We start from the raw sequence: 72,089 nt of genomic DNA on the forward strand, positions 1-72,089 counted from the left end.
TCCCAACTTCCATTCCCCACAACTTACCCATTTCCCAGTCTACCTTGGGGTAATTGAAATCCCCAACTATCACAACCTTACTTGCCCTGCAGGTTTCCATAATCTGCCTACATATGCTCTCTTCCACTTCCTCCCCAATATTTGGGGGTCTATAGTAAATACCAAACAAGGTCACCGCTCCCTTCCTGTTTCTCACCTCCAACCATATAGATTCTAATTCAGGAACTACTTCTCGTTCAAGGGCTATGATACTATTTTTGACCAAAACTGCTACACCTCCTCCCTTTTTACACACCCTGGGCGAAATTCTCCCCAAACAGCGCGATGTCCGCCGACTGGCGCCCAAAACGGCGCCAATCAGACCCCGTTGATCGCGGCCGCTGACAGTTTCCCGCGCATGCGCAGTGGAGGGAGTCTCTTCCGCCTCCGCCATGGTGGAGACCGTGGCGGAGGCGGAAGGGAAAGAGTGCCCCCACGGCACAGGCCCGCCCGCGGATCGGTGGGCCCCGATTGCGGGCCAGGCCACCGTGGGGGCACCCCCCGGGGCCAGATCACCCCGCGCCCCCCCCCAGGACCCCGGAGCCCGCCCACGCCGCCTTGTCCCGCCGTTCAAAAGGTGGTTTAATCCACGCCGGCGGGACAGGCAATTTATCGGCGGGACTTCGGCCCATCCGGGCCGGAGAATCCAGCGGGGGGGCCCGCCAACCGGCGAGGCCCGATTCCCGCCCCCGCCGAATATCCGGTACTGGAGACTTCGGCAACCGGAGGGGGCAGGATTCACGGCAGCCCCCGGCGAATCTCCAACCCGGCGGGAGGTCGGAGAATGACACCCCTGTTCCTACTAAAAACCTTATAACCTGGGATGTTAAGTATCCATTCCTGTTCTGGCTTGAGCCATGTTTCTGTCAATGCTACTATGTCAGATGCCCCTAGCGCAATTTCTGCTTCCAGTTCCCCAATGTGGTTCACGATACTCCATGCATTTACATACATACAATTTAACCCTGCCCTTATCTCTTTCTTGCCCTTTGGGAGGTGACCATTTCTTTGTTCACACTCAAGCCTTCTCTCACTTCCTTTTCCCTATTCCCCATCTTCTCTCTTTTGCCCTCACTGATATTTGTAAAACTAATCCATTAACCAACTCACCCCTCTGCCTTACAAGTTTAAATCCACTCCCACTACATTATTTACTCTGTCCACCAGGAGATTGGCTCCATTGCCGCTCAGATGAAGCCTCTCTCTTCTAAACAGCTTTCTCCGTTCCCAGAACTGATCCCAATGACAATAAAATCTAAACCCTTCCCTTCGACACGGTCTTCAAGCCATGCATCTACCTCCCTGAACTGCCTTTGCCTAAATGGTAAAGCTCGTGGCACAGGTAGTATTTCTGAGATTACTACCCTGGAGGTGTCTGCAGGCAGCGTTGCAGGGAAAGACCTGTGGGAGGAAAGGTGCAGGCACCGGTTGTTCTTCCTCCAAGGGCCAAGGGAATATCCTAGTGGTCAGCTATGAATGAAACCGAATCTATCAGTGCCGCATACCATTACTTAATGTCTGTGCAAGCAGACAGTTTCTTGACAAAACAGACATCTACCTCACCAAGGCACTGTGAGTGGCCAAGCGATGGGTACTCAGGATTTGAACTTCTCATTGGAGATGCCATGACAGTGCCCTTCTTCACACTCCCCCACTGCAGTGTTACCACCCTCAGGAACTTCTGCCTCTCTCGGACCTGAGGACCTTAATCCTTGCTCGCATTGACCCAAGCACTTGGTTGCATGGACTCTAGCGCATTATGGCTTCTTTTCTTGTGAATGTAACAAAGGCCTTCATTAGTCCATCCTTTATTTCCAACACCATTCCAGCTTCATGAGCACCTCCACAGCCCCCCACTCTTGAGGTGCCCGTCAGATTGGCACTCCTCACCCTTTTATACTTACAAGGCAAGCAGAAACACCTTCCACCCTTAGCAGGTATATGGATGTGTGCCATTTGGCATTTTGCATCTCACACCCCTGAGTGTCGTAATTTATGGCCACCCTCCAAGACATCTGTACTCAGTTTCATGTCAAGTTTGTACTCCCATTGCGGATGCAAAAGATCATTGAACTGTTTCTGGCACTGGATCTATGTGCAGTACACCGCATCATACTTGTGCAGCCACCTCTGTCCAGGCATTCTTTGTTTGATGGGTTGGTATTTCACACCGGTCATCTACTGGCTCCAGTGATGGCAAGCACGACAGCAGTCGACTGAGAATCATGGGGCAGAGTGGCCACCAACATTGGCCTCCCACCTACCATCCATGCGAAGGCCATCATTTATGCCAAATACTCCACTCTATCATCAACAGCACCATTATGTTGTTCCCCAACTCCTGGCAGCCTTCATAGAGCTGCCTTCTGGGTCACCATTCGACTCAGCACCTGCCATGTTCCTGCCCCCTCTGGCAGCCCCTCACCAATGTCCAACCGTGTTCTACATTGGCTGGCCCAACAGCCAGCATGACGTCTTGTGGTTCCGATGTTCATAACCAGAAGTGTACAACGTGGCCGTTTCCGAGCCCACTGGTCATGTGCACCCGATGAGCATAAACTTCAGGCCTTTGTCATTCTGGGTTGAATTTTGCAGGGTGGGGCCCCCAGAAACATAGCTGATGAGCAGCCCAAAAAACAGAAAGAAACCAGCCCCAGATGCATAACACACTGCCAGTGAACTAAACTGGGTAAGAGTGGGACTTTCAACTTTCAGTGGGTGGAAGTCTTGCCCTCACGACCGATCTGATTTTTCGCGCCAGAATTCAGCAGTGGGCACTGCCAAGATTGCAAGGAGGAGTAAGTAGATGAACAATGGTTGCTGGAGACCATTAATTCCCAGTCTTTTAGGATGGGAAGAAATCCAAAAGCCCTTAGAGTTGGGGGATGTGGATTTTGTTGGACAGGTAGTGAGGAACAAAGTTGAGGTTTGACATTTTGTAGAACATGCCCCTAATTTACACAGGGTACCCCCAGAATGATGAGGCCCCTCCCTTCCTTCCCACTCTTTTTCAACCTGACCTCAAAACACTTACTGCCTGCTTCCTTCTACTTTCCCACACTAAACATATTATGGTGTGGCAGCTTAATATCCTGGACAATTGGTTTGGTAATAAGCCTATTTGACCTTTATTTACTTAAATATGGCAGGTGGGCCGCTGGTTTTGGCATCTATCCATCTTGTGTATTACAAGAGATAGCTTGGGGGTGGCTGGAAGCTGGTGGGTTGGAAACCCCTCATATATTTTGTGCCCCTCTCCACCCACCAGAAATATGCCCAGCTTGGGGGATGGGGGGTGCCTGAAAAATCTAGCCCATTGGTTGCATCGTATATAGCACTGAAATGTCCACATGTGCACGAATGAAAGCGAGAGGAGGCAATAAAGGCCGGCTTTTAGTCCCAAAGTGGTTCATAGCTTGCAACATTCACCAAAAACCAAAGCCTGAGGATTATTTGAAATCATACATCATCTTCACAACTCAACCCAAGCTCAAGGTGCTTGTTGGGCCTCTGAACTAAATGGTCATGCCTGGAACAATTTGGGCTGCTGGCAATGCCAGGAGTGGTCCTCACGGGTAACTTCAGTGCTGTGAGGGAGTTAGTCATGATCCGGGAGCACACCTCCTCTTCCTGGCACACAAGGGAATCATAAATAAATGTATTAACTTATCTCATTGGTCTCTTCTTATCTAACACCTAGCTCCCAACTAAGTCATTTGTGGCTTAGTTGGGAGCATTCTTGATTCTGGTTCAGGGCCCAGGAGGAGAGCAGGAGCACGGTGTGGAGACAAGGACCAAGTACAAACCTGGGAATTTAGTGAGGGTGAGAATTCAGTGCAGAGGATAAAAGAAGGGCGCAATTCTCCGGCCCCGCCCCCGCCGGGTCAGAGAATCGTCGCGGCGCCGTGCGAATCGCGCCACGCCGCCCCGACTCAGGGATGCAATTCTCTGCAATGCAGAGAATCGCCAGCGTGGTCGGCGCAGCGCCAGTCGGGATATGTGCCGACTCTCCGTCCCGGGCTGGCATGGGCCGGCGTGCCGATTCTCCAGGCCTGATTGGCCGAGCAGCTGTCAACAAAAGGCCGAGTCCCTCCGGCGCTGTTCTAACATCCTCTGAGCCGGTGGGATATCGGCATTGAAGGGTCCGCAGCCTGTGGGGGGGAGGAAGGGTTTGACCCCGAGGGGGGGCCTCTGTAATGGCCTGGCCTGCGATCAGGGCCCACTGATCGGCAGACCGACTTCACTGCCCCCTGGCCTCCTTTCCTCCGCGTTTCCTCCTGTAGCCCTGCACCATTTGGGGTCAGGACCGCCGCGGGGAGGAAGGCCACTGAGTATGCGCTAGTTGACGCTGGCTCAACTGCGCATGCGCGGACCCTGCTGTGCTGGTTTCAGGCCGGGATGGCAGCTGGGGTGGCAGAGGCTGCTCCAGCGCCATCCTAGCCCCCTGTAGGCCGCAGAATGGGGTCCTGGAACGGGCGCCAATGCCGGAGTAAAACACTCCCGTTTTTACTCCGGCGTCGGCACTTAGCCGCCCGTTGGGTGAATCCCGCCCGACGTGTTACTTCTTATACCCTTTTTCAGCCTTCAGTAGTTGGTGAGTGTTGAAAGGCATTAATTAGGTGAGCAGGTAGGTGATATGGGCGGCATAGTGGCACAGCCCCAGGCACCCGGGTTTAATTCCCGCTTTGGTGACTGTCTTTGCGGTGTATGCACAGTTCTCCCCGTGTCTGGATGGGTTTCCTCCGGGTGCTTGAGTTTCCTCCCCAAGTCCAAAGATGTATAGGTTAGGTGAATTGGTCATGCTAAATTGTTCCTTAATGTCCAGAGATGTGCAGGTTAGGTTTCAGGGTTATGGAGATAGGGCGGAAAGATCGGAGGAGTGGATTTAAGTGGATTCTCTTTTGGAGGGTCGGTGCAGACTCGCTGGGCTGAACGGCTTTCTTCTGCACTGTAGGAATTCTATGAATTTTATGATTGGTGGGTGAGTTTCAAGATTTTATACATTGTAATATGGGCAGCATTTAAACCGATTACATGCAGTGACACCACTATAACATTCTTGCATAGAATGCAAACATCTCCTTGTTTACTTGTGGTGTCATTCTATGCAACTAAGGTTCTTTAGGTTGGGCCATTGAAGTAAAGCCTCATCTTGTCTTCATACATTATTCACAAATATATACTCCTAAAGCGAGTCACCTTTTCAAATCCCAAGAGCACACACTCAGGCTGACTTTCCTCTTTCAAATCCAGGGGAGTTGTGAAAATTTATAGCTGTCCTCTCACAACTCAGCTGAGTTCAGCTAACTCTGTACAAAGATTGAAATTGGGACCTTCCTGTTTTTGTGTTGCTAAACTAATCACTGGTACAGTTGCAATGTCATCAAAAGAACACAATTACTGCATTTAAAAAATACTGAAGAGAAATTAATCATAAATTATCAACTATCTGTCATCTCCAAGAAGGCCTCCTGAAACCTTAACATTTTACAGGAGTTTTGAAATGCAATTTAGCGGAAATACTGAATATTTTAATTATACCTTGGAGGTCTGCAATATTAGTTCTGATGTGTAACTGTAATTTATTTACAGCAGCCGATCCACAGTCATTTTGCAAACATTGGTTATAAGATCAAAAGTTTTATGCTGTATTTTATCCCAAGGCACTGGATTGAATTTTCCCAGGACCTTGGAGGATGCAAATTCTGAAAAAGGTTTTGGGGCTATTGAACAAAGAGTTCCTCCTGGGCGAAATTCTCCCCCAACGGCGCGATGTCCGCCGACTGGCGCCAAACACGGCGCCAATCAGACGGGCATCGCGCCGGCCCAAAGGTGCGGAATGCTCCGCATCTTTGGCGGCCTAGCCCCAACATTGAGGGGCTAGGCCGACGCCGGAGGGATTTCCGCCCCGCCAGCTGGCGGAAATGGCATTTGTTGCCCCGCCAGCTGGCGCGGAAATGCGGCGCATGCGCGGGAGCGTCAGCGGCCGCTGACAGTTTCCCGGCGCATGCGCGGGAGCGTCAGCGGCCGCTGTCAGTTTCCCGCGCATGCGCAGTGGGGAGAGTCTCTTCCGCCTCCGCCATGGTGGGGGCCGTAGCGGAGGCGGAAGGGAAAGAGTGCCCACACAGCACAGGCCCGCCCGCGGGTCGGTGGGCCCCGATCGCGGGCCAGGCCACCGTGGGGGCACCCCCCGGGTCAGATCGCCCCGCGCCCCCCTTCAGGACCCCGGAGCTCGCCCACGCCGCCTGGTCCCGCCGGTAAATACCAGCTTTGATTTACGTCGGCGGGACAGGCAATCTCTGGGCGGGACTTCGGCCCATCCGGGCCGGAGAATCCAGCGGGGGGTCCCGCCAACCGGGAGGGGTGCCGGTCATGCGTGCCACCCAAGCTGTCCCGCCAACCGGATTCACGGCGGCCTACGGCCATTCTCCGACCCGGCGGGGGGGTCGGAGAATGACACCCCCTGTCTCTGGCTGCTTTTCCTGGGTTTTGTTCAAATGCATCTTCACACACACTTTTTCCCCTTTGGGGAATAGTGGGTGGGTTCCCGAGCTGTTTATCGCCTATATTACATTATCACACAAGGTCACATTCTACCCACAATATTTCGTTACCAGCAAACTGATAGTGGCTGGCTCTTCTGTGATTTTACAGTCAACACACATTTCCTGAAATGTTGAAAGAAGTAAAGATTGTGAGGTGTATTCCTTCATAAAGCTCTTACCTTCAAATATTTATGTAGTGCTTGTTGTTCCATGGAGCAGGGCTGAACTGCTTTCAACTTTTTATCAGTCTTTCATTGAAAGCTAGGCATACAAGGATGAGTATGTCTGAGATGATTACTAATAGCCTCCTCCCTTAGTTTTGGAGGAGTTCCTGAGTGATGACTGGGATTTTACCTGAACGACCAAAACAAAACTGAGAAATCATGGGCAAAATTCTCCGTTATCGGCGGAAAGTCCGCCGATCGGCGCAAAAAAACGGCGCAAATCCGACTCGCGTCACGTCGGAAAAATGGGTCGAAAGTCTCCGGCCCGAAATGGGCTAGCAGCGACGTAGCGGGATCCGCGCTTGCGCAGTGGTTCACGCCGTGCAGCGTCATACGCACCGCACGGCGTGACGGCTCATAAGGCCGCGCTGCTCCCCCCCCACCCGACCGCAACACCCGACCGCAACACCCGACTGGATGGCTGGCCGCCGCTCAGCCCCGAGGTTCGAGTCACGGGATGTGGAGGCGCTCCTGGACGCGGTGGAGCAGAGGAGGGACGCCCTGTATCCCGGGCACGGCCGCAGAGTTGCCCCACGCCACAGCCGGCGTCTGTGGAGGGAAGTGGCAGAGGCCGTCACCGCTGCGGCCCTGACACCACGGACAGGCACCCAGTGCCACAAGAAGGTGAACAACCTCGTCAGAGCAGGCAGGGTGAGTCTCCCCCATATCCCCCCCTCCCCCATATCCCCCCTCCCCCATATCCCCCCATATCCCCCCTTCCCCCATATCCCCTCCTCCCATATCCCCCCTTCCCCATATCCCTCCCTCCCCCCATATCCCCCTCCCCATACACCCCCCTCCCCCATATCCCCCTTCCCCATATCCCCCTTCCCCCATATCCCCCCTCCCCCATATCCCCCCTCCATCCATTTCACCCCCTCCCCCATATCCCCCCTCCCCCCATATCACCCCTCCCCCATATCCCCCCTCCCCCATATCCCCCTCCCCATTCCCCCCTCCCCCATATCCCCCATATCCCCCCTCCCCCATATCCCCCCTCCCCATATCCCCCATATCCACCCCTCCCCCATATCCCCCCTTCCCCCATATCCCCCCTCCCCCATATCCCCCTTCCCCCATATCCCCCCTCCCCATATCCCCCCTTCCCCCATATCCCCCCTCCCCATATCCCCCCTCCCCATATCCCTCCTCCCCCATATCCCCCCTCCCCATATCCCCCATATCCCCAAGTGAATCCAGCCCTAACCTTAACCTCTGCAATGCACGCGCAACTGATGGCGTGCATTCATACACCTGCCTAACAGTGTTGCCTTTTACCCCTGCCACCCCCCCCCTCCCCACAGGATAAGCGCGCACACAACAATAGGGAGCATGTGAGGACTGGAGGAGGCCCCGCTGATGAGAGGCCAATGACCGAACACGAGGAAAGGGCCCTGAAACTGGCTGGCGGACCTGACGATCGGGAGGTTGCTGCTGCAGAGGTCGGGGGAGTAGTAGCAAGTGAGCCACCGACAGCCCGTCCCCATATCCCCCCTCCCCTATATCCCCCTCCCCATATCACCTGATCACTGCCTGATGTCTAACCATGCATGCTTCTTGTGTATCGCAGGACCAAACGTCCAGGCACCCATCCCCGCAGATGCAGACCGCCCGCAGGATGCCCCTCGGAGGCCACGGGAGACGGAGAGACACGAACCCTCCAGCATGCGACGCCCACAGGATGCTCCTCGGAGGCCACGGGAGACGGAGAGACCCGGACCCTCCAGCATGCGACGCCCGCAGGATGCCCCTCGCAGGCCACGGGAGACGGAGAGACCCCGACCCTCGAGCATGCGACGCCCGCAGGATGTCCCTCGCACACCACGGGAGACGGAGAGACCTGGAGCAACAGGGAGACGACACCCCTGTCACGTGCGGGAGCGACCACCCAGCGATGAGGGGGGCAGCCACAGGCCCCCGTCACATCCGAGCCAGGACACCACTACCCAGGACACCACTACCCAGGACACCACTACCCGGGACACCACTACCCGGGACAGCACTGCCCAGGACACCCCTACCGGGACAGCACTACCCAGGAAGACAAAATACCGGACAGTGACTCAGAGTGGATGGGTGGAGACGAACCCCCACCCCAAAGTGCCATGGACTCAGAGTGGGACGAAGAGCACGACACAACGCCACTGCTGTCACCAACACCCTCCACCATCGCAGAAACACTCACCTCGGTTGGGCAGTTTAGTGATGAGGCGTCTGGTACACTCACTGGTGCGCACAACACAGCCGTCCCGGTACAGCAGGTGGAGGTAGGAGCAGCAGAGGGGCCGGGCGGTCGGAGGGCATCCCAGCCCAAGCGAACATCTGCCGCCCAGATGGATCCCGGGTTCCTGGAGTTACCACACCCACACATAGATCCGATGCAACCACCGACCCGGAGACGAGCGAAGAGGGTGACGTGCGGCTTGCAGCGGCTGCAGTCGCAGGTGGAGGAGTCCACCCGCGTCCAGGAGCTGGGAGTGGTGCCGGTCATGTGTGCCACCCAAGCTGACACCGCACGGGTGGCGTCCGCGGTGGAGGCAATGGGTGCGACGGTGTCAGACATGGGGAACGGTTTGCGAGGCCTGGGGCTTTCCGTGCAGGCGGCGTCTGTGGCCCAGGAAATGGCTGCCCTCTCACAGGAGGCCATGAGCTAGTGCCAGCGCCAGATGGCAGAGGCGCTCAACGCCATAGCCCAGTCTCTGCAGGCCATGGCCCAGTCTCGGCAGGCCATGGCCCAGTCTCAGCAGGCCATGGCCCAGTCTCTGCAGGCCATCGCTGAGGGCATCGGCACCAGTGGCCATGTGCGAGCCGGCGTCGCACTGTCACAGACAGGGTTTGCCAACCCCCTGGGCTCCATGGCTGCAAACCTGCAGACCCCTGTCGATACCAGCACGGGCCTCCACGACTGGCAGCGCCAGATGTCGAGGGGGCGTCGGATGGCCAGTCCGTTCGCAACCCCCACCCATGTAGAGGCCTGGGGGCCATCGGGCACCCCGAGGGAGGAGGAGGTGGTGTGGTCCATCCCGGCTCCCCCTGTAGGGGAGGTCCCGATACACCGCAACACCTCGGACTCCCCCCCTTCCGTCCCAGGTGCATCGGGTGGGCAACGGGCAGGACAGGCTGGCAGCTCGCCATCCCAGTCGCCCGGGCCGCAGCCTGGCCCATCTAGGCCAGGACGCCCCAGGAAATGGCCGCCAAAGGGATCCAGTGTCAGAGGGCAGGAATCACAGGAGTCCACCTCCAGTTCTGCTGTACCGTCTGGGGAACCACATAGACGTAGTCAAAGGGCCCGTAAGGCCAAACAATTAGACACTGAGTAAGTTGGCACGGGTGCAGGGCACAGATGAGTTTTAGGGGCTAGGGCACGTGCATGAACTCCTTTGGTTATTAAAGTCAATGTTACACCTACAGAAGCTGCCTTTGTGCTCTGTCCAAAGCGTGCGGGGGTGTCATGTACATTGAGCGCAAGTGTGTGTGTGAGGGGTGGTCTTACCTCAGCCCCAGGTGAGTCTGCCCCCTTCCCACTGGGCCGCCATCAACATCCCCCGGGCAGAGGACGGGACCGTGCGCTGCAGTGTCACAGCCGCATGCAGGGATGGTCTGGGTGGATGGTGGTACTGTGGCCATGGGTCAGACATAGTCTAACGATGCAGAGCCAGGAGCTCACCGCAGGGCGGGTTGTCATCATCCTCCATGGCCTGCAATAGACACGTGTCCACCCGCAACTGTGTGAGCCCGGCCCGTTGTGCCGCAGGTGGATCGGCAATGGGGGGGGGTGGTGTGCATGCGGGTGGGGTGGGTGGGGTTGGGGAGGGGGGTGTGGGTGCTGGGTGGGTGGATGGGTGGGGGGTGTGGGTGGTCGGCTGTTGCCATGGTGTGCGGTCTGTGGCCATACTACCCGATTCCCACGGCCATCTAGTCAGTGAAGCGGGCGGCTATCAGTCTGTCCTGTGCCTGCTGGGCCAGCCGGTAACGGTGGACAGCCACCCGCCTGTGTCTACCCCGTCTGCCCTGACCATTGCCCCCATCCCCCTCATCTGGGGAGGACTGGGCCTCTTCCTGCTGCTCCTCCACTCCGCCCTCCTCTGCCTGCGGCACATCGCCCCTCTGCTGGGCTTTGTCGTGCAGGACGCAGCACACCACAATGATGCGGCCGACCCTATCTGACCGATACTGGAGGGCGCCCCCAGAGAGGTCCAGGCACCTGAAACGCATCTTCAGCACGCCAAAGCACCTCTCTATCACACCGCTTATTGCTACATGGGCATCATTGTAGCGGTTCTCCGCCTCATTGCGTGGCCTCCGTATAGGCGTCATCAGCCACGATCGCAATGGGTAGCCCCTGTCGCCCAGCAACCAGCCCCTCAGCCGGGGATGGCGTCCCTCGTACATGCCGGGGATGGATGACCGCGACAACACGTATGAGTCGTGTACACTGCCTGGGTAACGGGCGCAGACGTGCAGGATCATCATGCGGTGGTCGCAGACCACCTGTATGTTCATCGAATAGGTCCCCTTCCTATTGGTGAACACGGCCCTGTTATCTGCAGGTGGCCGCACGGCGACGTGCATCCCATCGATCGCGCCCTAGACCATGGGGAACCCGGCCACGGCAGAGAAGCCCACGGCCCGGGCATCTTGGCTGGCCCGGTCCACGGGGAAGCGGATGTAGCGGTGCGCCATGGCATATAGGGCATCTGTCACTGCCCGGATGCACCAATGCACCGATGTCTGCGATATGCCGGACAGGTCCCCACTCGGTGCCTGGAATGACCCCGTTGCATAAAAGTTCAGGGCCACCGTAACCTTGACGGACACGGGGAGAGGGTGTCCCCCGCCAGTGCCACGCGGTGACAGGTGTGCCAGCAGGTGGCAGATGTGTACCACGGTTTCCCGCCTCATCCGGAGTCTCCTCCTGCATTCCCGGTCTGTGAGGTCCTGGTATGACTGCCGGGGCCGGTACACACGGGGCGCCCTCGGGTGCCTCCGTTGCCGTGGGGCCGCGACGTCCTCCTCCCCCTCCTCGTCCTGTCGGTCAGGTGTCCCTCCAGCCTGGGCGGCTGCCGCCTGTCCCTCTGCGGCAGCCTGCGCCACCTCTCTGGCACGCTCCTCCTCCTCCTCATCCAGGGCAACATAGACATGAGCGGCTGCCGCCACGGCGGCCAACATCGCTGGATGATCGGAAAACATGACGGCCTGGTGGGGGGGAGGGGAACGACGACATGTCATCATTGCCCATATCCCCTCCTCCCCCCAGCCAGGTGGCATGGACCGCATGGGTCCAACTGTTGGAGGCTGGCACCTGGCCAGGTGGACCAACTCTCTTGCCCTCGCATCCCACCCCCAACCTCCACCCCGGCACGGACCCCCCCCCCATCCCCCTCCCCGGCACGGACCCCCCCCAACCTCCACCCCGGCACGGACCCCCCATCCCCCTCCCCGGCACGGACCCCCCATCCCCCTCCCCAGCACGGACCCCCCCCCCAACCTCCACCCCGGCACGGACCCCCCCCCCAACCTCCACCCCGGCACGGACTCCCCCCCCCAACCTCCACCCCGGCACGGACCCCCCATCCCCCTCCCCGGCACGGACCCACCCCCAACCTCCACCCCGGCACGGACCCCCCATCCCCCTCCCCGGCACGGAACCCCCCCCCAACTCCACCCCGGCACGGACCACCCCCCCAACCTCCACCCCGGCACGGACACCCCCCCAACCTCCACCCCGACACGGACCCCCCCCAACCTCCACCCCGGCACGGACCCCCCATCCCCCTCCCCGGCACGGAACCCCCCCATCCCCCTCCCCGGCACGGACACCCCACATCCCCCTCCCCGGCACGGACCCCCCCATCCCCCTCCCAGGCACGGACCCCCCCATCCCCCTCCCCGGCACGGACCCCCCCATCACCCTCCCCGGCACGGACCCCCCCATCCCCCTCCCCGGCACGGACCCCCATCCCCCTCCCCGGCACGGACCCCCCCCCCAACCTCCACCCCGGCACGGACCCCCCCCCAACCTCCCCCCCGGCACGGACCCCCCATCCCCCTCCCCGGCACGGACCCCCCCCAACCTCCACCCCGGCACGGACCCCACCCCCAACCTCCACCCCGGCACGGACCCCCCCCCAACCTCCACCCCGGCACGGACCCCCCATCCCCCTCCCCGGCATGGACCCCCTCCCCAACCTCCACCCCGGCACGGACTCCCCCCCCAACTTCCACCCCGGCACGGACCCCCCCCAACCTCCACCCCGGCACGGACCCCCCCCAACCTCCACCCCGGCACGGACTCCCCCCCCAACTTCCACCCCGGCACGGACCCCCCCCAACCTCCACCCCGGCACGGACCCCCCCCATCCCCCTCCCCGGCACGGACCCCCTCCCGGCACTCCCCCGGAGCCCAGCCTACTCTAACCACCCCCCCCTCCCCCCTCCCCCCCCCCCCCCCCCCCCCCCGCCGCACACACACACACACAACCCGAGACACACCTCTCCTCACGCATTCAGACTGCGGCCACGCCATCGCCTGCCCAGAGCCAACCCCCCAGGCCATCACTCACCTCCACGCTGGTCGGCGTGTCCCTGGAGCACAGGGTCACGCCGATGAAAAGGAGGTTTAATTTACGTCGACGTGAACGGTCATCACGTCAACGGGACTTCGGCCCATCCGGAAGGGAGAATATCGGCAGGCCGAAAATCGGCTGCCTTGCGCAGACCCGTGACATTCTCCGACGGCAGCGGCGACATTAACGCCCCGCCGACTTTTCTCCCTTCGGAGACTTCGGCCACCGGCGGGGGCAGGATTCACGGCGGCCAACGGCCATTCTCCGACCCTCTGGGGGGTCGGAGAATGACGCCCCATTTTGTTGGTAATCTCAAAGAAAAAAAATCCAACTTCTCAAATCAACAGTTTATCACAAAACCTCTCTTTATTCCTGATCTGCTCTGCAAATACATTTGGAGGTGGGCATCTCCTCCAATCTTACCATTTAAATGTCTGCACTGCTGTGGTTTCGGATTATTTTGCCACTTTTCCACAAATTATTTAAAAATATATCCTGAGCAAAGATTTCCTCAAAGATGTTGGGTACAATTCTGTCAGCAGATTAATATGCCAAAGCAATCTTTGCAAACTCAAACAGGAGATAATTTGTTAGCAGCAACTTGCCGTTCATGGACTCATCTAGCATCTTGGGATTGATAAACTTTTTTGATCTCTGAAGGTTTGGGATAGAAGCTACAAAAATCAAGGCAGAGCAGAAGTTTGTGAGGGAAGAACCTCTGCCCTTGCCAGGGAGTCCAATGTTTTTACATTACGCAAGTAACATACTGAAGATGTGCATGTTAGGTGGATTGGCCACGCTAAATTTTCCTTTAGTGTCCAGTGGTTAGATGGGTGTACGGGGATAGGGAAGGCTAGTCCATTGGACTTTATTCATGTACTACATGTTGCTGAATTGTGTTTTGCATGAATCCCTCATCTACTTCTCCCTTCACTATTAGCTGACCTTGGTTGACCCTCACTTCCGACTTAAAAAACCACCACAACTTCTCTAATTAACCAGTTTGCAAATACATCAGTTTCTTGCTGGTCAGATGTAGCCCACCTTCATGGTACAGCTTCCATTTGTCCTTGAACGAGCACCGATGCTCAGTAAAGTGGAATTTTTCCTGACACCATACTTCTAGCCATGTATTGACTATCCAATCTTCCAGTGCTTCTCTATTTTAATAAGCACCTGGGAAGATTTTGCCATCCTCTTAACTATTAATTCTCTTACCACCACTACGTTTATATCTGTGTTGCCCCTTCAGCTATCTTTAAGCTGTTGGTGCTATTGATACTTATTCCTTGGTCTCTATTTTTATTGCAGGAAGTTAGAGTTACAAATCTGTTTGACAGAATAAGTTGTTATGGTCACTTTTGTAAGGGAAGGAGTCCACGCCGAGTTGTAGAGAAAAACAAGACTTATTTTATTTAACACGTTAACTATTATGTACAGCTCCAGTAGTTCCCTCCTGGGCCTTCTCTAGTTGGCGCCTGACTGGCAGACTCTATTTATGCAAAAGCATATTAACTGGTTAAAGGGTCCCCCCCCCCCCCGCCCCCAACTTTAACAGGGGAACTTGTATTTTGCAAGCTTCACAGGGCAGTGAATCACCTCTACCCCGTCAGACCCATATGATTATAACAGTCACTGTAGTTCTAACTTCTGCTCCCTTCTTCATGTGTCAGCTATTTTCCAGTTCTCAGGTTTTTAGCTCAAGCAATGGATATTAGTGATATTTCCCAAAGGAAGTGATTGCCCAAGTCAACATAAGCCATTTGCAATTCCCAAACATCGCATAATTTTTTGAAGTTTGCTTACATTATTATACTTAAAAGTTTATATTCAACACATTAAAATATCAACTGGATATTCTTAGCAATGCCCTTACTCTTTGCACCTAATTCCTACTTTGACCAAATTATTACTCTCATGCTGTTCCTACCTCACCCCCTCTGTAAGGAGCTCTTGGCTTGAGCTTTCATCTCTTTGCGAATAAGACATAAGGGGCAGGATACTCCATCGGCTGATGCCGAATTCGGGAAACATGATTGGGCGGAGAATCGGTTTCGATGCCGAAATCGTGGCAGGCGCAGTTTCATGACAAATCGCAATTCTCCGGTGCCTCGACAGCGGCATCAATGCGTTCCACTCCACACATACAGTAAACACTGTTTGCATATCAGTAGAGGACCTGACTCATTATTATCCGGGGCCTCCGCGATTCTCCACCTCCAATGGGGGGGAATTCCTGGCGGCAAGGTTCACTTATGCTTTTAAAAATTGTGAAACAGGTGCCGTGACTGCTGAGGAAGAGAAAGAGGAGGCATGGAAAGTGTCCAACAATGCCATAGTTTGCTGATAGTTATGCTGGCTAGGGGCTTCTGCCAGGTCTGGGGGGGAAATAGTGGGGGTGGCCAGGAAGTGGGCTGTGGGGTCGGGGTGGACGAGCATGTAACACCATTCCCGCAGTTTGCAGGCAGCCATGCTGCTGCGTACGATGCTGACTGCCCATTGTGAACCTAGGGCTACCGGTCCTTGTGGGTGTCCCCCCCCCCGTTCCCCCCCTCCCAGGCCAGTGCCCTAGGTGCCCTCTAGCCCCACCAGGATGGGCACGCTCCAACACGACATCTTGTTGGCTGGGATGAGTGTGTATGGGGAATAAATTGTTTATGTGCGGCTGCAGCTTGTCAACCTCCTAAGTGCCAATCATGGACCTGGCAAATCCTGCAACGTTTCTCATTGGAATCGATTGTGTTCCACGTGGCGCCGGTGCTGGCCCCTCCATGGTAGCGGAATTGGTCCTGGTGCGTCACCAGTTTTGCTATCGTAGAAGTCCATGAATCCTGCACCGGCATTAACACATAGGGCGGGATTCTCCGACCCCCAGCCGGGCCTGAGAATCGGCGGGGGGGGGGGGGGGGGCGCGGCGTGAAACCCGCCCCGCCGCGGGCTGCCAAATACTCCGGCGCTGTTTTTTTGGCAGGGGTGGGAATCGCGCCGTGCCGGTCGGGGGCCATTGGCAGCGCCCCCCCCCCCCCCCCGGCGATTCTACACTCTGCGATGGGCCAAGCGGCCGCCCATTTGCAGCCAGTCCCGCCGGACTGCGCAGGAATCATGGTGGTTCCAATGTGTTTATTCACAACTCATGCCGGCCGGCGGAGGCCCTTTGGCGCCGGTTGGCGCGGCACCAACCACTCCAGCGCCGGCCTAGCCCCCGAAGGTGCGGAGGATTCTGCACCTTCCGGGCGGCCCGACGTCGGAGTGGTTCACGCCACTCCTTGGCGCCGGTATGGCCCGCCCCGCCGGATAGCGGGGAATCCCAGCCTTAGTCTCAGGAAGGGAGAATTCCGCCAAAGATCTTTCTCACATCATGATCAATCCATATGGCAATACAATACTGCAATTACGTCCTTGAAAAGTTGACATCCTGTACAGTAAACTACCCCATTAGCAGTAGGATTTAAACAGGACAACAATGTTTACTTCGTGACCATGCATTTCTGTTGAAAGTTACAATTGCTGGCTCCATCTGTTCTTGCAGAATTACAATCTGAAAACCTGTACTATACATTCCACAGGACATCTGGGTCACATTCTAACACCATCATCAGGCAGGTTTCACAATTAATTGAAAACCAAGAACTTTTGTTTGAAGCCTGACAAATATACTTTCTCATTCTACATCCAGGTGTAATACCTGAACCCAATGCCTACATGTTCCATAAATAATATTTTGATCAGTTGTTACAAATAAAAGAGAAAATTACCAGGTCATTATTGCAAAGCAAGTGTTAGGTGGAATTTACTGATTACGAATTCCTAGCCAAGCTGCAGAAGTGGAATCATATTTTATTCTTTTATGTCTCTGTAAGTTACATTTTTCACCACTCTCAACTTCCTAATATTTCATGGTATATGATGTAGATACATAGATCTACAGTAAAATACTGTTATAGAAAGGTTGCAGTATTTCACTAAATAATAATTAGTGATGAAAATCCAAATGCAGTAACATGCAATTATTGATTAAAACTTATTGCTAACATTACGTGTTAAGGGATTCTATGATTCTATTACAATTGCTGGTGCCTTCTTACTTAAATAAAAAAGGTGAAATACTTTCAACTTGATTTTATTATGTGTTTGAAAGGTATAATTTGGCATAAATAGAATGCTTGTCTCAAGCTAAAATATACGCACAAATATTAAAAATGATGCAGTGCCAATGGGTGTTTCCTAAATCCATTTATATGGCGAGGAGGAACAGCTGGGCCTGAATTTTCATTCCTGGCTCTACAAACCCAATACTGGAAAATGTGTCCCGACATCGTGTTTTTGTTCTGGGTGGGCGAGGTGGATAGGAGTCGGACCTGACACCCACCCCCCGAAGAGCTTAGAGGCAGAACAGAAATTGTCTTGGTGCTCCGAAATTGTGAAACAAAAGAATAAAACCAAAAAAAATCTCAAGATCTCACGCCTCCTCATTCTCCCTCATACCCTCTCAGATCATCACACACTTCCCATGACCATCCTTGCCGACCCATGCCACCGCATGCATCCATTCACCCCATAGCCCCTCAAATGTTCCATGCCAACCTGTGCTCCTTCATCCACTCCCCACAGCCCTATGTCAACCTATTTTCCTTTACTTAGCCCTGCGGTCCTTTATAACCCCACTGCTAACTTAGTGCCAACTCTGCTATTCCATGCTCTCACCACCTTTGCCCTTGCACCCTCCATACCAACTCACCCAGTGACTACCATGGGCAGACCTCAGGAGCTACACTGAGATTAAACAAAGTTCTTAAATGCTTATTTGTTCACTTTTTTTAAAAATCGCATTGATCAGAAACCCATTCACTTCATTTAATTTCCTTTAATCCTTTATAAGAACAAACATTTGGCTTCATAGTCCCACTTCAAGATATCATAAACATTTGAAACTGTCAATCAAGCTGTAAACTGATAGGCAGGCACCCCATTGTGAAAATGATAGGTTGTGAAAACAGTCATGCAGCACTAACCCTGAAGTGGTAGCTTTCCGGCTTATGTCAACAGACAGAGAGAAATTGATATTTTCCAATAATGCAGACAGGTTTTCTTCTTCAAAAATTTAAAGGGAATATGATTTAAATGCCTTGACAGCTCCTTTTGACAAATCTCTTCATAGTTCCCTTCCATAGTTCCAATGACCTTGACAGTTCCAATGTGTTTATTCACTTTTTAACGATCGCAAATGGCACCTAATCACTTCCAAGGTGCACTTGACCCTTGTCCAAAGACGGTCTTTTCCGATCAGGTCTAATATGCACAAGTCATAATTTCCATGTTCTCCTTTAGGGGCAGGGCTTCGGATTTAGGCCTCCATTTTCACAAAAAAAGAGAGCCTTTCTATCTGTGTGAAAATTGAGACCCTAAGTCTGCCCACAGGCCAAAAATCCAGTGGTCATTTCTGGAAACTCCAACAGGATCAGGCAGTAAGTCAGTCAGTGACCAGCTTGCTGATGGGACTCCCAGCCCTTTAAAAGCAAAGTCCTCAGGCTAAAGAGCTGCTGGCCAATAAGAGGGCGGGGAGCTCTTCCGTCTCTGCTGAGACACTGTGAGCATTGATCACTGGTGGTATGGCAACATACTCGGAGCAGCATTCATGGAGATTTAAAAAATGTATTTATGGGATGTGGGTATCACTCGTTAGGCCAGCATTTATTGCCCATCCCTAGTTGCCCTTCTGAAGAAGGTGATGAATTTCCTTCCTGCAGTGCAGCAGTCCCTGTGGTGTAGGTACACCCCCAATGCTGTTAAGGAAGGAGTTCAGGATTTTGATCCAGAGCTAGTGAAGGAACGGTGATACATTTCAAAGTCAGGGTGGTGAGTGACTTGGAGGGGAACCTCAATGTGGGGGGGGTTCCCAGGTATCACTGCTCTTGTCCTTCTAGATAGTAGTGATTGTGGGTTTGGAAGGTGCTGCCTAAGGATCCTTGGTAAGTTCCTGCAGTGTACCTTGTAGATGGTACACACGGCTGCCACCGTTCATCGATGGTAGAGGGTTTAAATGTTTGTGGAAGGAGGAGCAATCAAGCAGCTGCTTTGTCCTGGATGATGTTGAACTTCAAATAATATTGGAGCTGCAAGTGGAGAGTATTCCATGACACTCCTGACTTTTGCCTTGTAGATGGTGGAAATGCTTTGGGGGGGGGGGGGGGGGGGGGGGGGTCAGGAGGTGAGTTACACACAGTAGGATGCCCAGCCTTTAACCTGCACTGGTAACCACAGTATTAATATGGCTAATCCAGTTCAGTGCCAGAAGGCGATTGAGTGGGAAGGTCTCACTGAAGCAAATCCCAGCAAGGTGGGAGTGTTGTTGTAGAGACAGAACATTGCTGTGGGGTTGCTTTTTCGGCAGGGGGTATCATTGCGCTGGGCTGCACTCCATGGGGCATAGGGTAAATGATCAGGGTACCCTCTCCTGACCCCACAGGGAGGATGCCAGTTAGGATCCACAGAATCTACAGAATCCCTACCATGCAGAATGACACCATTCAGCTCAACGGGTCTGCACAGACCTTCCGAAAGAGTACGCCCTCTGGGCCCACTATCCTGCTCTATCTCCGTAAACCTGCGTATTGACCATGGCCAATCCATCCAACCTGCACATCTTTGGACTCTGGGAGTAAACTGCCGCACCTGGAGGAAATCCATGCAGACATGGGGAGAATGTGCAAATCCACACAAACCTGAGTCCCTGGTGCTGTGCTAACCACTGAGGTGGGGTTTCCATATGGCATATGGCTGCTCAATTAGCTTCCAGGCAGGGAACTCATTCCCTGTCCCTGACTTAACTGGGGGTAGTCACAAAGCTACAGGCTTTCCACACATACCTCACGGTAGCACAGTGGTTATCACTGTTGCTTCACAGCTCCAGGGTCCCGGGTCCAATTCCCACCTTGGGTCACTGCCTGTACGGAGTCTGCACATTCTCCACGTGTCTGCGTGGGTTTCCTCTAGGTGATCCGGTTTCCTCCCACAAGTCCCGAAAGACAGGGGGCGGTATTCTCCGCCAGTGGGATTCTCCGTTTTGCCGGCGCCCGGGGGTTTCCCGACGGCGTGGGGCTGCCCCACAATGGGAAACCCCATTGACCGGCCGGCGTAACGGTGAATCCTGCCAGCGGGTCGGGGCAGAAATGTGGCGGGGCGGAGAATCCAGCCCGTGCTGTTCTGTAACTTGGACATCCTGAATTCTCCCCCAGCATACCCGAACAGGCTCCAGAGTTTGGTGACTGGGGGATTTTCACAGTAACTTCATTGCAGTATTAATGTAAGACTGCTTGTGACACTAATAAAGGTTATTATTATTATTATCTCTGCCTGATTGTATGAGCCTGGCCGTTCCTGCGGGGAATGAAATTCCACTCGACATGTGGTTATCAATTAAGACAATAACCTGCCAACTGTATTTTTACTTTCTGACTAACTGGGAGACTGAACATTGCTCGAAGGCATCCGATCCCCTTCCTTTGTTAAGTAGCAACTGTAACTTCTAAAATGGAAACAGAAAACACAAGTCAAAAGGAAGTGATTTTTACCAAGTGAATGGATGTATGGCTATGGTGTAATACTACTGAAAAACGATAATCAAATCACCGACAAGGAAAACAGTTCATCTGGAAAACTAATTGTTCACTTCTGGAAAAATAAAGTGACAAACAATTTTTTTCCCACAATCCCTTTCGTACACAAGTAGTTGGATAATTTTCCATTAATTTGACACTGAGGAGTGAAATTGCCTTGGGGTTCCCTGTCTTTATATTTGCACTGACTTTTTTGCCAACATTGGCAAACAGCTGAAAAAGTATCCCTTTGTTTAGAATCCAGTGAAATGAAAATGAACCTCCAGGGGACAACAACCTGGTCCCAGTTTGCTTCCAGCTAGCAATTTAATGCTCAAACTCATTCAATGTTTTTTGATCAGGAACTTGTTTTATCTCCATCACTGTCCTTTTTACAAACTTGTTTTGTCTCCAAATTCTACAGCTGGACACACATGTATTTAACAATGCCCTAAAGAACTGTAAAGGAGGCTAAATGATACAAACTGATCATAGCAAAGTGCATAGATATCATTACATTCCATTATTTCCTGATCAGCAAATAAAATTAAAAAGAGATGAGAAGGTTTACAGCCAATTGTTGAGAAACAATTGGAGGATTTGGAAAGTGTATCAGATTAAGGGTGGAATTTTCTCATCCCGCCCACAGTTGGTCTGGTGGCGGATGGGTGGGAGCAGAGAATCTTGCAGGAACAAAAAGGTCAGGGGCGCGATTCTCCGACTCCCCGCCGGGTTGGAGAATCGCCGGGGGCTGGCGTGAATCCCGCCCCCACCGGTTGCCGAATTATCCGGCACCGGAGATTTGTCGGGGGCGGGAATCGCGCCGCGCCGGTTGGCGGCACCCCCCCCGCGATTCTCCGGCACGGATGGGCCGAAGTCCCGCTGCTAGAATGCCTGCCCGCTGGCGTGGATTAAACCACCTCTCTTACCGGCGGGACAAGGCGGTGCGGGCGGGCTTCGGGGTCCTGGGGGAAGGGGGGGGCGCGGGGCGGTCTGGCCCCGGGGGGTGCCGCTACGGTGGCCTGGCCCGCGATCGGGGCCCACCGATCCGCGGGCGGGCCTGAGCCGTGGGGGCACTCTTTTCCTTCCGCCTTCGCCACGGTCTCCACCAAGGCGGAGGCGGAAGAGACTCCCTCCACAGCGCATGCGCGGGGATGCCGTGAGCGGTCGCTAACGCTCCCGCGCATTTCCCGCCCAGCAACGTCATTTCCGTGGGGGTACCAAAGGTCTTTTCCGCCAGCTGGCGGGGCGGAAATCAGTCCTGCACCTTTAGGGTAGTGCGATGCTGGACTGATTTGCGCCATTTTTGGCGCCGGCGGACATCGTGCCGATTACGGAGAATTACGCCCCATGTCCCCACGCCGGCTTAAAAACGCAGTGGAGGGAGTCTCTTCCGCCACTGCCATGGTGGAGACCGTGGCGAAGGCGGAAGGAAAAGAGTACCCCCACGGCACAGGCCCACCCGCAGATCGGTGGGCCCCGATCACGGGCCAGGCCACCGTGGGGGCACCCCCCGGGGCCAGATCGCCCCGCGCCCCCCCACAGGACCCCGGAGCCCGCCCGCGCCGCCGTGTCCCGCCGTCCCAAAGGGGAATTAGGCAACCGGCGGGGGCGGGATTCACGCCAGCCCCTGGCGATTCTCCGACCCGGTGGGGGGCCGGAGAATCTCGCCCCAGGTCCCATTTTGAGAGAATCCATGGGCGGGATTCTGCGCAAATCGTCGGGGCGGGAAAAAAATGGCGCAAACCCTGGCTGGAACCACTCCAGCGTCGAGCCACCACAAAGGTGCAGAATCCTCTGCACCTTCAGGGGCTAGGACGGTGCCAGAGTGGTTTGCGCCACTTCGGCCGGCGGAACGGGGCTTGGCACCACGCCAACCGGCGCTGAAGTGCCTCCGCTGGCCGGTGCGAGTTGGCGCATGAGCGGGTGTGCCAGCGTCTGCTGGGGTCAGCCCCGCGCATGCGCAGGGGGTGTTCATCTCCGTGTCAGCCGTCGCGGATTGGTACAAGGCTGACGCGGAGGAATAGAGTGCCCCCACGGCACAGGCCCGCCCGCGGATCGGAGGGCCCCGATCACTGGCCAGGCCACTGTGGGGGCACCCCCCGGGGCCAGATCGCCCCGCGCCCCCCGAGGACCTCGGAGGCAGCCCACGGAGCTGGGTCCCGCCGGTAGGGACCAACCTTGATTTACACCGGTGGGACCCTCGTTAAATGGGCGGGACTTTGGCCCATCGCGGCCAGGAGAATTCGGGTGGCCCCCGGGCCCATTGCGTCGCACCAGTCCCCGCCATTCTCTGAGGCAGGCGGCGCAATTCACGTTGGGGTGATTTTTGGGGGGCCGGAGAATTCGGAGGACGGCAGTGGGGGGATTCACGCCAACCCCCGGTGATTCTCCGACCCGGTGGGGGGTCGGAGAATCCTGCCCCATATCTTTTCTCTTTGCAACAACAAAGAAACATAACAGGAGAGGAAACTGGCGATAAGGTGTGAGGCAGAATAATGACCGGAAATAATATTTTTGCGGCGAATTGTGGGATGGCAGCGGGATCAATGGAAGGTTCTCAGGAATGGACTCGCGCACATGCAAACGCTGGGTGAAGCATTGCTGCAGATGTGAAGGTTTAACAAAAACTTTCGACAGTAACTGTGAGTAAGAATACCAATCGTCGAGGAAAACTTGCTTGCATTGAAGTGAGTGGGGTCTGGGCTTAGGAACTGTGCACATGGCAAAGCTATACGGGCTGTGGGGAAGGGGGATTCCAAAGTCTGCCAACTCTGCCCGGTCACTAATTGGTAGAAAAGTCAAAATAATCAGGCAAAGATTTTGTTTGTTAAAAGGCTTATTTGTGCCATACTTTCCAACACAATTGGAAGGGAGGAAGTGTAGACCCTTGAAGCCGGATCCAAAAAAAGTCAGGCAAAATAGCCTCCATAGACACATTTGATGAGGATTACGAAACATGGAATTCATATGAAGGAAGATTCCAATTGTTTTCAATAGCTTATAAGACACCGGAGGACCTAAGGGTCATAACATTTTTCAGCTTAGTTGGCCGTAAAAAGTTTATGCTCCTGCAGAATCTTGTTCACCTCGCAAAACCAGGAGAAAATCCTTCAGTGAATTAATGAAATTCTTAGAGGCACCTTTCTCGCCTAAATCTTTGATTGTGGAAATGTTTAGTTCCACTGCCGTAGTCAGGAAGGTGAAAGTATTTTATAGTTTGAGATGCCTTTAAGAAGATTAGCTAGAGGTTGAGAATTTGGTGCAACACTTGATATTCTTTGAGACAGGCTGGTTTGTGTGTTATGCAGTGAAGGTATTCAGAGGAACTTGCTTACTGTAAGTGATTTAACTTCAAAAAGTGCTGTGGAATTGCCACATCCGTAGACTTAAAATGAGAGCAGCTTCGCAGATAGGAGCTAGAGCAAAGTTCCACAAAATGGATGCCTCAGGGAACAGGGTTGCAAAGGTGAAACTATAACACTGTTGTACACAGGTTGGACACTCAGCAGGGGATTGCTGGAGTAAATCGAATACATGCAAGAACTGTGGCAAAAAGGGCCACATTGCCAAGACCTGTTGGACTCGGAAAACCTCTCCGCCACCAAGCAAATAATCTAGTCATGTCAACAAATTAGTGGATGAAGCTCATGATCACTCAAAAGACAGCAAAACCGAGGTACAGCAAGAGTTTAAGGTAGGTGTTTTGTCAATGCAGGGTAATGAACAATGGCGGGATTCTCCGGTCGCCGACACCAAAATCGCATTCAGCGATCAGCCGGAGAATCAAAGTTTATGATCAAATCGGGGGCGACACCTCTTTCGCGATGCTCTGCCCCCGGCAAATCGGCGTACTCAGAGATTACTTTGCGTGACGTATCGACGGTCTCAGGACGTTGCCTGAGGCCCGCCTCCCGATGCTCTGCATCCGACCGAGGTCCCGACAGCATGGGTTCTCATGGTCTCATCTGTCAGGAATTCAGCGTGGCAGCTGTGGATTCAGTCCAGTGACACTACAGTCAGGGGATGTCTATTCTGGGGGCAGGGGAGACTTTTCCAGGGACCGGGGGCACTGTAGAGGGGGTGGTCCGGGGCGTGCGAGTCGGCCACAGGGGCAGCACTATTTTGCATGCCGGGTTCGCGAGCGCCGGGCGCCATGTTGCAGTGCGCGGCCGCTGCAGGCCGCCGCCGTATGCATGCGCGGGCACGGACCCAGCAATTTTCTGGGCCATATCAGCAGCTAGAGCCGGGTGTTCCACAATGCCTTCCTGCTAGCCCCCAGCCAAACAGAGGATCGGTGGCTGTTTTACGCCTTTTTTTTGTCGTAAAACGTCACCGTTCTCACGCCGGCGTGGGGACATAGCCTCAAAATCGGAGAACCCAGCCCAATGTTTTTGGGCATATCCACAACATGAAGGTCATGAAATTAAAATGGAGGCAGGTATGGGCGCAGCCGTTTGGAGTGTCACATGTTCTTAGTGATTGTGGACGTGCATGCGAAATGGCCAAAAGTTGCAATAATGAAGTCATCGACGACTGAGCAGTCCATTGAAAAACTAGATGAAATATTCGAAATATTTGGAACACAGGAGCAGATTGTCGGTGATAATGATATGCAATTTACTTTGAAGGAGTTTGAGGACTGCTTAAAAGGAAATGGTATACACCATATCAAGTCAACTCCATATTATCCAGCAACGAATGGATTGGCTGAATATTTTGTGCAATTATTATTATTTATTTGTTTATAAATCTTTTTATTGGCATTTCCCATATTTATAAGCAGTTGTATATATACACATCACATTTTTCACATCACATCACATTTTTCTTGCCCGCGCTAATTTCCTTTATTATACAGAGATTTAGTTTGTCCTTCATTTAACTGACCCTATGTGCATTTCGTTGCCCTCTGGATCGGTCTATGGTTCCATCCCCTTCCCCGTTGCAGTCTGCAGCTGTGGGTGGTGCTGCCGATCGCCAGCCGAGCAGGATTCTCAGGCGTGCGATTAGGGAAGCGAAAGCGAGGGCGTTGGCCCCCTTCCCCGTGTGTAACTCTGGCTGCTCCGATACCCCGAAGATTGCCACTATTGGGCATGGCTTCACCCTCACACCCACAACCCTGGCCATTGCCTCAGAGAAGGCTGTCCAGGACCCAGCAAGTTTGGGGCAAGCCCAAAACATGTGGGTGTGGTTGGCCGGGCCCCTCTGGCACCGCTCACATTTGTCCTCTACCTCCAGGAAGAAGCTGCTCATTCGGGTTCTGGTCAGGTGCTCACTGTGCACCACTTTGAGCTGCATTAAGCTTAGCCTTGCGCAGGAGGAGGTGGAGTTCACCCTGCTCAGTGCTTCGCTCCAGAGTCCCCAACCTACCTCTGTCCCCAGTTCGTCCTCCCATTTTTGTCTGGTCTCATCCAGTGGAGTCCGGGCTCTGTCCAATAGCTGTACAGATATTTTCCCACATAGCCCCCCCTTCCCGTTGCTTGTGCCTATCAGATCCTCTAGTAGTGTGGTTTTTGGGACCCCAGGGTATCCTACTGTCTCTTTGCGGAGGAAGTGTTTTATTTGGAGGTGTCTCATTTCCTGTCCTTTTGCTAGCCTCCACTTCCTCTTCAATTTGTTTAGTGTCGCCTGTCAGTACCCTACGTAGAAGTCCCCGACCGTCAATGTGCCCCCGTCCCACCTCCATCTTTTGAAGGAGGTATCCAGCATGGCTGGGGGGAATCTGTGATTGCCGCATATGGGAGCCATGGGGGACATTTTGGCTATCCCGAAGTGTTGTCTCAGTTGGGTCCACGTTCTCAGCGTGGCCACTACCACTGGGCTCATTGTGTATCTTGTTGAGGAGGATGGGAGTGCTGCTGTGGCCAGGGCCCGGAGGGTCATTCCTTTACAGGATGCCTCCTCCATTTGTCCCCAATCTGTGTCGGATTCTTGTACCCATCCCCTCAATCTTTCTGCCGTTGCTGCCCAGTGGTAGTATTGTAGGTTTGGTAAGGCCAAACCCCCTTTGATTTTCCTTCTTTGCAGTGTATGTTTGGGAATTCTCGGGTTCTTGCCCCCCCCACACAAACGCCATGATTAGACTGTCTACGTTTTGGAAAAAGGCCTTGGGGATGAAGATCGAAATGGATCTAAGCAGGAAGAGGAACCTTGGCAGTACTTTCATCTTGATCGTCTGCACTCTGCCCGCCAGGGAGAGTGGGAGTGAGCCCCATCTGTGAAGGTCTCTTCTTACTTCCTCCACCAGACTCGTCAGGTTCCACTTGTGGATCTGTGTCCAGACTCTGGCTATCTGGATCCCCAGGTAGCAGAAACTGTTCTGGGCTGTTTTGAATGGGAGCCCCTCCAGCTCTCTCCCTCCCCCATTTGGGTTCACTGGGAATGCCTCGCTTTTGCCCAGGTTAAGTTTGTAGCCTGCGCTATTTCCCTTGTGGCTGCCTGCTTTCTCAGCTGGTGAGCCAATAGGCGGCCAGCCTTTTCTCCGTGTTAGTAGAAGGTCCCCTGTGTCTGACGGAGTTGGTACACTGCTTTCCTAGTGGATAGCAGATTAAAGTCCATTTGCAGCTTTTTTCTCTCCGCCAGCAGCTCTACACCCGGGGCCTTGGAGTATTTTCTGTCGACTTCCAGGATGGAGTCCACCAGTTGTTGCCTGGCCACCCTCTCTTCCCTATCTCTGCTTGCCTTGTAGGCTATGACCTCTCCTCTAATCACGGCCTTCAGTGCCTCTTAGAACGTGGAGGGTGAGACCTCCCCGTTTTGGTTGTTACTAATGTAGTCGCCTATGGCCCGCGATGTTTTCTGCCAGAAGGCCTTGTCGGCCAGGAGGTCCGTGTCCAGCCTCCATGTGGGGCGCTGGGCCCGGCCTGTCTCCAACCTCACATCCATATAGTGTGGAGCGTGGTCAGAGCTTATGATTGGGAGTACTCCGTTCCCGTGATCCCTGGAAGCAGCGGTTTCCCCACTGCAAAGAAGTCGATACGGGTGTATACCTTGTGTACTTTTGAGAAGTATGAACATTCCTTCTCTCCCGGGTGCAGGAACCTCCATGGGTCCACCGCCCCCATCTGCTCCATAAATGCTCCTAGTTCCCCAGCCATGCCAGTCTTTTTCCCTGCACTAGGGTTTGATAGGTCAGTCAGTGGTTCCTGTACACAGTTGAAGTCGCCCCCCATGATCAGTCGGTGTGTGTCGAGATCGGGGATTTCTGCCATGGTCTTCTTTATGAATTCTGTGTCGTCCCAGTTGAGAGCGTACACATTTACCAGTACGACTGGTGCCTCTTCCAGGACACCACTGACCATGATGTACTGTCCCCCTGGGTCCGTAAACCTCGTCCTCTTGATAATTAATATTGCCACCCCCTAGCCCTCGTCCGTAGCGTGAGTGGTATGTCTGTCCCACCTAGCCCTTTCTTACCAACAGTCGGTCCTTCTCCCTCAGGTGCGTCTCTTGTGCGTAGATTATGTCTGCTTTTAGGCTTCTTAGGTGGGTGAAGACTTTGGGCCTTTTCACCGGGCTGTTGAGTCCCCTTACGTTCCAGGTAACAATCCTGGTGGGGGTTTTCGACCTCCCGGTCCTGCGGGATCACCCATACTTACCTGGTGGACGCTGTTGCTATTTTTTTAATGGCTATAAATATGGCGATTAGTAAGGTCGCCTTTCTTAATCTTAATTATGAATATGCTTTCAGAGTCGCCAGGTATCTCTTGATACCGCCACAAGGTTCAACCGAATACCGACCAAAGAGCCAATACACCAGTTAGTTCGTTCAAAGTCAATGGTACTTTATTTACACACAGTATTAATTAATCATGTACAGTAACACTACAGGCTAAACTATGTCTGTCACTAACACCTATACTTAACTTCGGGTGCGCACTTAGATCAAAGGAACAGTGGCCCTTGTTCGGATCTGAGGCTGTTGGGTTTGAAGAGGTAGCAGGAGTGTAGCTATGGTCGTCTGTCTGGTAGCGAGTGTTGAACTTGAACTTACTTGCTTCTGGTGGTGCAGGTGGAGGGGTCTCTCCAGTTGAGAGCCGATTCCAAGAGAGCGAACACATAGCGGGGTTCCTTCTTATACTCGGGGGCTTTGCGCACTTTTAGGCGGGCCTTAAACTTGGTTCCAATCAATTGGGCAGCTTCTCGATCACCCCCATCGATCTGAGCCAATAAAGGGGCGGGTGCCTTGATGGCTGGGCGTGTCCTAAGTGGCTGTTGGCCTTGCTTTGTTTGTGTCTTCTTGATGAGGTAGTGGCGCCGGACTGTCTGGGACGTTATCGGCTTTGTTCATCGGAGATGGGCCATCAATGTGCAAATCGGCCAAGAGTTTTGGTTCTGTCTGCAGTCTGTCTTCTAAATACACATTCAGGCTCTGTGCCTGCTTGTTAGTTTGCATTGTCCATTTTACCCTGTATGCTCTGCGAGTGTCCATTTTATATGCCGAAAGCGGCCATCCCAGATGGCTACAACTCGCTACTGCACTCCGGGGTTTCCCTTCGTTAGGGGGCCGTCCCAAATGGCCACGGTCGCCGCACTCGCCATGAGGTCGGGCCCCAGGTCTCCGGGGTTTCCTTTTGTCCAGGGAGCACCCAACATGGCCGTCAGCTGTGTGTACACCACGTGGCTGCGCCCCTGCACTCCAGGATCTCCCTTCGCCCTGAAGCCCTCCCGAGTGGCAGTTTGTGGCACCATCTTGGCTCCTCGCCCTGCTCCATGCCTGCCGAGACCTGTTGCTTATCTACCTCACCCTTCTCTTTGCTTCTCTTCTGTTTTGCGCTCTCCGCCCGACTCCTCTCCCCCCACATAGTCCCTGTCCCTCTGTCTCCCCCCTGTGTTCTTCCCCCCCTTCTGCCCTGTCCCCCCCCTCTTTGTGCCAGGCGCCCTCTCTCCCCTGAGAGGCACGCCGCTGCCCTCCTTTCTTCCTGCCCTCCTGTGTTAGCCCTCCTCGCTAGCACGGTGACCCCCCCACCCAGTACTTGCCCTGCTCTGGTCCTGTTTTACCTTCCTTTTGCTAGCCCTTGTCTTGCCCTCCTGTCCGCCTTTCTCACCCTCACTCACCTTGCTTTGCTCCCCCCCATTGCATTAAGAGATGGAACGAGCCTGGAGACGAGTTAGCACAGTTCCGCACAGTACACCAAACACGTGTGTACAGTTCATGATCTTATTGTCTCTGTTTGCGGTCTGCCCTCCGCTCTTTGTTCCGATTCTCCCTTTCTTTTCCATCCCCGTCGCTTTCATGATGGCCGTTCTGGCTGTCCCTCCCCCAGTTTGTTTGCTCTAATGAACTCCTCCGCTGCCGCTGGGGTGTTAAAAACAGCTCCTTCCCCTCAAATGTTACCCAGAGTTTGGCCGGGAATAACATCCCAAATTTCACATTATTTTTGTAGAGTGCTGATTTGACCCTGTTGAATTCAGTCCTTCTTTTGGCCAGGTCCGCCCCAATGTCCTGGTACATCCTTATGATCTTCCCTTCCCACGTGCTCAATGTTGTCTGCCGGGCCCACTTTAGGATTTTTTCCCTGTCTTGGAACCTGTGCAGCTTCACGATAATCGCTCTGAGCTCTCCCCAGCTTTGGGCCTGGGTCAGAGCGACCTGTGCGCCCTGTCGATTTCTGTGGGGTTTGGAAAGTTCTCCCTTCCCACTAGCTTGCCCAGCATTTGGGTGACGTAACCTGCTGGGTCTCTGCCCTCCATCCCCCCTGGCATACCCACTATTTAACATTCTGCCGTCTGGACCTATTTTCCTGGTCCTCCACTTAGGCTCCCCTGGGTCGTTACCAGCCATTTCACCTCAGTTTCCTCAGTTACCATCTGTCGCTCTGGTCTGAGGCGGCCCTCTCCAACTCCTGAATGGTTTTCTCCTGCGCCTCCACCTTTCTATCCAGGCCATCGATGGTTCGCTGCATTTTGAATTTAAAAATTATTATTATTTTTTGTCTTATCCTCTCCGTGTTCCGATTTTCAGGCAGTTTCTTAGTCTGATCCCCAGTCCCCCTCCACGTGCAGCTGCTCCGCTGACCAGGACCAGTCTCTCCTCTTCTTTTTCTCTTTCGCTCCATGGAACCATTTTGTACAATTATTAAACTATTCTGTCAAAGCATCGAAGGACAGGTGGACATTACCAAGAAGAGTAAACAAATTTATTTTATCTTATTTTACCTTATTGGAACACTGTACATGTTACCACACAAAGTTCACCAGTAATGCTGTTGATGAAGAGGAAACCACAAACGGAGTTTGATTTGTTAACTCCACCTGATGCTTCAGAGAATGTCAAATGAAAAGAACAGGATCAAATTGTTCGGAGTGAGAAAATCTCTAAAAAGTTAGTATTCAACCAGGGAGAGAGAGACTGCTATCAAGGCGTCACACCATCAATGAGAAATGGGAACCAGCTTGCTCTGTACTTGTGATGAAGTCACAGGTACATTATCCATGAGTGAGAAATACAGGGTGTTGCCAAAATGTTCTTCAGCTTCTTTTTTGACTTTTAACAACAATCTAAACAAAGCATCAGTATTTGCATATTTCTCTGACTTAAGGTATTGGATATCATGGCCGGGATTCTCTGAAATCCTGGCCAAGTGTTGATGCCGGCGTCAAAACTGGAGCGAGCAACACCAATGTCAACGGGTCTCAGGCCCAGGCATTCACCCCTTCCTAGCGGGCTAGAACGGCACCGGAGTGCTGTCCGCTGCTCTGGCGGCGAAAGCCGGTTTGCAACGGTCGGCACGGGTCTGCGCATGTTGTCTCCGTGCCGGCCCCCGGGCAATATGGCGGAGCCCTACAGGGGCCCGGCGCGGAGGAACATAGGACCCCCCAGAATTAGCCCGCACGCCGATCGGTATGCCCCGATTGCGGGCCTGGCCACCGTGGAGACCCCCCCCCCCGGAGTTGGATCCCCCCCCTCGCCCCCCCGCCCCCCCCCAACCCCCCCCACCCCGCCCCCCCCAACCCCCCCCCCACCCCCCCACCCCCCCCACCCCCCCCTCCCCCCCCCACCCCTCCTAGCAATCTGTGCTTGTTGGTGTCGTTTGACAATCTCTGAAGTATCAGATAGCATTAACAAATCAAACTGTGTTCTCAGTTTCCTCCTGACAGCAGTATTGCTGGTGAACTCAATGTTGTTGCGTGTGCAGTGTTCCAGTAAGACATTTAGAATTTGTTTACTCTTCTTGCCATGTACCTTGGTCCTTCGAAGCCTTGATGGAATGTTTCAATTATTGAACTAACCTTTCTGCCATCCCGTTTGTTGCAGGATAGTACGGAGCTGACTTTATGTGCTGTATAGCGTTCCCTCTTAAGTAGTCCTCAAACTCCTTCCAAGTGAACTGAGCACCATTGTCATTGAGGACCTGCTCTGGTGTACAAAATCATGCAAATATTTCAGTTAACTTCTCAATGGTTTGTTCGATCGTTGTGAATTTTATAGTAATGACTTCAGGCCATTTGTAGTGTATCCACAAACACTAGGAACCTGTGACCCTCGACTGGACCACACTGCCATGGCTGTGTCAGCCATTCCTACAGATTTAATTACATAGAATTACATAGAATTTACAGTGCAGAAGGAGGACGTTCAGCCCAATGAATCTGCACCTGCTCTTGGAAAGGGCACCCAACTTAAGCCTACCCCTCCACCCTATTCCCATAACCTAGTAACCCCACCTGACCTTTTTGGACACTAAGGGGCAATTTAGCATGGCCAATCCACCTAACCTGCACATCTTTGGACTGTGGGAGAAAACCAGAGCACCCGGAGTAAACCCACGCAGACACGGGGAGAAAGTGCGAACTCCACATAGACAGCCATTCGAGGCTGGAATTGAACCTGGGATCCTGGAGCTGTGAGACAGCAGTGCTCACCACTGTGCCATCATGCCACCCATAATGGTTACAGTGGTGGAGTGTTTCTTAGTTTTGCACAGGACGGATAATGCCTCACTTTCTCTTCAATTTGAGCATCTAATCCTGTCCCTCTGTACCACAAAATGGATAGCATAAGAAACAAGGGGACAACCATGTTACTGGAGTGCACAGGTTGGACACTCAACAGGGGAATGCTGGAGTAGAGAAAATAAGTGCAAGAACTGTGGCAAAAAGGGCCAAATTGCCAAGGCTTGTTGGGCTCAGGAAACGTCATCTACACCAAGGATGAGCAAGGACAAAAATACATATAAACAGACTAGTCGTATCTGTAAGTTCAAAACTACTCAGAAAATGACGACGTACCCAGGTACTGCAGGAGCTGAAACTAGGTGCCTGGTCAGTGTGGGGTGATCAACATCATTTCTGGGCATTCCCAAAACTTGACGGGCATCAAATTAAGATGTAAGTGTATACGGGCACAGCTGTATTATTAATACCTAAGACAATTTATGAACAAAAGTTGAAGCATCTGCCTCTTGAACCGTTAAATGTGATCCTAAGGATGTACACAGAAGATGTATCATTAAAAGGATACACTATGATGAAAATAGAAGTAAATCAACAGGCGACGGAGTTGCCCCTTCACGTTGCCCATGGAAACGTTCCTGCTTTATTTGGTTGAGCATGGTTGGCAAAGATTAAACTCAACTTTTGCACTGAGTGCTGAATTTGGTGCTTTTTGAGTGCGATAGTGAGAGTTTGGTGACCGAGGGAGTGCTGAATTTGTTGCATTTGAGTGCTATAGTGAGAGTTTGGTGACCGAGGGAGTGCTGAATTTGGTGCATTTGAGTGCTATAGTGAGAGTTTGGTGACCGAGGGAGTGCTGAATTTGGTGCATTTGAGTGCGATAGTGAGAGTTTGGTGACCGAGGGAGTTAGGTGAGGAGGGAGTAAGGTGCTCCTTTCATTTTGTTTCCGACATTTCCGCAAAGAGTGCAAAGAGAGCCAGGAGTTTACAGGAAGTGTAGCTGACTGGGAGCAGAGTCGGAGGGCGGAGATCTAGTCAGTCCACACAGGAGCTATATTCTGTAAGGTAAGAGGGGATGGAGGCTAGGCCAGTTACATGCTCCTCCTGTAGGATGTGGGTGGTGAGGGATACCACCGGTGTCCCCACTGACTATACCTGCGGGAAGTGCACCCAACTTCAGCTCCTCAAAGACCGTGTTAGGGAACTGGAGCTGAAGCTGGATGAACTTCGGATCATCCGGGAGGCAGAGGGGGTGATTGAGAAGAGTTACAGGGAGGTAACCACACCCAAGGTACAGGACAAGAATAGCTGGGTTACAGTCAGTGGGAAAAAAACAAACAGGCAGACAGTGCAGGGATCCCTCGTGGCCGTTCCCCTTCAAAACAAGTATACCGTTTTGGATGCTGTTGGGGGGGATGACCTACCGGGGGAAGGCCCTAGCGGCCAGGTCTCTGGCACTGAGTCTGGCTCTGGGGCTCAGAAGGGAAGGGGGGAGAATAGAAAAGCAATAGTTGTAGGCGATTCAATGGTTAGGGGAATAGATAGGAGATTCTGTGGTCGCGAGCGAGACTCCCGGAAGGTATGTTGCCTCCCGGGTGCCAGGGCCAGGGATGTCTCGGATCGTGTCTTCAGGATCCTTAAGGGGGAGGGGGAGCAGCCAGAAGTCGTGGTGCACATTGGTACCAACGACATAGGTAGGAAAAGGGGTGTGGAGGTAATAAACAAGTTTAGGGAGTTAGGCTGGAAGTTGAAAGCCAGGACAGACAGAGTTGTCATCTCTGGTTTGTTGCCGGTGCCACGTGATAGCGAGGCTAGGAATAGGGAGAGAGTGCAGTTGAACACGTGGCTGCAGGAATGGTGTAGGAGGGAGGGCTTCAGGTATTTGGATAATTGGAGCGCATTCTGGGGAAGGTGGGACCTGTACAAGCAGGACGGGTTGCATCTGAACCAGAGGGGCACCAATATCCTGGGAGGGAGGTTTGTTAGTACTCTTCGGGAGGGTTTAAACTAATTTGGCAGGGGAATGGGAACCGGATTTGTAGTCCAGCAACTAAGGTAGCCGATATTCAGGACGCCAAAGCATGTAATGAGGCAGTGAGGAAGGGAACACTGACAAAGGAGAGTATTTGCAGGCACGGAGATGGGTTGAAGTGTGTATACTTCAACGCAAGAAGCATCAGGAATAAGGTGGGTGAACTTAAGGCATGGATCGGTACTTGGGACTACGATGTGGTGGCCATCACGGAAACTTGGATAGAAGAGGGGCAGAAATGGTTGTTGGAGGTCCCTGGTTATAGATGTTTCAATAAGATTAGGGAGGGTGGTAAAAGAGGTGGGGGGGTGGCATTATTAATTAGAGATAGTATAACAGCTGCAGAAAGGCAGTTCGAGGAGTATCACCCTATTGAGGTAGTATGGGTTGAAGTCAGAAATAGGAAAGGAGCAGTCACCTTGTTAGGAGTTTTCTATAGGCCCCCCAATAGTAGCAGAGATGTGGAGGAACAGATTGGGAAACAGATTTTGGAAAGGTGCAGAAGTCATAGGGTAGTAGTCATGGGCGACTTTAACTTCCCAAATATTGAGTGGAAACTCTTTAGATCAAATAGTTTGGATGGGGTGGTGTTTGTGCAGTGTGTCCAGGAAGCTTTTCTAACACAGTATGTAGATTGTCCAACCAGAGGAGGGGCAATATTGGATTTAGTACTGGGTAATGAACCAGGGCAAGTGATAGATTTGTTAGGGGGGAGCATTTTGGAGATAGTGACCACAATTCTGTGACTTTCACTTTAGTAATGGAGAGGGATAGGTACGTGCAACAGGGCAAGGTTTACAATTGGGGGAAGGGTAAATACGATGTTGTCAGACAAGAATTGAAGTGCATAAGTTGGGAACATAGGCTGGCAGGGAAGGACACAAGTGAAATGTGGAACTTGTTCAAGGAACAGGTGCTACGTGTCCTTGATATGTATGTCCCTGTCAGGCAGGGAAGAGATGGTCGAGTGAGGGAACCATGGTTGACAAGAGAGGTTGAATGTCTTGTTAAGAGGAAAAAGGTGACTTATGTAAGGCTGAGGAAACAAGGTTCAGACAGGGCATTGGAGGGATACAAGATAGCCAGGAGGGAACTGAAGAAAGGGATTAGGAGAGCTAAGAGAGGGCATGAACAATCTTTGGCGGGTAGGATCAAGAAAAACCCCAAGGCCTTTTACACATATGTGAGAAATATGAGAATGACTAGAGCGAGGGTAGGTCCGATCAAGGACAGTAGCGGGAGATTGTGTATTGAGTCTGAAGAGATGGGAGAGGTCTTGAATGAGTACTTTTCTTCTGTATTTACAAATGAGAGGGGCGATATTGTTGGAGAGGACAGTGTGAAACAGATTGGTAAGCTCGAGGAAATACTTGTTAGGAAGGAAGATGTGTTGGGCATTTTGAAAAACTTGAGGATAGACAAGTCCCCCGGGCCTGACGGGATATATCCAAGGATTCTATGGGAAGCAAGAGATGAAATTGCAGAGCCGTTGGCAATTATCTTTTCGTCCTCACTGTCAACAGGGGTGGTACCAGGGGATTGGAGAGTGGCGAATGTCGTGCCCCTGTTCAAAAAAGGAACTAGGGATAACCCTGGGAATTACAGGCCAGTTAGTCTTACTTCGGTGGTAGGCAAAGTACTGGAAAGGGTACTGAAGGATAGGATTTCTGAGCATCTGGAAAGACACTGCTTGATTAGGGATAGTCAGCACGGATTTGTGAGGGGTAGGTCTTGTCTTACAAATCTTATTGAATTCTTTGAGGAGGTGACCAAGCATGTGGATGAAGGTAAAGCAGTGGATGTAGTGTACATGGATTTTAGTAAGGCATTTGATAAAGTTCCCCATGGTAGGCTTCTGCACAAAGTAAGGAGGCATGGGATAGTGGGAAATTTGGCCAGTTGGATAACGAACTGGCTAACCGATAGAAGTCAGAGAGTGGTGGTGGATGGCAAATATTCAGCCTGGATCCCAGTTACCAGTGGTGTACCGCAGGGATCAGTTCTGGGTCCTCTGCTGTTTGTGATTTTCATTAATGACTTGGATGAGGGAGTTGAAGGGTGGATCAGTAAATTTGCAGACGATACGAAGATTGGTGGAGTTGTGGATAGTAAGGAGGGCTGTTGTCGGCTGCAAAGAGACATAGATAGGATGCAGAGCTGGGCTGAGAAGTGGCAGATGGAGTTTAACCCTGAAAAGTGTGAGGTTGTCCATTTTGGAAGGACAAATATGAATGCGGAATACAGGGTTAACGGTAGAGTTCTTGGCATTGTGGAGGAGCAGAGGGACCTTGGGGTCTATGTTCATACATCTTTGAAAGTTGCCATTCAAGTGGATAGAGCTGTGAAGAAGGCCTATGGTGTGCTCGCGTTCATTAACAGAGGGATTGAATTTAAGAGCCGTGAGGTGATGATGCAGCTGTACAAAACGTTGTTAATGCCACATTTGGAGTACTGTGTACAGTTCTGGTCGCCTCATTTTAGGAAGGATGTGGAAGCTCTGGAAAAGGTGCAAAGAAGATTTACCAGGATGTTGCCTGGAATGGAGAGTAGGTCAAACGAGGAAAGGTTGAGGGTGCTAGGCCTTTTCTCATTAGAGCGGAGAAGGATGAGGGGCGATTTGATAGAGGTTTATAAGATGATCAGGGGAATAGATAGAGTAGACAGTCAGAGACTTTTTCCCCAGGTGGAACACACCATTACAAGGGGACATAAATTTAAGGTGAAAGGTGGAAGATATAGGAGGGATATCAGAGGTAGGTTCTTTACCCAGAGAGTAGTGGGGGCATGGAATGCACTGCCTGTGGAAGTAGTTGAGTCGGAAACATTAGGGACCTTCAAGCAGCTGTTGGATAGGTACATGGATTATGGGAAAATGATATAGTGTAGATTTATTTGTTCTTAAGGGCAGCACGGTAGCATTGTGGATAGCACAATTGCTTCACAGATCCATGGTCCCAGGTTCGATTCCGGCTTGGGTCATTGTCTGTGCGGAGTCTGCACGTCCTCCCCGTGTCTGCGTGGGTTTCCTCCGGGTGCTCCGGTTTCCTCCCACAGTCCAAAGATGTGCGGGTTAGGTGAATTGGCCAATGATAAATTGCCCTTAATGTCCAAATTGCCGTTGGTGTTGGGTGGAGGTGTTGAGTTTGGGTAGGGTGCTCTTTCCAAGAGCTGGTGCGGACTCGAGGGGCCGAATGGCCTCCTTCTGCACTGTAAATTCAATGATAATCTATGATTAATCGAGGACAAAGGTTCGGCACAACATCGTGGGCCGAAGGGCCTGTTCTGTGCTGTATTTTCTATGTTCTATGTTCTATGTTCAACTGTGGAGCACAAAATCAACTAGCAGAGTCCAAGAACAACTCCGACAGAAGAATGAGAATATGTTTGACGATTCGCTGGGCTCCATGACCAGAGTTGAAGTTCAATTAAAGATCAGGTCAAACAGTACACCAAAATGTCTCAAAGCTAGAACCTTACCATACACCATCATGCCAAAAGCCGAAGAGGAATTAGAATGGTTACTCCAAGCAGGAGTCATTGAGCCAGTTATTATGAGTGATTGGGCAACACCAGTAGTTCCTGTACAGAAATGTGATGGCTCAATGATAATATGTGGAGACTTTAAAACAACTATTAACCCAGTATTGTGCACAGATCACTGTCTACTGCCATTGATTGAAGACTTGTTTGCTGGACCGCCTGGAGGACAGAAAATGAATTAAATTGATTTATCACTGGCATAATTACAAATGAATATGGCTGAAAACTCACAGCCACTACTCACAAAGGTGATGCAACTGTTTCATTCCAGGAAACTTCCTTCTGGATTAACATCTGCTCCTGCTTCTTTTCAGAAGTATATGGATCAAATTCTGAGTCGAATAAATAGGGTTCAATGTTATTTCGGTGACATTCTCATTACCGGTTCGTGTGATCAGGAGCATATGAAGAACTTGGAAGAACATTTTGTTGACAAAAGCATAAACTCTTGAGTTGAAAAGGAAAAACACAACTTTTTCAAGACATCTATAAATTATCTGGGCAACATCATCGATACAGATAGCTTACACAAGGAGCCAAAGAAGGTGACAGAAATCTTAGAAGCACCACATCCTCAAAATGTGGCACATTTTAATGTGTTTTTTGGACGGCATTTCGCAACATGATTGAAGCCTTTACATATATTTTTATGTGCCAAATGGGCATGGCTCTGGTCAGAACAGTGCAGAAGTGCATACTATGAGGGAAACAATGCCTTACAGAAGTCGGAGCTGTTGGTTCCCTACAATCCCAAGTTGAAGTTACAACTTGCTTTAAGATGCATCACCCTATGGGTTGGTGCTGTAGTCTCGCACATAATGCCTTCAGGAGAGGAATAACTGGTGGCATTTGCTTCAGGAACTCTTACTGGCATCAAAACTAATTACACTCAGATAGCAAACGAGACTTTGAACATAATTTTTCAGGGGTAAGAAGTGTTTCCACCACTATCTTTATGGATGTCATTTTACTCCTTTGATGGATTATCTTTAAAAAAAATTTTTTTTTTATTCTCCTCCTTTTTCACGTTTTCTCCCACATTTACACCCATCAACAATAAACAATAATCAACAAGATATGTCAATCCCCATAATAACAACGATCCCATCCACCCACCAACCCCCAAACCTCAACCCGCCTGTTTACATAAACAAATGACAAAAAGGAATCAGGGATTACCTGTAGTCACCCTTAATCTACACGGCTCTCCACCCACCCACCCCCCCAACCAACGCCATCCAGCCTCTAAGAGAGTACCATACATGATACCCCAAAGTTGTAACTCCCCCCCAAGTCTCCAGCTCCTCCTGTCCAATGCCTCTCATAAAACTCCTCCTCCCAACCTCGGTTCCCTCCCCCAACCTCGGTTCCCTCCCCCAACTTTCCACCCCGGCTAGACCACTCGGACCCCGTTCTGTCAGGCTCCGATGGCCGCAGCCCCTCCCCCCACCTCACTCCCGTTCACTGGCCGGCTTAAACCGGCCAGCGTGGAGGCCCCCGCCCGGGTCCCTTTCCCCCTTGCCCGGCCCTAGGAAAGCCCAAAGATCCCCTTTTAGCACACAAACCCCGCATATCCACCTACACCCCAAAGAGCCCTCATTTCGAGTGAAAGTGCCGTCCCTTCCCTTGTCCAAATATATGCAACATTGGCTTCTTTAGCCTCTACACGCGCGCGCAGTGATACAAAAAAAAGAAGAAAATACAGTCATGAGGTTACATCGGCACATGACCATTCTTCAATTTGTCAGTTCTGCCACAGTCCTTCTGCCTTCGCAAACTCCTCCGCTGCTTCCACTGTTCCAAAATAAAAGTCCCTGAGCTTGTAAGTCACCCTCAGCTTCGCTGGATATACAATGCCGCACTGCACCTTGCCAATGTACAGTGCCCTCTTCACCCGGTTGAAGGCAGCCCGCCTCTTCGCCAGCTCCACTGTAAAGTCCTGGTATACACGTATAACAGCTCCAACCCACTGCACCACCCGCTTCTGTTTGGCCCAGCTCAGGACCTTCTCCTTCACACTGTACCTACGGAAATACAGAGTCACTGCCCTTGGCGGCTCACTCGCCTTTGGTAAAGGCCTCCACGACCGATGAGCCCGATCCAGTTCATATCGGGAGGGGTCCTCCCCCTCCCCCAGTAGTTTTGCCAGCATCGCGGCAAAATACTCAGTCGGCTTCGGTCCTTCAACTCTTTCGGGCAGCCCCACGACCCTCAAATTCTGTCGCCTGGATCTGTTTTCCAGATCTTCCATTTTTCCTCTCAGATTCTTGTTCGTGTCCATCACCTTCCGCATCTCCTTCCCCATCGAGGCAAGTTGATCACCGTGCTGCAATACCATCTCCTCCACTTCCTTCAGCGCCTCCCCTTGCTCTCGCACCTCCGCCACTGCGCTCGCCACCGCCGTCTTCACCGGGGAAACCGCCTCCTCCACCAGCACACTCAAAGCCTCCCTCATCTCCTTCCTCACCGTCTCCATACATTTCTCAATCTGCGCCAACTGCTTTTGGAATTCTGCAGCCATCACCTCAGTTAGTTCTTCAGCCGTAAGCACTGCGGCCTCCCCTGGTGCTCCAGCCTCCATTTTCTTTGTTGACCGCGCGGTGACCTTTCCCCTCTCCAACGGACTTTCAGCTGCTTTTTTCCCGGCCGTTTTTTTGGTGATTTTCGACATCCTTCTTCTCCTTGCGCTATCCCCGACTTTTACTGCCGACGCTGGCCCATGGACCGGGCGTTACTCCGCAAAAATGCCGTTCCCGAACGGGAGCCCTCCAATGTGTGGCTGCCTCCCGCCCGCCGTCACCGGAAGTCCCCTTTGATGGATTATCAACACTTGACGGCAATCTCTAGGCCATGTAAAAGTATTCCGTCTTTCGCAGCTCATAGGTTACAAAGATGGTCTTGGATATTGTCAGCACACATATATGGGCCTGGATTCTCCGATCCCGCGCTGGGTCGGAGAATCGCCGGATGGGGGCGAGAATCGCGCCATGCTGCTCCGACGCCGGGCCGCCGATTCTCCGCCAACCGGAGAATCGACGGCAATCGCGCCCCCGCGGTCGCCGCCGCGCCAGTCAGGGGCCGTTGAAAGCGGCCCCCGCAGTAATTCTCCACGCTCGACGGGCCGAGTGCCCACCGACTTCTGCCAACTCCCGCCAGCGTGGGTTACATATGGTCCCACCCGGCAGGACCTCGGAGTTCTGGCTGCGGAGGCCTTCCTGTTTATATGTATTTTTGTCCTTGCACATCCTTGGTGTAGATGACGTTTCCTGAGCCCAACAAGCCTTGGCAATTTGGCCCTTTTTGCCACAGTTCTTGCACTTATTTTCTCTACTCCAGCATTCCCCTGTTGAGTGTCCAACCTGTGCATTCCAGTAACATGGTTGTCCCCTTGTTTCTAATGGTATCCATTTTGTGGTACAGAGGGACAGGATTAGATGCTCAAATTGAAGAGAAAGTGAGGCATTATCAGTCCTGTGCAAAACTAAGAAACACTCCACCACTGTAACCATTATGGGCGGCATGATGGCACAGTGGAGTCACAGAAATGTCTCAAGATTTATTTCCCTTGGACAATGTAGAATGTAAAAGTCCAGCTTTTGTTTCTGAGGGCTTCCCAATACCTATGGAGATGGACACTGGACTAACTTCCCTGGAAGTACCACCTACCGAAGGAAAAGAGGACATTCCCAAGGTCTCAAATAGCCAGGTTCCAGAACATCGTATTCAACCCAAAAGGAATAGATGTGCCATTGAGTTGTTTATCAGTCTATAGAGATAATGGCTGGAATTCTCTGGCTGTTGGGATTCTCTTTTCCCACTGGCAGTGCACCACATGGGTTGCTTCACTGGGAAATTCCATGGACAAGTGGTGAGAACAGAGAACCCCACCGCCAGCGAAAGGCGTGCCTCCGAGAAACAGGTGGCTGGCAGAGCGGAGAATCCCAGCCAATGCATAAGTGGGTTTGTTGTAAAAGTGTGAAGCAGTTGTCATTGCACTAAAGAAGTAAAGGAGGAGGGGTGATCTGTATCAGAGAATACATCCTTGCTGGTTGTGACATTGCTTTTGTAGGGGTCGGGGTTGTAGGCACTGGCAATGGCACGACTCCCGTTTGCCCAGGAAGATATTCAGGTAGTCCGATGGTGGTGATGGTGGTGACCATACTGAAGATTTGGAGTTGGTGTGGATACCGGCAGAGGGGACTCTGAGCTGCACACCCTTAGGATTTCCTGAGTGAGTGGAGGTCCCTGGGATGCCTGGCTGATTACTATCCTCTCTGTAGGTGCCAGAGGGCCCAGGCCTGACTCCTGCAGGACCTGGAGGGAGGTTAACGTGCCTCGACACCATGTAGCAATTATCCTGATGGTACCCACCAGAGTTTGTGGCCATGAAGTGCATGCCTGCATCCAAATCCAGCAGGACCTGCTGGACCAAGGTCCCCATGGTGTTTGCCAACCTTCCAATGTGGCTTTGAGGCACTCACATGTCAAAATCAGACAGAGCGCGGATTAACTCCTCCATCGTGCACTCTAGTCTTCATGGTGTGTGTTGAATCTCTGCCGAATGATCCGCTGCCTTCCTTTGCATCTTTACCAGTACACTGGCAGCCACTTCCAGAGGCTCACCATCTCACTGGCATTGAGTGTGTGGCTGGTCTCCAACAGTGCTCCGAGTGTCGACTTCCTGGGCTGTCCCTGTCTCTGACTGCTGTGGGAACGTGTCAGTGAGGTGTTCCCCAGAGAGTGATCCTGAGTCTCACCTTAAACTATGCCCGGGTGGCACGGCAGCACAGTGGTTAGCACTGCTGCCTCACTGCACCATGGTCTTGGGTTTAATTCCATTCTTGGGTGACTGAAGTTTTCCCTGTGTGTGCGTGGGTTTCCTTCAGGTGCTCTGGTTTCCTCCCATAGTCCAAAGATGTGCAGGTTAGGTGCATTGGCCATGCTAAATTGCCTCTTAGTGTCTCAAAAGGTTAGGTGGGGTACTGGGTTACGGGGATAGCGTGGGGGCAAGGACCTTGTTCGGGTGTTCTTTCAGAGGGTTGGTGCAGACTCGATGGGCTGAATGGCCTCCTTCAGCACTGTAGCGATTCTATGATATGCCCTATCAAGAGTGTGTCTCTGCACTGGTGGAGGGTGCAGATGAGTGCTGTAATGGTTCTTCCTGAGCACCTTCATCCTCAGATATGCTTTGGGGGCTCGGGGAGCTGCTGGGTGGGCTAGTTGGCCATGGCCAATACAAAGGAACAGTTGTAGTGGATGATCTGAAACTATTTCTGAGCACATTGCACTCACTGTGAATTGCAGGATTCGGTGAAGTGATGGAGCTGAGATCATATTAAATTGTTGGGACAGGCCAAGCTCTGCCTCGCCAAAGGAGTGATCCCTGTCCTTGCCGGCGAGCTCTGCTGCAGCCCTCTCGAACTCGCTGAGGGCGAGAACCTCTGCTGTCCTTCCTCACTCTCAGTGGCTGAGCGCAGGTTTGGCCTGTATGGGGACAAAAGTAAGGCATGTACTTATAGGGGATGGATCGTAGGTTGGGTGAAATGAATGCCCTCTGTGTGTGGTGCGCCCTCTCCAGAAGAGTCGGAATATGGAACATGAGCAATAAGACAGATGAGATGGTGGTGTTGTGAAAGTCCTGTTGAGAAAGTGTTAGATATGTGTCCCTTGTGACTGAATGTGTGAGATCCATGAAGAGAATCACCGTTTGAGTGCATGATGTCATGCTGAGAGTTTGACAGTGATGGAAACTATGACAGACTTACCCTGGTGGAGTGGATGAGATCAGTCATCTGCCTCCTGCACTGGATGGTGCTTCGAGGGCGGCTGGTCACTGCGCTGACCTCCTGGTCAATAGCCTTCCTGGCCATAGAGGTGAGGTTTGTGTGCTTTCTTCAGCTAGCACTTGGGTGGAGCACATACTGGTGAGGTTGGGCTCCTCAAATGAGGGCATCAAGGGCCCTGGCAGTGAATACGGATGCTGCCTTCTTCTTGAGCCTACTCGCCGTTTCCCTCTGGGATGCTGATATCCGGCACAGTCCGATGAAAAAGGTGGGCTGGTGTAGCCACCTGGGTTGGCCACTTCCCGACTTAAAATGGAGAACCGCAAAGACTAAAGGGAAATTCAGCCAATACAGGCAAAAACGAGCAAGTGCAGAAATCCTGTGTATTAGAACTTGCAAAAACCAGACAGCACTGAAACCAGCAGTCATCTGCATAGTAATGAGTGATTCCCAGGCACAATTGATACACTTCAGGTGAATAAGGCCAAGCCAGACTCCTCGGCGCCAGCAGGAGCCAAGACAAAGGAAGGCCAACGGACACTCAGGGACCGCCCAGCGATCAGGGAACAACTCCAGTATTAGAGAAATCGATCCAAGTGATCGGGACGCAGTCCAATCACTTGGAACCAGGTACGGGGTCCACTCCGAAGGGCGGGAAGCCCCTGGGGACTATAAAGTAAAGCCCCCAAGTTCAAATCGGTCTTCTTGGCAGGGTCACTCAACAACGCGAATCAACCCCTGAGTGTGAACTGCCCAGCTGCCGCACCAACCAAGTAAGTCTCCAGTCAACGCTCGCTACGAGATAGGCGCTCCTAGCTACAAATCCATACCAGCTTTTGAATCCTGCAGACTCAGGACCTGAACGAAAGGCCATTTGTTCCCCTGACCTGGTGGGCCAATTCCGAAGCTAAGTATAGGCCTTTTAGTGATAGAAATAGTCTAGAAAGTAGAGTTATATGCCTAAGTAGTGACTTACTGTATATAATAAATGTGTTTTGATTTGAATCTTACTTAGTGGTGTGTTGAGTTATTGATCAGTACTTGAACTTGAACCTCGTGGCGGTATCATAAAGATACTTGGCGACTCGAGAGTAAAGGTTAAACAAACAGAGTAAATTACGAATTAAGAGCCAACCAAAAGTTAGCAACACTGGAGAGAGTGATATCAGTGTTCTGGGCTTTTGTTTGAATAAGGTGCTCGGACGTTTGAACCCTGTGGTGAACCACTGTTATTGTAGTTCCACTGTTACTTATAGCACTGTATATATTCGCTGTTACTGTTTGTTCCATTGTTACTCACTGTGTTATATATTGTTGTTCTTCCGTGGCTCCACCCCACTGGGTGTTGTATATAGTTGGCTGATCTGTAGCCCTGTCTCCAGTCTAGGTTCAGCAGCAGACAGGCTACATCTTAGAGTATTAAAACCATTGCTTTGTTTTCTACAACTTGCCTCGTGTGTAATTGATGGTGCATTAATTAAATACGCTAAGATAGTATGATGGATAAGTCACTCAAGCCTGAGCGATTGGACCTGGACCCAGAGGCAGCCGGCGCCACTGCGATCTTCCAGCATTGGCTAAGCTGTTTTGAGGCCTACCTCGACTCTTTCACTGACGCCATCTCAGGGAAGCACAAGCTTCGGGTCCTCAACGCCCAGGTGAGCCACCGAATATTTACCCTCATCAGAGACCCGGCCACGTACGACGAGGTGATTACACTCCTCAAAGGGCAGTACGTGAGGGCGGTAAACGAGGTATACGACCGGCACCTCCTCGCCATGAGGCATCAGCATCCAGGAGAATCTTTGGGCGAGTTCCTGCGTGACCTGCGGGTACTCGGCCGGAATTGTAGCTGCCAGGCAGTAACGTCAGTTCAACATACCGAGCTCCTGATCAGGGATGCCTATGTGGCCGGCATTAGGTCTGACTACATCCGTCAGCACCTGCTCAAAGGGGGTACCCTCAACCTAAACGACACGGTGCGGCTCACAAACTCCCTGGAAGTGGCCTTCCGGAATATGGATGCCTTCACGCCCGTCCACGCGTCATCCTCGTGGGCGTCCTGGGCGCAGCCATCACCCGATCCGGGGGTGTCACAAGCTTGTGCCATGCGGCAGCCCGCCAACTCCGGGGGACCATCCTGCTACTTCTGCGGCCACGGTCAGCACTCCAGACAACCCTGCCCAGCTCGGAATGCGGCCTGCAGCGAGTGCGGTAAGAAGGGCCACTTTGCAAAAGTCTGCCAGGCCCAGCCTAAAACGTCCAAATCCCGCCGCGTGGTATCTGGCCTGTCACGACCGCCCCCTTCTAATGCGTCATCCGCCTCGTGCGACCCGTGGAGTCCGCCACCTTGTTCGCCATCTCCGACGCGACCCGCGACATGCGACTCGTGGGGGCCGCCATCTTGGCCACCATCTTCGACGCCACCCGCTACCACCGACCAGACCAGCCACCTTCCGCAGCTTGCCTCCGTCACCCTCGAACAGTCCCGGCCCCATCATCTCAAGAACTCCATGATGATCGTCTGGATCAACGGGCACGAGACGACCTGCTTATTCGATTCCGGGAGCACGGACAGCTTCACCCATCAGTAAGGCGCTGCTCCCTCCGAGTTTTTCCTGCGTCCCAGACAATCTCCCTGACTTCCGGATCACACTCTGTTGAGGTCCGGGGGTAGTGTGTCGCAGCTCTTGCGATACGTGGCGTAGTGTACGTTAACTTTAAACTCTATGTCCACCCCTATCTCTGTGCTCCTCTTTTATTAGGCCTAGACTTCCAATACCATCTCCGAAGCCTGACCTTAACGTTTGGTGGACCCCTGCCCCCTCTCACCGTCTGTAGCCTCGCGACCCTTAAGATCGCCCCACCCCCGCTCTTCGCTAACCCCTCTCACCGACTGTAAGCCCGTCGCCACCAGGAGCAGACGATACAGTGCTCGGGACAAGGCCTTTATCAGGTCAGAGGTCCAGCGACTCCTGCGGGAAGGGATCATAGAGGCCTGTACCAGCCCCTGGAGAGCTCAAGTGGTGGTCGTCAAGACTGGGGAGAAACACCGGATGGTCGTCGACTACAGTTAGATGATCAACCGGTACACGCAGCTCGATGCGCACCCCCTTCCCAGCATATCTGACATGGTCAACCAGATTGCGCAGTACCGAGTCTTCTCCACGGTAGACCACCAGCTCCCTATTTGCCCGGAGGACCGCCAATACACTGCCTTCGAGGCATATGGGCGCCTCTACCACTTCCTTTGGCGTCACCAATGGGGTCTCGGTCTTCCAACGGGAGATGGACCGAATGGTTGACCAGTACGGGCTGCAGGCTACGTTTCCGTATCTGGATAATGTCACCATCTGCGGCCATGACCAGCAGGACCCTGACGCTAACCTCCAGCATTTCCTTCACACCGCCAAGCTCCTTAATCTTACGTAAAAAAGGAGAAGAAGTGCGTTTTCCGCACAACCCGCCTAACATCCTCGGCTATGTTGTGGAAAACGGAGTCCTAGGGCCCGATCCCGAGCGCATGCTCCTGTAACTTCCCCTCCCCCACTGCCCCAAGGCCCTGAAGAGATGCCTGGGGTTCTTCTCGTACTATGCCCAGTGGGTCCCCAGCTATGCGGACAAGGCCCGCCCACTCATCAAATCCACCCTTTTTCCCCTGTTGGCTGAGGCCCGCCTAGCCTTCAACCGCATCAAGGCAGACATTGCCAGGGCCACGATGCACGCTGTGGACGAGTCCATTCCGTTCCAGGTGGATTACGATGCGTCTGATTTTGCCCTGGCCGCGACCCTCAATCAGGCAGGCAGACCCGTGGCATTCTTTTCCCGTACCCTCCAGGGCTCCGAAATTCGACAGTCCTCCATCGAGAAAGAAGCCCAAGCCATTGTGGAAGCTGTGCGTCATTGGAGGCATTACCTGGCCGGCAGGCACTCTCCTCACTGACCAATGGTCGGTATCCTACATGTTCAAAAAAAACAGCGGGGCAAGGTCAAGAATGACAAGATTCTGAGGAGGAGGATCGAACTCTCCACCTCCAATTACGACATCTTGTATCTTCCTGGGAAGCTCAATGATTCCCCAGGTGCCCTGTCCCGCAGTACATGTGCCAGCGCACAAGTAGACCGACTTCGGGCCCTCCACCACCCGGGGGGTCACCCGTTTTTTTCATTTTGTCAAGGCCCGCAACCTGCCTTACTCCATCGAGGAGGTCAGGACGGTGACCAGGGACTGCCAGGTCTGCGCAGAGTGCAAACCGCACTTCTACCGGCCGGACAGAGCGCACCTGGTGAAGGCCTCCCGCCCCTTTGAACGCCTCAGCATCAACTTCAAAGGGCCCTCCCCTCCACCGACAAGAAAGTGTACTTCCTCAACATCGTTGATGAGTACTCACGTTTTCCCTTCGCCATCCCATGCCCTGACATTTCCTCGGCCACTGTCATCAGGGCCCTGCACACCCTCTTCACCTTGTTCGGTTTCCCCACCTACATCCACAGTAATCGGGGCTCCTCGTTCGTGAGTGATGAGCTGCGTCAGTTCCTGCTCAGCAAGGGCACCGCCTCAAGCAGGACTACCAGCTACAACCCCCGGGGAAACGGACAGGTGGAGAGGGAGAACGCGACGGTCTGTAAGGCCGTCCTCCTGGCCCTATGGCCTAGAAGTCTCCCAGTCTCCCGCTGGCAGGAGGTCCTTCCCGATGCGCTCCACTTTATCCGGTCACTTCTGTGTACTGCCACCAACGAAACTCCTCACGAGCGTATGTTTGCCTTCCCCAGGAAGTCCACTTGGGACTGATGTACGCATATTCCAGCTGGAATCAGTACAGCTGCTGGGCCGAGCGAAGCTGACAGCACGGTGAACTTCTCCTTCAATTAAGTCAATTAAGTACAGCAGAATAACATTAAACATGAGAAATAAAAGTGATATGAACAGTCTTTCAGTGGTTCAAGTTACCCCTTCCAATGGGAACAGGTTTAACAGTACTAATCTATGCAAAGGTTGATTTTCTTAATTCTAATTGCAATGGTCAGAAAAAGGGTGTCGGAGACATCTTATTGACCCTCTTTATTTTGCCCTTTAATTTCCGAAGCTTCCCGAGGAGGGGTGAGGTCGTCCCACATCTCAAGAATGTTCGTTGCAGCCATGCTGATCAGGCAGCTGGAGAAGTCCTCATCTCATTTCCCAGCATCATCATTGGCCTCAGTAACTGTATACTCAGAGCTGATTCATGTTAGTTTTGATGTTTTTGAATTGCACATTGGGAAATCATGCATACACAGTCCATGAACTTCAGTTCATTAAAATTGCATTCCACATGCAATGCACAGTCCAATGAAAACTTCTTCCAAGATATCCTTGTAAGCCATATGGGGGCCGGTTTAGCTCAGTTGGCTGGACAGCTGGGTCGTGATGCAAAACAAGGCCAGCAGAGTGGGTTCAATTTCTGTACTGGCTGAGGTTATTCATGAAGGCCCACCTTCTCAACCTTGCCCTCGTCTGAGATGTGGTGACACTTAGGTTAAACCACCACCAGTTAGCTCTCCTCCTCAAAGGGGAAAGCAGCCTATGGTCATCTGGGACTATGGCAACTTTACTATGTTCAACTCAATACTGAAATATGATGCATTTGAATCAGTTGGCCCTATCTAGAATTTGAGGACATTAATTATTTAGTTTATCCTCCCAATGCAAAATAGATGTCATATTGGATGTCCCATTGGCTCAGACACCAGAATACCAGCAGCCAGTGACGAACTGCAGGGTGCCCATAAAGTGCTGCAATTTCCTTTTTCCTGCTCATTCCTCACTTGGGACTGAAGTCACTTTGCTTGATTTATATGGTGAAAGCAAAGACGACATCAGAAAAGAAGGATTATTAAAAAGAGGTCAACCTGAAAACAACCAATACCGTTCCCCTACTCTTCTCGGCTTTCCAATGACGTCCACTGTCAAATGTGTGCTTAACATCTGTAACACCAGTATTTAGGGAAGATGATGTTCATAGAACCACAAATTTCATTTTAAGCCACAATTATTCAGAAAGCGCACTGTGCATCTAGCTACACCTGAATGTCCCTCTGAAGGGTTCGTCAAAATAGTATGTTTTCATCTACTTTTGGGGAGACAGGATGAGTAATGGTACAACTAACCCTCCTGACACCTTGGGCCTACCTCTACCTTGATGCCAGCTGGTTCAATTGCTGAGCCACCAGCATTACTCTGGCATAGAGATTGCAAGTTGATGTGCATTACCCAGTTAGCCACTGGCTATACAAAAATGAGAACTTGTTCTCAAAATGGATGATATTATCAGATTGTTGACCAGTTCCCCCTGTCAGGTGCCTGCCTATTCACTGGTTGAAATCCAACTCACTGTTTCCCACTTCCTTTTTTTATCTCTTGGTGTGGCTATTTCACTTTTTCTCTCTTTATCTTCATGTCTATGCCTCTTTTTCACATTTGTTTTCTCTTTCTATTCATAAGAAAATTATACAGAAGTTCTGTTTAGATATATCTATATGACCTTGCTGTGATTCAATTACAGTTATGAGTGATGCGACAAAGGTATTTTGTTTTGACAGATATTCTCATATATCCACAACTGTGATCTCACCTGATCCCATTTCCTGAATATTTTCTCATGAATCATTCTGACGAGTTTACTAAAATATACGCAGAGGACAGAAATACAGTGTGATCCCAGTGAAGGGATCACAGTGTGCGGAGGCAGTGATGCAATGGTATTTCATTGGGCTAGTAATCCAGAAACCCTGGGTTTGGGTACCAGGGCTTGAATCCCATCATGGCAGATGTTGAAATTTGAATTTAACAAAAATCTGGAATTAAAAACATAATGATGACTGTGAATCAATTGTTAAAAACCGTCTGGTTCACTCATGCACCTTTGGGAAAGAAACCTGCTCTCCTTACCTGGTCTGGCCTCCATGTGACACTCAACTTTGAAATGGCCTAACAAGTCATTCAGTTGTATTCAATTGCTAAAGGGACAATAAAAAGGAATGAAACCAGACGGACCACCCAATATCGACTTCAACAGCGGAAGTAACAAAGGCAAACCCAGCCCTGACCACCTTGCAAAATCCGCCCTACTATCATCTGGTGGCGTGTGCAATAATGATGTGGAAATGCCAGTGTTGGACTGGGGCGGACACAGTAAGAAGTTTTACAACACCAGATTAAAGTCCAACAGGTTTGTTTGGAATCACTAGCTTTTGGAGCGTAGCATCTTCACCTGATAAAGGAGCTATGCTCCGAAAGCTAGTGATTCCAAACAAACCTGTTGGACTTTAACCTTATGTTGTAAGACTTCTTATTGTGCAATAATAGGGGAGCTGTCTCATACGCCAGCCAAGCAACCGCCTGATATTGTCATACTCATGAAAATGCACCTTACAGGTAATGTCCCAGACACCATCATCACCATCCCTGAGTATGCCCTGTCCTGCTGGCAGAGGGGCAACACAGTAGTGTACAGTCGGGAGGAAATTGCCTTGGGAGTCCTCAGCATTGATTCTTCACCCCATGAAGACTCATGGCATCTGATGAAACATAGGCAAGGACACATCCTTATCAGGTACCATCCCAACTCAGCTGATGAATAAGTACTCCTCCATTTTTAACACCAGTTCGATGAAGCACTGAGGGTGTAGAATTTACTCTGGGTGGGACACTTCAATATAGGACCCCGCAGCATGGGCCAAGCTGGTTGAGTCCCAAAGATATAGCTGCTAGACTGGGTCTGTGGAAGGTGGTGAGGGAACAATTGAGAGGGAAAAGCATACTTCACCACATCAACATCAACCTGTCTGCTGTAGATGACTCTGTCCATGTTAGTACCGAATGGGGTGACCACCGCACTGTCCTTCTGGAAACAAACTCCCGTCTTGACACTGAGTAAATTCTCCGTTGTGATGTGTGGCATACTACCGTGCTAATTGGGATAGACTTTGCACAGATATAGCAACTCGTGACTTGGCATCCATGAGGTATTGTGGGCCATCAGCAGCAGCAGAATTGTACTCAACCTCATGGTCTATCATATCCCCCACTCTATCATTACCACCAAGCCTAGAGGCATACCTAAATGTGAGGTGCCAACCTGGTGAATCTGAAACACAGGACTAATTGAATGGCAAACAGCATAAGCAGCAAGTAATAGACAGAACCAAGGAACTCGTGAAGCACCATGTCAGATCCAGGGTGCGATTCAGTAGACAAAAGTTAAAGTCCGCTTTTGTGCACGTTTGGCTGGGTGTTTCTTAACGGCTACAGTGCCGAGAATCACCCCACTATTCAAAGGAACTTTGCCATTATTTTTGTCCTCAGGAGGTTTCTCCCTGCCGAGGCCATGCTTAGAAAGATTTCCTGCTGGCAAGCTGATCTGACCAGCAGGTACGGCTGTGCGCAGATCGGGGCACCATTTTGAGTAGAAGGCCCAATCTTTGCCACCACCTTTCAGACCCAACCTGCTTTCTGCCACCCCTCACCGCACAACCTTGTTGATGCCCCTAGGAACCCGCCTCACCCGCCCTCCAATTGCCAAGGCCTTCAGACCCAACACCTAGCAGTGCCAACCTGGCACCTGGCATCATGGCACTTCCAGGGTGCCAGGCTGGCAGTGCCGATGTTTTCAGGTGCCATGGGTATCACCATATCTATCCCTGATCATCTGGGGTCGCTAATAGATTGCGAGACCCCGAGGTGCTGTTATGCCTGGCCCACCTTTGCGTAGTCCAGTAATAAACGGTGCCCTGGCGAGGTCTCACAGGCCCAGCAGTTGACTCCCAAGTGCCGGGTTAATCCAGCAGGGCAAGATTCAGATCGCACTGGGTGGAACGAGTCGGGTGACTCGCAATCGGCCCAGCACCCGGAGCCTGATTTAGATCACTCCCGGTGATTCACCAGTGCACCTAGCTCCACACTGGGCACATTGCGATTGCTGAATTGTGCCTCTAAGTTCTGTAGTCCTGCCATCCAGTCGTGAATGGCGCTGGACAATTTAACAACTCAGTGGCGAAGGGGTGGACTCCACAATATCATAGAATTTACAGTGCAGTAGGAGGCCATTCGGCCCATCGAGTCTGCCCCGGCCCTTGGAAAGAGCACGCCTACTTAGACCAACGCCTCCACCCTATCTCCGTAACCCAGTAACCCCACCTCATATTTTTGGACACTAACATGACCGATCCACCTAACCTGCACATCTGTGGACTGTGGGAGGAAACCAGAGCACCCGGAGGAAACCCACGCAAACACTGGGAGAACGTGCAGACTCTGCCCAGACAGTGACCCAAGCTGGGAATCAAATCTGGGACTCGGAGCTGTGAAGCAAAAGTGCTAACCACTGTGCTACCGTGCCACCTTATCTCCACCTTTAATGATAGAGGAGCCAAGAACATCTGTGCAAAAGATAAGGCTGAAGCATTTGCAACAATCTTCAGCCGGAAGTGCCAAGTGGATAATCCAGAGGTGCCCAGCATCACAGATGTCAAACTTCAAACGGTTCGATTCACTCCATGAAATATCAATAAATGGCTTATGGCACTAGTATTGCCAAGGCTATGGGCCCTGACCATATTCCAGCTTGTGTTCCAGAACCTGTAGCCCCGCTAGCCAAGCTGTTCCAGTATAGCTATAACACTGGCATCTACCCTGCAATGTGGAAAATTGCTCAGGTTTGTCCTGTACACAAAAAACAGGACAGACCCAATCCAGCTGAATACCACCCAACAGTTTACTCTCATTCATCAATAAAGTGATGGAAGAGGTCATCAACAGTGCTATCAAGCGGGGCTTACTCAGCAATAACCTGCTCACGGATGTTTGGATCACTCAGCTACTGACCTCTTTCCAGCTTTGGTTAAAGCATGGAGAAAATAACTGAATCCAGAGTGACATTAAAGTGACTGCTGTTTACATCCAGGCAGCATTTGACTGAATGTGTCTTCAAGGAGCCCGAGCAAAACTGGAGTCAATGGATATCAGGGGAAAACTCTCCACCAATTGGATCCTTACTTGGATCTTTAAAGGAAGATGGTTGTGATGGTTGGAGGTAAATAATTTCAGCTCCAGAACATCACTGCATTCAGGGTAGTGTCCTCGGCCCAACCATCTTCAGCTGTTTAATCAATGACCTATTTCCATTATAAGTTCAGGGGCGGGATTCTCCGACTCCCCGCCGGGTCGGAGAATCGCCGGGGGCTGGCGTGAATCCCGCCCCCACCTTTTGCCGAATTCTACGGCACTGGATATTCGGCGGGGGCGGGAATCGCGCCGCGCCGGTTGGCTGGCCACCCCGGTGATTCTCCAGCCCGCGATGGGCCGAAGTCCCGCCGCTGTCAACCTACGCCAGCCGGCGTGGATTGAACCACCTTTGGGACGGCGGGACACGGCGGCGCGGGCGGGCTCCGGGGTCCTGGGGAGCTCCGGGCTCTGGGGTCCACGGCGGCGCGGGGCGATCTGGCCCCGGGGGGTGCCCCCACGGTGGCCTGGCCCGCGATCGGGGCCCACCGATCCGCGGGCGGGCCTGTGCTGTGGGGACACTCTTTTCCTTCCGCCTTCGCCATGGTCTCCACTATTGTGGAGGCGGAAGAGACCCCCTCCACTGCGCATGCGCGGGGATGCCGTGAGCGGCTGCTGACGCTCCCGCGCATGCGCCGCCCGGCAAAGTCAGTTTCGCGCCAGCTGGCGGGGCACCAAAGGCCTTTCCCGCCAGCTGGCGGGGCGGAAATCAGTCCGGCTCGGACCTAGCCCCTCAAGGTGAGGGCTCGGCCGCTCAAGATGCGGAGACTTCCGCACCTTTGGGGCGGCGCGATGCCGGACTGATTCGCACCGTTTTTGGCGCCGGTTGGCGGACATCGCGCCGATATCGGAGAATCCCGCCCCAGAAGTGGGGATGTTCGATAATGATTGCACAATATTTTGCATCATTCGTGACTTCTCAGACACTAATGTAGTCCATGTAAAAATACAGCAAGACCTGGACTATATCCAAGCTTGGTCTTACAAGTGCCAAGTAACATTCATGCCACAGAAGTGCCAGGTAATGACCATCTCCAACAAGAGAAAATCTAACCATTTCCCCTTGACATTCAATGGCATTACCATTGCTGAATCTCCCACTATCAACATCCTGGGGGCTACCATTGACGAGAACCTGAAGTGGACTTGCTATATAAATACTGTGGCTACAAGATCAGGTCTGAGGCTATCAGGCAACATGTAATCACCTGGTGACTCTCCAAAATCTCTCCACCATCTACAAGATGCAAGTCAGGAATGTGGTGGAATATTCACCACTTGCCTGATGTGTGCAGCTCCAAAGAGACACGAAAGAAGCTCGGCACCATCTAGGACAAAGCAGCCGCTTAATTGGTACCCCTTCCACAAACATTCACTGCCTCCACCATTGACAAACAGTAGCCGGGGTATTTACCATCTACAAGATGCACTGTAGGAACTCACCGAGGCTCCTTAGGCAGCACCTTCCAGTGACCACTACATCTAGAAAGACAAAGTCATTAGATACTTGGGAACACCACCACCTGGATGTTTCCCTCCTAGTCACTCATATAGTCACTGGTCAAAATCCTGGAACTCCAGCACTGTGGGTGTACATACACCTCAGGCACTGCCATGGTTCAAGAAGTCAGCTCACAGCTCCCTTCTCAGGGGCAATTAGGAATGGGCAATAAATGCTGCTTAGCCAGTGACACCCACATCCCATAAATAAGAAACATGTTTGGAGCACCCTGAGCTGGAAATGCTCTTTAGCTGGGGAGGGAGTGCCTTAACTGCCTTGGGATGTATTACTCTGTTAAACCCACTATATGGGCAACACCTGATGTTGTTGGCTCCACACTCTCATAATCCCACAGCAGTTTGTGCCTTTTGTTCACTGACATTGTCTGTTTCACGGTCCGGCAAAACCTCAATCTGTGCTCCAGCCCTGCAACTTTCCAAGGTCGCTGCCCTTTTGCATCTATGGCGTATTTTCATCGTTCCACCATTGACAATCATTCCTTCAGCTGCCTCGAGACTGGAGACTGGTTTTCCATTCCTAAACCTCTCTGTCGCTCTTTCTCTCCTGTATCCGAAATTCCCGAAAGGCGTGCTGCTCGGTAATTTGAACATTTTGAATTCTCCCTCTGTGTACCCGAACAGATGCCGGAATATGGCGACTCGGGGCTTTTCCCAGTAACTTCATTGCAGTGTTAATGTAAGCCTACTTGTGACAATAATGATTATTATTATTATGTGTCCCTTTAAAAGCTATCTCCTTGACCAACTTTTTGGTGACTCATTCTTATATCTCCTCATATGGTTCCATGTCAGTTTAATTTCATAATGCTCCTGTGAAGGAAGAGGTTTAGGGCATTTTTACTATGATAAAAGTTTTTTATAAATGCAAGCTGTTGTTTGGGGAATGTTTGGCTACCCCATGAATTACCTAGCTCAAGTTATATCTAATTCAGATTAAAGGTCAGTGATCTGAAATGTTGGGTGCGATTTACCAATGTGTCCTGCCGGTATCGGGACAGGACGCGGCCAGTAAATACCGCGAGAAGCCTCTTCCAGTATTCCCGATGGTCGTTACGCCCGGCAAGATCTAACGAGATCTCGCGAGACGTCGCAATCTGTATCCCGCCTACAATAGCTAAGTGAGCTCAACTGCTCACTTCACAAGGCCTACACCAGATCTACCCAGCCCCTGAGATTTATCGGTCTCACCAAGGAGACCCCAGCTGGGGGCCATTTAGCACTGGTCCCCACAAATGGGAAACAGGTGGAACAGGACATGGAGGGGTCTCCCAGGTGATCAGAGGCCCCCGGTGGTTGGTCTTTGAGCAAGGTGGCACCGTGGCACAGCTGATGCCACCTGGGCACTGTGGCACTGCCAGCCTGGCAACCATACAGTGCCACCTGAGAACTCTGGCATAGCCACCCAGGTGCCTGTCTGGCACTGCCAGGGTGTCCAGGTGGCACTGTCAGTATGAAAGGGACATTGCCAGGTTTCCAGGATGGCAGCGCCCAGGTGCCCAGGTGCCATTTTGCCCGCACCAGGGATTGGGCCTGTGGGTGTCCTGCATGTATGAGGTGGGGTGTGGGGAAGCTGGAGGACCCCCAAGCTGGTGAGCTGGACTGTTGGGTAGGTCTGGGGGTCGCGTTGGGGGGGTTGAGAGATCGGATCGCCATTTAAGAATGACTGAGCTCCCCTCTGAGGCCCCAAAAAATAATAGAGTCCCACTCAAAAGGAGGGTCTTCCTGACTTAGCCCTGCTAAACCCGCCCAAAAAGTGTCTCTGTTTTTTTTTGTTAGATCGCACTCATTAGTTCTGTTTCTTTCTCCACAACTGCTGCAAGAATTGCTGAGCATTTCCAATATTTTCTATTTTTATTGTATCTAGCTCATTAGGTTCAGTAAATCAAGAATCGGGCACCATTTAATGGAAATGAAACAGTGTCCTGTTTTGGGCATGTTTGATGGCGCTTGCGGCCCGAGAATGACCGCATTATTAAACGGAGCTCTGCTTCATTTTTGGGACTCGGCGAGGAACGCTCCGCCGAGGCCGCATGTAAGCTCATTTCCTGCATAAAGAAGCTCAGCTCGCCAGTGCAGGAAATGATCGGGCCACCAGTCTTAAATGGTGCCTCAATCACTGGTCCCCCACCGCAGCCTCTCGACCCCTCAATGCACAAATTAGTGGGCCTTCAACCCCCACGGACCCTATCTCGTAAGGGCATGGCATCCCCAAGCCTAATCCCCAGCATGGGCAAGACGCCACCTGGGCATCCTGGCACTGCCAGGTTTGCACCCAGGTAGCCCTGCCAGGATGTCCAGGTGGCACTTCCAGGGTGCCAACCTGGCAGTGCCATGGTGCCTGGGTGTCATTGGGAGTTCTGGGGTACCACCCAGCCCAGAGCCCGACCACCTGGGGGTTCTCGATCTGGGAGACCCCCCAAGTGCCGGTACGCCTGGTCCACATTTATGGAAACCAGTGCTAAACGGCACCCCCTCGGGCCCTCCGCGATTGTTCTGTCCAGTGCCTTGGGTATCTCTGTCGTGAACATATTTAAGTGAGCTTAACTGTACATTTCAATATGCAATGGTTGGGAACCAGATCGTGGCACCTCTCGTTAGATCTCGGGAGTCGTAACGAGTGACACACATCGTACGGGAGCCCCAACTCGCATCACAATGAAGCTATTAGATCACGCCATCTACTCTTGACTGATGAGAGTTCTGTTCTCGGTCTTAGGTGAGGGTTATGGTGAAGAAGGTTTACGACAATGGATCCCAGGAAGTTCGATTGCTGTTTCATAGGATTACAGAATTCCTACAGAACAGAGAAAGGTCATTCGGACCATCGAGTCGACACCGGCCCTCTGAAAGAACACCTCACCCAGGCCCATTCCCCTGCCTTATCCCCGTAATCCCATCATCCTGCACATCTTTGTACACTAAGGGGCAATTTATCATGGCCAATCCACCTAACCTGCACATCTTTAGACTGTGGGAGGAAACTGGCCCACTGGGGGAAACCCACGGAGTCACAGGGAGAAGTGCAAACTCCACAGTCACCCAAGGTCGGAGTTGAACCTGCTAACAACCGTACCACCATGTTGCGTCTTGACTGGAGGCGTTGAAACTTTTTGGTGCTTTGTCTTTGAATCAACAAAAACCTTTAGTCCATGGGATGATGCTTTTGTTGTGATTATAAAAGTGCTAATCACCCACCCTGAACATGAAAATAGCCTGTTCTTGGGATCTGGGACAAACTCTGCTAAAATTGCAGCACAAATCCTGATCCACCAATTCCTGCTCCCTGGAAAGGGCCTGTTTTATGTTGGGCCCAGTATATCCAGAATTTTGGTAAGGATGCAGATTGTTACAGACAGACTATGCCATTATTCACATCATGTCTGTATCTGTTTGAGCCCGTGTAATATTTGAGAGCCTTAGCCATTCAAGATTTTCAGAGAGTCGAAAGTCAAAATACCATGAAAGTCAATTTCAATTAATTTGCCCAGAAATAAAAATAATTATTTTTTTGTTTGTGCATACATGTGTGAAGGGCAGAGCAATGTGAAATGATAATTATGTTTTTAAAATAAGAGAAACTAAAATAACTACATGATTAGGCTTTAACCATGGCTTTAATTGATTACATTTCTTTTTTTCTTCCTGACGTGTGAGGGTGACTGATCCTTTGATTTTCCTTTATTTCCTATTGGTAATTGCTTGATCTGTGTTCAATGTTCCCACATAATGTTAAAGCTACGATCACAAACTCATCACAGCAGAGATCAGCAGCACAAACCATCATTCCATCATTACTGCAGTATCTCGGAGTTACTTCATTCCTTCGTAAAAAATCATTCTTAACATCTTTGAAGTTAATAGTAAAAATGGCTATGTTTCCTGGTTGTTATTTTGTGTGCTGTATGAATCCATAATTAAAAAATATTTTTAAGATGAATCCTTATTTTTTTAACTTATTTAATGGATGTTGTTTTATTTATCACATCATAGGATATCTGTTACGAAACAAACAGGCCGGAATTCTCCTGTTTCCACTGGCAGCGCACCCCTGCCTGTGGGTTTCCCAGCAACGTGGGGTGGCTTCAATGAGAACTCCCATTGACAAGGTGGGGAAGTAGAGAATCCCACCACCAGTGAATGAAGCACCACCAAGACACACATGGCTGGAGTCACCTTTGGTGGGACTAGAAGATCCTGCTGGAGGTAAGGGCCGGAAAATCCCACCCTAAGTTATCTCAAGGTGTGGCCCAAATGCAGAATAAAGATCCTCAACACTGCACACTGACCCGAACTTCAGATGATCATATCCTTACCACAGTCAAATAAATATTTTCACTTCAAACAACAGCAATTCTTAAAACTTGTTTGAGTCTCAATTAATTCATTTCAACATGTTCCTTCTTTGAGACACTCCTTAAAAACTGTTTGACCAAGCTTTTGTAATTTGCCCTAATGTTTCCTTATTTTGCTTGATAATGCCTGTGTGAAGCATCTGGGGCTGTTTTATTACACTAAAGGAACTATATAAACAAACATTTTTGTTGTTTTATCTTCACAGTTCCTCCATTTAGAGGCGGCACGGTGACACAGTGGTTAGAACTGCTGCCTCACAGCTCCAGGGTCCCGGGTTCAATTCTGGCCTCGGGTGACTGTGTGGAGTTTGCACTTTCTTCCCATGATTGCGTGGGTTTCCTCCGGGTGCTCTGGTTTCCTCCCACAGTCCAAAGATGTGCAGGTTAGGTGGATTGACCATGCTAAATTGCTCCTTAGAATTCAAAAGGTTAGGTCGGGTTACTGCGTTACGGGGATAGGGTGGAAGCCTGCGCATAAGTAGGATGCTGTTTCCAAGGGCAGTTGCAGACTCGATGGGCCGAATGGCCTCCTTCTATGCTGTAAATTCTATCATTAGGAATTGGGTAGAGATTGCTAAACTTATTAGACTGGAACTGAAACGTTGCTTCCATCAGGCTGTGTAATGTTCAAATGCACTACGCCACGCAAAGCATTTCATTAATTTTTTTACAGTTTCAGACACCTTTGATAAATTCACAAATCTGGCAAAGGGAGGCGAGATGAAAATATGAGAGAGAAGCGAATTGAAGGTTACACTGATGGAGTTAAATAAATGAAGGGAAGAGGCTTGAGTGCAGCATAAACACTGGCATGTATTAATCAGGCTAAATAGCTTCTTCAGTGCTGTGTGTCCATCCTGTGTGACATCTGTGCCTTGTTTTCTGATTTAAAATTTGTCATTTCACCAATCAGATTCTAGAAAAGTGACCAATCAGATTTTGCTGAAGAGAATTTTCTGAGCTAATATAACAGCTTTCTGTCTGAAGTGGTTATTTGCAGCAAAGTTTGGTATTTTGGAGAGGGGGTCAGATGAGGATTCATAGCTCATCAGAGTTAACGATTGAAACACTTGAACAGAACTTACGGTGACGGGGATGTGCTGAGTAGTCGCACATCAAATGGTTCTCCTCCATACAACAAGAAAATAGGCACTTTGGGCTGAAATTAGCCAGCAAAACCGGACTTGAACATCCCCTCACCCTTAACAACAGTGTGATCAACAAAATGCCAGGAAGCAACAGCTCGAGAGGCTGCAGGGGCAAAGGAAGCTGTGGCAAGGTATAGGAGCAGCGAACAATCGGGTCGGCCGACCCACGAGGCAAGGGGTCCCCAACCCCCCAGAGCGAGGGAGTCTGGCAACCCAGAAATTAAACTCCTCCCCCCACCAGGCAATGAATGGAGGATGTTCCCAACCAAAGAACTAAACACAATGAAGGATGACATTAAGGCTGAGATAAAAGCGACGGTCAAGGTGGCAGCGTTGGATGCGCTGGCTGCCATGCTCAACGGCATGGGGAGGAAACTGGAATTCCAAGGGAATACAATCTGAGAGCTGGAGAAGGCGTCGACAGATCAGGGCAACAGAATTGTCTCCCTGGAAACTGAAACCAAGGGGTTGGTGGCGACCCAGGGGAGCCTGAAAGGGAAGGTCGAGGACCCCAAAAATCGGTCAAGGAGGCAAATCATTAGCCGCCATCTTGGCTGACGGCTACGGACCCCGGAATGGACGGCCACACGGGGCCTGAAGAAAACGTCCTGATGCAGCAACTCCGACTGGCTTCTGTGACCCTGGACCAGTCGCGGCCCCGGACGCTCCAAACAGCATCCACGACTATATTTATAAACGGGTACGAGACGCCCTGCCTGATCGACTCTGGGAGCATGGAGACTTTTATACACCCCGATACAGTAAGACACTGTTCCCTTCCGATCCACCCAAGTAATCAAAACAATTTTCTGGCAGCAGGGTCCCATTCGGTAGAGATAAAAGTGTTCTGCATCGCGAACCTCACGGTGCAGGGGAGGGAGTTCAAAAACTACCGGGTTTACATCCTTCCCCACCTCTGCGCTGCCACACTCCTGGGATTGGATTTTCAGTGTAATCTCCAGAGTTTAACGTTTAAATTCGGCGGCCCTATACCCCCACTCACTATCTGCAGCCTCGCGACCCTCAAGGTCGATCCGCCTTCCCTGTTCGCGAACCTCACCCCGGATTGCAAACCAGTCGCCACTAGGAGCAGACGGTACAGCGCCCAGGACCGATCTTTTATCTGGTCAGAAGTCCAGAGGCTGCTGAAGGAAGGCATAATTGAGGCCAGCAATAGTCCCTGGAGAGCCCAGGTGGTAGTTGTAAAGACCGGGGAGAAGCAGAGGATGGTTGTAGACTATAGTCAAACCATCAATAAGTACACTCAGCTGGATGCGTACCCTCTCCCCCGCATATCCGACATGGTCAACTGGATTGCACATTACACGATCTTTTCCACGGTGGACCTTAAGTCCGCCTACCACCAGCTCCCCATTCGCCCGAGAGACCGAAAATACACTGCTTTCGAAGCAGATGGGCGACTCTTATCATTTTCTAAGGGTTCCATTCGGCGTCACTAACGGGGTCTCGGTCTTCCAACGGGAGATGGACCGAATGGTTGATCGGTACGGTTTGCGGGCCACGTTCCTGTACCTCGACAACGTCACCATCTGCGGCCACGACCAGCAGGACCACGACGCCAACCTCCGCAAATTCCTCCAGACCGTGAACGCCCTGAATCTCACATACAACAGGGAAAAATGCGTGTTTAGTACTGACCGTCTAGCCATCCTCGGCTACGTAGTGCGAAATGGAGTGATAGGCCCAGACTCCGAACGCATGCGCCCTTTCATGGAGTTCCCCCTCCCCCACTGTTCCAAGGCCCTGAAAGGCTGCCTGGGCTTTTTCTCTTATTACACCGAGTGGGTCCCCAACTACGCGGACAAGACCGTCCGCTAATCCAGTCCACGGTTTTTCCTCTGTCGACAGAGGCCCGCCAGGCCTTCAGCCGCATCAAACTGGATATCGCAAAGGCCACAATGCACGCGATCGATGAGTCCCTCCCCTTCCAAGTCGAGAGCGACGCGCCTGACGTAGCTCTGGAGGCCACCCTCAACCAAGCGGGCAGACCCGTGGCCTTTCTTTCACACATCCTCCACGCTTCAGAAATCCGCCACTCCTCAGTGGAAAAGGAGGCCCAGGCCATAGTGGGAGCTGTGCGGCATTGGAGGCATTACCTGGCCAGTAGGAGATTCACTCTCCTCACTGACCAACGGTTGGTTGCCTTCATGTTCGATAATGCACAGCGGGACAAGATCAAGAACGACAAGATCTTGCGGTGGAGGATCGAACTCTCCACCTATAACTATGAGATCTTGTATCGTCCCGGAAAGCTGAACGAGCCTTCCGATGCCCTATCCCACGGCACGTGTGCCAACGCATAAGTGGACCATCTCCGAACCCTCCACGAGGACCTCTGCCACCCAGGGGTCACTCGTTTCTATTACTTCGTAAAGACCCGCAACCTGCCCTACTCCATCGAAGAGGTCAGGACCGCCACCAGGAACTGCCAGATCTGCGCAGAGTGCAAGCCGCATTTCTACCGGCCAGATGAAGCGCACCTGATAAAGGCTTCCCGTCCCTTTGAACGCCTCAGCCTGGACTTCAAAGGCCCCCTCCCCTCCACCGATCACAACACGTACTTCCTGAACGTGATTGACGAATACTCCAGGTTCCCATTCGCCATCCCCTGTCCCGACATGACCGCGGCCACACTGTTCAGTTTCCCCGCCTACATACATAGCGATAGGGGGTCCTCCTTCATGAGCGACGAACTGCATCACTTCCTGCTCAGCAAGGGCATTGCCTCGAGCAGGACGACCAGTTACAACCCCCGGGGGAATGGTCAGGTAAAGAGGGAGAACGGAATGGTCTGGAAGACCATCCTACTGGCCCTACGGTCCAGAAGTCTCCCAGTTTCCCGCTGGCAGGAAGTCCTCCCGGACGCCCTCCACTCCATCCGGTCGCTGCAGTGTACAACAACGAATCAAACACCTCACGAACGCCTCCTGGCTAGCAGCCCCGGGACCCATCCTGCTCCGAAAGCATGTGCGGCCGCACAAATCGGACCCGTTGGTCGAGAGGGTTCATCTCCTCCACGCGAACCCTCAATACGCCTACGTGGCGTACCCCGACGGCCGACAGGACACGGTCTCCCTGCGGGACCTGGCACCCGCCGGAGCCCCACACACGCAGCCCCAACACCAATCACCCCCTCCCTCCCGCCGGCGCACCTCACAGCCGCCCCCTTCCCGGGTGGATCGGTCCTTCCCACGGCTCCGAATAGGGGTATTGGAGCTGGAAGAGGCATATCGACGCTCCCAGAGATGACGGGGCCTGAACCAGCGCCTGCATCACCACCGGGGCTAAGACGATCGGCGAGGATGACAAGGGCACCCATTCGACTCATCGAATCAGTATAGTAAAGCGAGAAATGCCTCTGTAAATAATTTTTTTTGGGTTGCCCAGTAAAAGCGGCATTGTAAGTAGTTGATATCGGAGCATAGCCGCCATGTTAGCGGCACCCTAGGAACCGACTCTGGAAACCTCTACCACGGCCCACTACTCCGCCGGGTTCTTTTTTAACGAGGGGTGAATGTGGTGGTACGTATTAGGGGTATTAAGGTATAATATGATGCCGAGAGGCTATTGGTGGATAGACGCTGGATCACGATTGGATCAGCCGCCTGCCGGCTCCACCCAGTAAGGCGGAGTATAAGAGCCCGGGTTCTCCCAGCAGCCGCATTCTATAACTGAGCTGCTGCGGAACAAGTCTGCGTAATAAAGCCATCGTTCGACTCCTTCTCACCTCGGAGCAGTCGAGGGCGATAATAGCCAAGCTCCACAAGTATTAAGACCGAGAGAGGATATTTTGCTTGGCTCGACAGATGAAGTCAATCTGTCCAGTCAATCTGAAGTCAATCTGTCCAGTTTTCTTCTGTGTCTTGTCGACCTTCTGAGCATTGGTTAAACCTCTGAGTTTGCTTGATTTTCTTTTGCTGTTGAAAATGATTCTTGCTGTTTCTGTTGGCTTTGTATATTTTCATCTTGTTCTGGTTCTGTATGCTGAGGTTTCTCTTGTTCTGTTATCCTTGAATTTCTGACAATATAATCTTGTTTGCTGAACCTTCGTCTGTTTTGTCTTATAACTTGCCCGTCTTCAGTAATGATGATATATGATTGAGGACCTGATGATCGTAGTACCTTAGCACACTTGAACTATGTTATCTTTTTCTAGTGTTTGAAAACATCTTTTTGTTTTGTCATAATACCTCTTCTGCCTCCTTTTTAAAAATGTGAGCTTCCTCACAGGTTTTCGATTTGTTTGTTCCAATGGAATGTATGGTAAGGTTGTTGTCATCTGTCTGTTTTGAAATTTTTGACAGGTTGCACAATTTTCGATGATTGCTTGAATGTCTTGATTAATACCTGGCCAGTATACCGTCTCCCTGGCTTGTCTTTTACATTTTTCTATGCCTAAGTGCCGTTCATGAATCCTTTTCAGAATCATTGGTTGTAACGATTTTGGAATTACTATTCTATTTTGCCTCAGCAAAAAACCATTAGCTGCACATTACTCTGTTCTGATATTATAGTAATTAGAGCAGGATCCATTCGGCCATCTCTCGGTGAGTTATTTTATTATCTTCTGTAAGATTTCATCTTTAGTGGTTTCATCTCTTATTAGTTTTGACTTCTCATCTGAGACTGGAAGGGATTCCGTACAAAATTAACTTGTGCTTGTATGTCCTCATCCAAATATTGGTCTTTTTTCATGTCTGTAGCACGAGGTAATGCATCCGCTACAACAAGATGTTTACCTGGCATGTAGATTAGATCAAAATCATATCTTTGTAACTTAATTATGACATCTCATTTAGATTCTTTTTTACTATCGCCACAAGTGGTCTATGGCCAGTTTCCACTAAGAATATCGGTAGGCCATACACGTAGGCATGGAATTTGTTTAATCCATTAAATAAGCCCAAGCATTCTTTTTCTATTTGAGCATATCGCCGCTCATTGACCTTGAGTCATAGGCAATTGGAAGTCAATTCTCGTCATTGTCTTGCTGCAATAATATTGCTACCAACCCATCTTTCGACACATCTGTCGATATCTTTGTCTTCTTTGCAGGGTCAGGAATGTTAGCTCAGGTGCTGTAGCCAATGCTTCCTGTAACATTTACCACCCATGTTCATGTCTGTCAGACTACTGGAAAGCAGTGTCCTTCTTTATTGATTTTCTCAGGAACGTTGTTTTCACTGACAGATTAGAAATAAACTTTCTGACAAAATTAATCATTCCAAGCATCCTGAGGATGCCTTTTTTGCCTTTAGGATGTGGCATGTTTAAAATTGCCTTGATTTTTTTTCTTGGTCAGGTTGTATACCTTTAGCAGAAAGTTTGTCTCCGAAGAAGTGATTTTTTTGACACTGAACTCACATTTGGCTTTATTCAGTTTTAATCCATACTTTTGATGCTTCTCAGCACTTTGACAAGCGTTTCGTCGTGCTCTTCTCTTGTTGAGTCCCAAACAATAATATCATCACCGCATACTCTGATGCCTGGAATGCCTTCTGCGATGTCTTCCATTGCCCTATGGAAAATTTCAGTGGCGAACTTCCCCGGAAACAGCGCGATGTCCGCCGACTGGCGCCCAAAACGGCGCAAATCAGTCGGGTATCGCGCCGCCCCAAAGGTGCGGAATGCTCCGCATCTTTGGGGGCCGAGCCCCAACCTTAAGGGGCTAGGCTGGCGCCGGATGAATTTCGGAAAAGGCGGAAAAGGCCTTTGGTGCCCCGCCAACTGGCGCGGAAATGACATCTCTGGGCAGCGCATGCACGGGAGCGTCAGCGGCCGCTGACGGCATTCCCGCGTATGCGCAGTGGAGAGAGTCTCTTCCGCCTCCGCCATGGTGGAGACCGTGGCGAAGGCGGAAGGGAAAGAGTGCCCCCACGGCACAGGCCCGCTGTGGATCGGTGGGCCCCGATCGCGGGCCAGGCCACCGTGGGGGCACCCCCCGGGGCCAGATCGCCCCGCGCCCCCCCCCAGGATCCCGGAGCCCGCCCGCGCCGCCTTGTCCCGCTGGTAAGGTAGCTGGTTTAATCTACGCCGGTGGGACAGGCATTTTAGCGGCGGGACTTCGGCCCATCCGGGCCGGAGAATCGCGGGGGGTGGCCCGCCAACCGGCGCGCCGCGATTCCCGCCCCCGCCGAATATCCGGTGGTGGAGAATTCGGCAACCGGCGGGGGCGGGATTCACGCCAGCCCCCGGCGATTCTCCGACCCGGCGTGTGGTCGGAGAATCTTGCCCATGATCCTGAAATAATACCAAATGGCATTCTGAGAAAACTGTATCGCACGAATGGAGTATTGAAGGTGCACAACTTTGTGCTCTCCTCATCTAATTTGAATTGCCAAAAACCCTGTGATGCATCTAGTTTGCTAAAACATGTTGCTCCTGACATCTCGCATGTGATTTCTTCTCTCTTCAGAATGGAATAGTGTTCTCCTTTAATGTTTAAATTTAGATCCTTTGGATCCATACAGATACGTAGGTCATTATTACGTTTCTTCATGTAAATCATGGGGTTCACCCAATCTGTTGGTTCTTCGATGCGTTTAATCACCCCCAGTGACATCATTCTCTCCAGCTCATTCTTAAGTCATTCCTTCAGTGGAGCTGGTTCGTGTATGACAGGTTGTGCATTGCCTTTTAACTGTATGCGATAGGTGAATGGTAAAACTCCAAATCTTTGAAAAAGATCAGGAAATTCTTTCAGAATTGCATCCATTGATGTCTGTTGCGTAGTTATGTTACAATCTGAAGTGTGGACTGTTTTGACTAGCTCGAGTGCTTCACATGCTTCCACTCCCAATAAAGATTCACGCTCAGCCTCTTTGATTGAGAACTTTACTGAGTGCACTTTGTTGTTTACACGGATCTTTAGTTCACAGACTCCCAGTGTATTAATTATTTTGTCATTATAATCTTTTAATAATTTTGTGGTATTTAAGATGAGTGACTCAATCTTCATTTCTTGTAAATCAGATAAACTGCTTAAATTGACTCTCACTCCCATGTCAAATGTGACCTTGATTAATGTTCCATTAATCATCAGAGGAACTGTCCAGTTATCTCTTTGAACAGTTACATCTGTGTGGTGAACCACTGTAATAGGAGATGTAAGGTAGGACCTGCACTACAGGTTCGCCGGTAGCTCCTGCCGGCTGGCTCTGCCCAGGGAGAACTGTATAAATATGTATGACCTCCAGTGCCCTGCCATTTCGCCAGCTGCAGCAGGAGGCCACGTATCTGACTGTAATAAAGCCACAGTTGTACCCAACCTCAGTCTTTGTGCAATTGATCGTGCATCAATTTATTACAGTCAGATTTTCCACAGAATAGATATCCAAATTAAGCCTGATCGCCTGCAGCTGGATCCGCACTCGCCCGATGCCAGAAAAGACTTTACTCACTGGCTAGCATGTTTCGAGGCTTACATCAACGCGGCAGACCCCGCGCCAACGGAGGCTCAGAAGATAAATGTCCGGTACTCCAGACTGAGCTCCAGCGTGTTCCCGTTGATCCAAGGCGCCACGAATTACACAAAAGCAATGGAACTCCTCAAAGAACACTACGCGCAGAAGACGAACATGCTCTTCGCCAGGCATGTACTTGCCACCCGCTCGCAACTACCTGGTGAGGCCATCGAAGACTTCTGGCACGCCCTAATTGCACTCGTCTGGGACTGTGACTGTCAGGCCGTTACGGCCGGCGAACACGCGAATCTCCTCATGCGCGATGCCTTCGTGACGGGGATTGCGTCGGACCGCATCCAAGAACGATTGCTGCAAGGGGCCACATTCGAACTGGCGGAGACGAAAACCTTGGCGCTCTACATGACGGTCGCATCCCGTAATGTACAATCGTACCCCTCCCGCTACGCTGCCCACCCTTCTACTCCTTGCTACCCCTCCTGGACCCCGCCGACGACCTCCACAGCCAGGGCCCTGCCTTCCCAATACGCCTGTGCCGCACGCCGATCCGCGCACTCCGGGGTTCCCCGCTGCTACTTCTGCGGTCAGCAGAAGCACCCCCGCCAACACTGCCAGGCCCGCACTGCCGTTTGCAAAGCCTGCAGTAAAAAGGGCCACTTCGCGGCTGTGTGCCAGGCCCGCGCGGTCGCTGTGATCGCGCCCGCTATCGCCCCCTCCCCCATGCCAGACACACAATGGGAGCCACCATCTTCTCCTCCCGGGTCCATGTGCGACCAATGGGCTCCGTCATCTTGTTCCCCTTCGGCCACGTGCGCCCCATGGGTGCCGTCATCTTGCCCCGACCCCGCAATGTGCGCACCATGGGTGTCGCCATCTTGTCCACCACAGGGTCTCCGGACACCCCGACATCGGAATCACACACGCTCGCCACCCGAAGCATCCGATGGCTACCCGCAGCTCGCTTCGATGACGCTGGACCAATCTCGCCCGCACAACCTGGCCACCGCGTCGACGACGGTTAAAATCAACGGCCACACGACCTCGTGCCTGCTGGGCTCCGGGAGCACCGAAAGCTTCGTTCACCCAGATATGGTAAGGCGCTGCTCCCTCGCGGTCCACCCTGCCAGTCAAAGGATCTCCCTCGCCTCCGGATCCCACTCCGCCCCGATCCGAGGCTTTTGTACAGTCACCCTCACGGTCCAGGGTGTAGAATTTAGTAACTTCCGCCTCTATCTCTGCGCTGCACTCCTGTTGGGCCTGGACTTCCAGTGCAACCTCCAGAGCCTCACCCTCAAAATCGGCGGGCCCTTACCCCCCCTTACCGTTTGCGGCCTCGCGACCCTCAAGGTCGATCCCCCCTCCCTTTTTGCCAATCTAACTGTGGATTGCAAGCCTGTTGCCACTAGGAGCAGACGGTACAGCACCCAAGACAAGATCTTCATCAGGTCCGAAGTCCAGCAGCTGCTTAAGGAGGGTATTATCGAGGCCAGCAACAGACCCTGGAGAGCCCAAGTAGTAGTGGTTAAAACTGGGGAGAAACACAGGATGGTCGTGGACTACAGCCAGACCATCAATCGGTACATGCAGCTCGACGCGTACCCCCTCCCACGCATATCTGATAAGGTCAATCAGATTGTGCAGTACCGGGTCTTCTCAACAATTGACCTGAAATCTGCCTACCACCAGCTCCCCATCCAGAAGTCGGACCGGCCATACACTGCCTTCGAGGTGGACGGTTGCCTCTACCACTTCCTTTGGGTCCCTTTCGGTGTCACAAATGGGGTCTCGGTCTTCCAAAGAGAGATGAACCGAATGGTCGACCAGTACTGTTTGCGTGCCATCTTTCCGTACTTAGATAATGTCACCATCTGCGGCCATGACCAGCAGGACCACGATGCCAACCTCGATAAATTCCTCCGCACTGCCACTCTTCTTAAGCTGACCTACAACAAAGAGAAGTGTGTGTTCAGCACAACCTGGATAGCCATTCTCGGCTATGTAGTCCAAAACGGACTTCTCGGGCCCGACGTTGACCGCATGCGCCCTCTCATGGAACTTCCCCATCCCACAGCCCCAAGGCCCTCAAACGCTACCTGGGGTTCTTTTTCTACTACGCTCAGTGGGTCCCAAACTATGCGGACAAGGCCCGCCCACTCATTCAGTCCACCCAATTCCCCCTTGCAGCCGAGACACAACATGCTTTCGCCCGCATCAGAGCAAATATCGCCAAGGCCGGGATGCGCGCAGTGGATGAGTCACTGCCTTTCCAAGCAGAAAGCGACACTTCAGACGTCGCCCTTGCCTCCACTCTAAACCAGGCAGGCAGACCCGTGGCATTCTTTTCCCGCACCCTTCATGCCTCTAAAATTCGACACTCATCCATCGAGAAGGAGGCCCAAGCTATCGTTGAAGCTGTGTGGCATTGGAGGCATTACCTAGCCGGTAAGAGATTCACTCTCCTTATGGACCAACGGTCGGTAGCCTTCATGTTCAATAACACACAGCGGGGCAAGATCAGGAATGATAAAATCTTGCGGTGGAGAATCGAGCTCTCCACCTATAATTACGAGATCTTGTATCGCTCCAGTAAACGCAACGAGCCCCCAGACGCCCTCTCCCGAGGTACATGTGCCAGCGCACAAGTGGACCAACTCCGGGCCCTACACGACAGCCTTTGTCACCCGGGGGTCACTCGATTGTACCATCTGGACAAAGCTCGCAATCTGCCCTACTCCGTCGAGGAAGTAAGGACAGTCACCAGGGACTGCCAGGTCTGTGCGGAGAGCAAGCCGCACTTCTCCCGACCAGACCGTGCGCGCCTGGTGAAGGCTTCCCGGCCCTTTGAACGCCTCAGCGTGGATTTCAAAGGGCCCCTCCCCTCCACCGATTAACACGTACATTCTCAGTGTGGTCGATGAGTACTCCAGATTCCCCTTCACCATCCCATGCCCCGATATGACGTCTGCCACCGTCATCAAGACCCTCAGCACCAGCTTCGCTCTGTTCGGTTTCCCCGCCTACATCCACAGTGACAGGGAATCCTCATTCATGAGTGATGAGCTGCGTCAGTTCCTGCTCAGCAAGGGTATAGCCTCTAGCAGGACGACCAGCTACAACCCCCAGGGAAACGGGCAAGTAGAACGGGAGAATGGGACAATTCGGAGGGCCGTCCAACTGGCCCTATGGTCCAGGAACCTCCCAGCCTCTCGCTGGCAGGAGGTCCTCCCTGATGCTCTGCACTCCATCCGGGCACTATTGTGCACCGCCACTAATAACATACCCCATGAACGTGTTTTCACCTTCCCCAGGAAGTCCACATCCGGGGTGTCGCTCCCGACTTGGCTCGCTGCTCCAGGACTGGTCCT

This window comes from Scyliorhinus torazame, chromosome 6 (assembly GCF_047496885.1).
Source record: "Scyliorhinus torazame isolate Kashiwa2021f chromosome 6, sScyTor2.1, whole genome shotgun sequence".
Taxonomy (NCBI): Eukaryota; Metazoa; Chordata; class Chondrichthyes; order Carcharhiniformes; family Scyliorhinidae; genus Scyliorhinus; species Scyliorhinus torazame.